Source organism: Lacerta agilis, chromosome 10, assembly GCF_009819535.1.
Source record: "Lacerta agilis isolate rLacAgi1 chromosome 10, rLacAgi1.pri, whole genome shotgun sequence".
Lineage (NCBI taxonomy): Eukaryota > Metazoa > Chordata > Lepidosauria > Squamata > Lacertidae > Lacerta > Lacerta agilis.
Window position 1 is genome coordinate 51,294,078 of NC_046321.1, and position 72,089 is coordinate 51,366,166.

A 72,089-nucleotide genomic window follows, 5' to 3' on the forward strand; every position below is an offset into this window, starting at 1 on the left:
CTCAGGTGTTGATTTCCCATCCCCAAATAATGGGTGGGGAGGTAGCTGAGGTCTAGATAACGGAGGTCATACCTTTGCAATTTTACAACCACCTTACAGGTACCTTACCTGGTGGTCTGGCTACTGAGTCATTCCACCAAATCTTAGGATTTTTAAAAAGTGTGCTGCTATGAATTGCCTTTCCTTTTCGGTGATTCCCCATCTGGTACTGTAGTCTTTTTAGTTTCATTGTTTACAGCATTTGCTATCTTTTTGTGAACCATTTCAGAAACTGTTGTATTAAGCGGTATACTGTATGTAAACATGAAATAAATAATAAAATAAATAGCCTTGCTCTACAAGGTATTTAATCATATTATATCAATAGTATACTCAGGTGCTGAGTTGTGGTAGTTGGCAACCCCTGGCTTAACCCATAGGGTAAGATGCTGCCTTTCACATCAGTTGGTGCATTTGCTGTGAATCCTTTTGTGCACGTCCCTCCAACCCCCCACAATCTGGGGGGGGGGGGAATAGGACCCAAAGCAATAAAGTCGTACCTTGGATCCTGAACACCTTGGTACTCAGATGTTTTGGCTCCTGAACGCTGCAAACCCGGAAGTGAGTGTTCCAGTTTGCGAACGTTCTTTGGAACCCAAACGTTCCACAGCTTCCGACTAGCTGCAGGAGCTACCTGCAGCCAATGAGAAGCCGCACTTTGGTTTCTGAATGTTTTAGAAGTCGAACGGACTTCCGTAACAGATTCCATTCAACTTCCAATGTACGACTGTATTCCAGTAATTCTGGGGTCAACATTGGGCTTCATTTGATTTTACTGCTGAGGTTCAACTCTGGAGGCCTACAAGTTGGTACCAATAGTAGTGAATAAAATACCTTTCCCTCACCTTTGAATTTCTGTGATGTATTCTAGGCTTCTAGGAAAGACAGAGGATACTGTTGGGGTACTTTGCATATGAAGTCTTTTACTACAAGTACAGGCGTCTCCCTAGTTACGCAGGGGTTATGTTGCCAGGTACCGCATGTATACGTGAAATGAACTACAGTGGAGAACACCATCTAAAAAGCCTGTAAACACCCAGTAAACCTCTAGGAACTCTTAATAAAACCCAGCAGCACTTACCACACTGGCAGGAATGGTGGCACTAGTGGCTCTTAGTCTTCCTCATCACTGGAGGATGATGTGGAAACGACAAGGGGGCGGGTAGACTGGTACCCCAAAGTCCTTGGCTGTGGCTCAGATTCACTTGCTGCTGATGGTACTGCTACATGTGTCCTGCAGAGGAACAGGGTAATGGGCAGCTGGCACTATTGTCTTTTCAGCTGATTAGGGTACGCTTGGGAAACCTCCTTGTCCGTGGATGCAGCTTCACCAGTGGTGTGGATGTTCTTCAAACTGAAGTGACCCTTCAAGCGTGCTGGTTTGGAACGCCTTCACAGACTGTTTCCCCTCTCCAGAAGCAGACTTGAAGTGTGCGAACAGCCTGAGAGCCTTCTGGCACAAGGTGTTGCCATCAATGGGGACATGCTTGCGGTTCATGTCTTCCAGCCACAGGTTCAGCACCTTCTCTGTCTTCACCAGAACCTTGTCCCACACATTCCTGGTGACCTTTGCAGTTGTTGGTGCACTCGCTGCCACTGGTGCCCAGATTTCCCTCTCCTGTATCTTGATGGCACATATGCAGGACTCATTCCTGCCTTACTTCCATGCAACAGCACACACGGCCATGCCATCTTGTAAACAGCCCAGCGCTTCCAGTTTCTCCTCCTGCGTGAGCAGCACTTGCTGCTTCTTGGGTTTCTCGGCACCTGAGGAAGATGACAATGCCTTGTGTTTAGGTGCCATCTCCGAAAACTCAACTGAAAACTCTGCCAAAAATCCACCAAATTCCATTACTGTACAATTGCTCCCTCGAAACCTCCTTTCAGACTCATGGGATCAAAGTTGCAAAGGCTGCTGCCTTTTTAGACCATTTTTGCCCCTTTGGAGCCATTTTTGCAGTTTAAATCAAATTATTTATTTCCCTGCACCGCACATTTACGCGGTCGTGTGCAAGTAGAACATCTCACATTGGGTAAAAGATCCTAGCATTGCAGGGCGTTGAACTTGTTGTAAGAATTGTATTATTACAATAATAATTGTTATTAATTTTCCAAGCAAACAGGCCACATGTCTGAGGCAGACAGGTCTCACACCATTTTGACTCTCAAAATGACCAAATGTTTACCAAATGGGTCTCTGCAAGGAAGGAGGGGTGAGGGATTTAATTGTTCCAGGAATTAAAGAACCTGCGGGAGAGAAACGAAAAGGGGGGAAATCTGGGCGGCTCTGCCGCTTTTACCTGGCCCTTGACCCCGCCCCCGGCCTCTGTCCTTTGTCCCATCCTGGCCGGAGGCAGGTCAAGGGCTGACCTGACCCAGGGGGAGTGGAACCTGACCAGGTGATCCCGCCCGGTGCCGCAAACACCGCCCACCTGGGAAGGGAGGGCGGGAATTACCATCTCAAAGGAATGGCCAGGCTACTGAGAAGAGACATCAGATAAGCCTTTTTGTGTGGTGTAGGTGTGATGCATCTGGGTGATGAGCTTGGGTTACACCTCTTCCGTGATTGATGTTTCTGGGGGTGGGCTAGACTCCAGGGGGGATTTTGAAATGTCTTTATAAGAGCATGCTTGCTTTGTTCTGGGTCTTTTCCCTGAAAACACCGTTGTTGCAACAGCTTCAATAAAGATCAAGCTTACTAGCTGCTTTGCTTCTCAGTTTTCTCTGGTTGGCCTCTGTTTGTTACTCCTACCAATGGAGAACCTGCAGAGGACTTTGCAAGGGCTCTTGTGTACCCCATAAGGGAATAAGGGCAGATTTTCTCTTACAACAAACTAGATGACCCTTGTGGCCTCTTCCAACTGTACACTTCTATAATTCTAAATGGGGGGGGGGGAAGGGGTGCCAAAATATTGGGCAGTGGTGCAGGTAAGCCCCACCGCGCCTAATCGACCACATGGCATGGTGTACACACACAATATGAATGGCAATGCCCATCAACTTTTTTGGGGGTGGGGTGGTGGCCCCCTTCGGATTATTTTATTGGGGGAAAGGCAAAGACCCCTCTGCCCCTAGGAGTTCACTCCTATGGGGGGCACACACCTGGACTCCTACATTTACTTGTGCCTCTTTAGAGATGGAACAAATTTAAAGTGTAATCTAGAAAAATGTCAAATCCAATGGCAAAACAAAATCGAAAATTCTTTCTAGTAGCACCTTAGAGACCAACTGAGTTTGTTCCTGGTATGAGCTTTCGTGTGCATGCACACTTCTTCAGATACACTGAAACAGAAGTCACCAGATCCTTAAATATAGTGGGGGAGTGGGGAGGGGTATTACTCAGAAGGGTGGTGGGAATGGGTGATAGGCTGATAAGTGTGGAAAACCTGTTGACGACTCTAAACGGCTGCAGTTAGTCTTGCAGGGAAATGCAAGGGGTGAGATGGCTAAAGATGGCTTTGTTATGTATAATGAGATAAGAATCCAATGTCTTTGTTCAAACCAGGTTTCTCCATGGTTTTAAGTTTGGTGATTAGTATTTTTCTCAGAAAATCTGTGGTGTCACGTACGTAGCTGGGAGCACTGATGGCATATGGTTTCAGAACAGAGTCCATATATATGCTCCCAGCTACGTACGTGACACCACAGATTTTCTGAGAAAAATACAATCTTTGAATAACCTTCCTAACAATACTATTCTAGTCACTATGGATGTGGAATCTCTGTATACCAACATCCCACACAACGATGGTTTACAAGCTATAAGGAACACCATTTCAGATAAAACCACAGCAGACTTTGCTACGAAACTCTGTCATTTTGTCCTTACCCACAACAACTTCAAATTTGGTGAGGACCTGTTCCTTCAGATCAACGGCACAGCAATGGGCACCCGCATGGCCCCACAGTATGCCAACATCTTCATGGCAGATTTAGAACAACGTTTCCTAAACTCCTACCCACTCAAACCTCTCTTGTACCTGCGTTACATTGATGATATTTTTATTATCTGGACACATGGTCAACAGACCCTGGACACCTTCCACAAGACATTCAATGACTTTCACCCCACCATCAACCTAACTATGAACCAATCTATGCAAGAAATACACTTTTTGGACACTACTATAAAAATACAGGATGGACACATAGACACCACCTTATACCGTAAACCAACTGACCGACAAACATATCTACATGCTTCTAGCTACCATCCCAAACATACCAAACAATCCATTGTATATAGCCAGGCCCTACGTTACAGCCGCATCTGTTCCAACTCTACAGACAGAGACTCTCACCTAAGAGATCTACAGCAAACCTTTTTAGAACTAAAATATCCACCTGATGAAGTTAAACAACAGATCGACAGAGCCAGACTGATACCCAGAGAGAACTTGCTGCAAGACAGACCCAAAAAAGAAAATAACAGAACACCACTAGTCATCACATACAGCTCCCAAGTTAAAACAGTACAACGCATCATCAGAGATCTACAACCTCTCCTAGACAATGACAGTTCTCTTTCTCAAGCTCTGGGAGGAAGACCCTTCATCGCATACAAACAGCCACCCAATCTCAAACAGCTCCTCACCCACAATAATACAAAAACAGGACTCAACATGGACACTGGTACCAGAGCCTGCAATAAACCCAGATGCCAACTTTGCTGCCACATAAACCCGGATAACACCATTACTGGTCCCAACAACATCAAACACACCATCTCAGGACTATTTAATTGCTCATCTTCCAACATTGTGTATGCAATCAAATGCCAACAGTGCCCTTCAGCTCTCTATATTGGACAAACAGGCCAAACCCTACGCCAAAGGATAAATGGACATAAATCTGATATCAGGAATCACAAGACAGAGAAACCAGTAGGAGAACACTTCAATCTCCCAGGACATTCTATAAAAGATCTCAAAGTAGCTGTCTTAATACAAAGAAATTTCAGAAATAGACTGGAAAGAGAAGTGGCTGAATTGCAACTAATCACCAAACTTAAAACCATGGAGAAACCTGGTTTGAACAAAGACATTGGATTCTTATCTCATTATACATAACAAAGCCATCTTTAGCCATCTCACCCCTTGCATTTCCCTGCAAGACTAACTGCAGCCGTTTAGAGTCGTCAACAGGTTTTCCACACTTATCAGCCTATCACCCATTCCCACCACCCTTCTGAGTAATACCCCTCCCCACTCCCCCACTATATTTAAGGATCTGGTGACTTCTGTTTCAGTGTATCTGAAGAAGTGTGCATGCACACGAAAGCTCATACCAGGAACAAACTCAGTTGGTCTCTAAGGTGCTACTAGAAAGAATTTTCGATTTTGTTTTGACTATGGCAGACCAACACAGCTACCCACCTGTAACTAAATCCAATGGCATTTAGTGTATTTAGGGCTGCTGGAGCCAGTGTCGGATTTACGTACAGTATAAGCTAAACAAGTTAGAGTTTAGGGCCCCACTCTCTTGCCCCCCCAATATACTTCTTAATTGTATTTCACTATTAATGTACTTCTTCTTAATTGTATTTCAGTTCAACAATTACTTTGATAAAATACATATTTTGTTATGTGCAAATGGCTTTAGATACCGATTAGATCCATAAATTACCACATAGCATATATTCAACACAAAAACAGTGACAATTTATGGTTGACAAAAGACAGCTGGACATATAAAGGTCCCCATTACCTTCAGCAGCTTAGGGCCTCATCAAACCTAAATCTGGCCTTGGCTGGAGCCTTATGACACCATATAAACTTCCCTGGGCCTAGAGGATTCGCGTTGAAGCAGAGCATTTGTAGAGTATATAGAAGAGCATTTGTAGAGTATACAGGTCTTTTGTTTTGCCCTGAAGAAGACCTTTCTCAAAAAAAGTCTGGGCCATATAGGTGAGCTGATATATATGTCAGCGCACCTAAAGGATTGCCCCCCCCCGTGAATTTACTCCGATAATATTGCGTAAGGGAAACGACGACACCACACAGAGGCCCAAAGGCCATCAGGTGCAACAGGTCCCGCCCGAATCCATTCCTCTTGTAAACAAAAAAGTTTACGCCATTCAGGGACAACAGCAACTATAGTCAGGCTAGTTGTTCTTTGGGACCAGGCCAGGCTCCGGTGTTTTTTTGTTTTTGTTTTTAATGTCTTCTTAAGTAAGTACCGCGCTGCCAGTCTGAAAAGAAGAGCCAGGCGGTTTTCGTGAGGAAACGATGACGGCGCGTGGGGAGGGGGAAAGAGAAAGAGAGCGCGAGAGCCCCAGTTTTGGCGGGAGGGGCGCGAGCCGCGCTCGGGCCGAAGCTGACGCCAGTTTCCTCGCTGGGAGGCTCCGTCTGGGGCCAAGCTAAGCCGCAGCCCCGGTGGGTGGGTGGGTGGGCGCGAGCGGGGTGCTAAACAGCCGGAGGAAAGGAAAGGAAAGGAAAGGAAAGGGGGGGGGCGCGGAAGAAAGAGGAGGAACGGGAGGGGAGATGTTGGGGAAGCGGCTGGCCTGGGAGAAGAGATCCTGCTAAAGTTACTTCTCTCTCACCCCCACCCCCTATTTTCCTTCCTTCCTTCCTTCTTTCCCTCCCAACCCCGGGAAGGAAGAGAGCAGGACTTCTGGAGAGGAAATGCCAAGGTAAAGGCGCTGAAGGAGGTTGCTTTTGTTTTGTTTCAGCCCGAAGCTTTTGGCTGGTTCCTCTTCTTCGCGCGCGGTGTTTTGGGTTAAAAAATCAACAACAACGTGTGTGTGTGAGTGAGTGTGTTTTGGTAGAAACCGGCGCGCCCGGCTGCTTTGCAAAAAAAAAAAAGTTCGGGCTTCTCTTTTTTGCGGCGGCGCATCTCCCGTCCTTTGCCTGCAAGCGAGTCAGATAATACGTATATATGTGTGTGTGTTTGTGTGAGAGAAAGAATGCGCGCCTCGAAGCCCATCTGAAAGACTTCTTCATTTGTTTCTTCCTTCAGGGTCTTGTGTTAGCCTTGTCGGGAGGAGGAGGAGAGGGGCGTTTAAGCTCTTTATTACTCGGAGGAAGAGAGCTTGGCAGATGTCCCAAGCGAGAGAACCTCTTCCTTCAGGGCCTGAAGGGCCAGAGCGCGCAGCTCCGGCTGAAAACAGTTTTTTGATCTCGCTCCCTCGAGGTAAGTTGCTCGAAAGTTTTTTGTTTTTTTTTCCTGGGGGAAGAGCCGCGACGGCTGAACAGCTGAAATTAGGCTGTGTGCATTGGGAAGGAGGGGGGTGGGTGTGTTGCCTTTTCCAGGCCGCATACAGCTTGCTTACCTTCCCCACATCCCGTTAGGAAAGCAGGGGGGATTCTTCTGCAGTACAGGCACAAAATGAGAGGTTTTGTGTCCCTGTGTTACTTCCTTCTCCAGTGCCTTCCTCTAGATGCGTTCAAGAAGAGATGGCCGTTCTTCACTTCTGGCATTTTTTGTTTGTTGCCATTTTTGCCACACCTCCCAAATTCCGAAGCAGGCCGAGGAATGCCGGACTAAATATGTACAAAACCCTTATTTTTCGCCTTGTAGAGTATATAGTAGTTTTAAAACTGGAGGGGAGGGGGCAGGTGCTCTCAGGCTAGGCCTTTATCTTCTCCCTACTAAGCTGCCTGAAAGTGTGTGCATGAGCAGCTGTTCCAGAGTAGATAGGCTTTAAAATGCTTTATATGCACAACAACATGTTTGTATAGGAAGGACTGTAGCTCAATGGTAGAACACCTGCTTTGCATGTAGAAGGTCCCAGCATCTCCAGGTAGGACAGGGAGGGACCACTATCTGAAACCCAGGAGAGCGGCTGCCAGTCAGTGTAGGCAATACTTTAGCTTGATGGACTAGGCCTACTGGTTGGTCATTGTAAGGCTGTTCCTATGTGTAGCTGGCTGTTTACTTTCAATTTTGTTTCAAAATTTGCCTTCCAGTTTCACTAGGGGATAAGTTTAAAGTGAGCACATTCAAGTAGGAGGATGGTCATGTGACACTGTTTATGTAAAGGTTTCCGTGTTTTAACAGCATTTAAAGTGTTTTAGATTTTGGAATACCTTTTTCTGTAAATAAAATGAGAGGCATTTAAGTCATTTTTTTTTCTTTTAAAGACAATATGTAGTATTTTAACCACTTCATGGTTTTTATTCTTTTAGAACTGACACTTTGTCTTTAAATGATACTCAACTATGCACAATAATATTTGAAGAAAGACCAAAATAAATACTTACACTAGTCCACAACTGTATAGTGACAGTATTGTTGGAGCAGCAATCTAAACTCAGGGATGAATTTGACACACTAGAAATATGTGTTAATAATATCAAACTTTCCTTCTTGTAGAAGTGCTTAACTATCCTTGCCATGTAACTTTCGTCAGAATTAAACTTCTAAAGAATTCATAGGGAAAATCAATAACAGCCCAATCCAAGGAAGGTTTACTTTAAAGTAAATCCCACTGCGATCAGTGGGATTTTCACCCTCATAAAGCACATTTGATTGCAGCCTTTTAATAAGTTAAATGTAAATTCCATTTAACATGGTGGTACATACTGAATAAAACATGCATAAGATTAAACTGTATGGGACAGAGTTGCTACAGAGGTTACTAAGGTAACTTTTCCACTTACACAATGGCAGTAACTAAGGGTATCTTTTACCAGTGTTGTCCGGTGCACGAATTACACCTCTCCCTGGGCAAAGTTGGGGAAAGTCATGGTCATTCATGCCCTAGTGACCTCCAGGTTGGACTTCTGTAATGCATTCTACATAGGATTATTAGTGTTTTCAGAAACTTCAGCTAGGACAAAATGCTGCTGCCAGTTTATTATCTGGAGTTGGGTGTATGCCTGCAAACAGAGTTGTTTTATGGAACACTTTTTTGAGCTATTAAGGAACAATATATAATGTATGGACATACTGGGGCCACTTCCATGAGCATTTCTCAGATCTGAAGCCTATCTATGGTCTGTTGCAGTGTATGGGTACCTCATTTACCTAACATGCATGGAGATGCAAACAAGAATCAAACTTACTTGCTTTTTGAGATGCCTTAAATGTATCTCAGGACTTAAAAACCCCCACAAGATTCCTTCCCATAGAATCTGTATTAGAACCATTCCTCTTTGTATGGCTGTGTTGTCATCAAAGAAACAGTGATGTGACGCTTCCCATTCATAGTTTGTTTGCGTGAAACAAACCGCAATCCCTGGTTGGATGTAACACTAATCCGGGGTTGTGGTTTGCTGCATGCAAAACAGCAGTTCAGGGCAAACTGTTAACTGTGATTATAGTTGGTGCATGCACATAACATTTTATTTTAGAGTCAATGGAGACTAAGGTATTTGTTTTTTTCCAATAAAGTTCACATGCAGTCTAGATCTAGTGGATCTTTCTGGCCCTCAAAAAACACTCCTTGATAAACTGGTTTCATTCAGAAAACAAAAGTTCACTGCAGATAGACCCTGCATTAGTCTGCAGTGTATCCATTTGCAAACAGATCTAGGTGGCCCCAGCAACACTCCTTCCAATACCTTGCTACTACTAGCCTAGCTGCCAACAAGAACAGACCAATAAGATGTTTGAAATGCAAGTTCATATTATCTCCCAAGCACGTTAAGCTGGATTCAGGGATTTAATGATGATTTGTCCGGTTATGGCACAAATACCCCCAAATATTGATTCCCACAATGTGACCACTTTTCACAGGTCCACTGCATGTGCTGGTGTGACCCTGTTGACATGCACCTCCTCCAGCAAGTTTGGGGTGAGTGAAACTGATATGGGCTGGTCTGGCTGGTGCTGAATTTCTTTAACAGCGGCCGACACCGATATTAAGGAAAATGGATTTGAAGGTGGCATACACCAAGATTGCAATTACCAATTCTTTCTTCATTTGCCGTGGCCATATGCAGGGAGAAAAAGGCATGGATAGCCTAATCACAGGAAGAGTTTTAAAGCTCACATCAGGTGACTTGACGCTGCATACCCCGTTGTGGATGGCTTACTCTAGAATCAATCAAGATTAAAAGCAGGTTGAGGACAAGCATAAATGATTCAACATTGAGAAAAACTACATTTCCAGCTATGTATTGTTATTTGTATCCCATATTTAATGTGTAATCTCAGTGCCATTTTAGATACCAGTACAAAGAGAGATGATCTATTTATGCTGTTTAGTGCTACAGTTGAAAGATCAGCCTCAAAATGTTGCCATTTTCTTAAGCCCAAACTATCCTGTGCAGCAGACCCACATCTTTTAAAAGCAGATGAACACCAGTAATGTATAAAGTGGAAGATGAGGATGTAATTTAAAAGGTCATAAGGGTGTGTGATTGTGGAGAGAGGAGGCTGAAATTTTCCCCTGCCAATGAAATTAGGAGTTGTCTGGATGTCAAGCTGCCACCCTATTTCCCTTATCTTCTGTAATTCCAGATGTATGGGTGGTAGTCAGTGGTGAGAAGTACCGTATTCAGCACATAGTTATAAATCATTACTTAGTTGTGGTGTACCAGTAGTGGAACATTCTTCCTAGAGATTTTTGCCCCACAGGTGCTTTTCTATCCTGTTGCTGCCAGGCATATACATTTTTATGTTCCCAAATGTTTTAGATGCAGTTTTAATTTTGCTAACTATTTTATTATTTTGTGGCTTTTAGTTTGCTGTATTTTTTGTATTTTCATGTTATTTTGTAAACTGCCCTGAGAATATAATTGAAGGGTGGCATAAATATACTTATAACAAAGCAAATTGTGAAGTTTCTGCCTTCCTTGCCATAATTGAGGAACTGCAACCAGACTTGCAACAATTTGTTGGTACCTTCTCCTTCACATTCTACCTTGCATTCATGCTATCATTCTGAATGTTTAATGGACCTCACCATTACAAAAGATAAAACAGTGCAAGCAGATACTTCCTGAAACCCCTGAAACAAAGACTGATTAATTGAAACATTGGTATGTTTATAATTAGGGGGAAGATCTTTTTTCTGGATGAGAGCTGAGTTCTGGCTGCTCTGGTCTAAAGCACAGGACAAGGGAGTGGGTGCAAGATCTGAGCCAAATGGAGCCAAACTCTAATATGGAAATGTGGGGGCCTTGTCTCTCATTGAAATTCAGCCAATGGAATGGACCTCCACTGAGTAGATTATGTACTATTCAGTCAATAGCTGCATTTGCCTTTGTATGATGATGCTAACAGGAGTCAGTAATATCTGCAAAGCTTGAGGGACAGCAGCCCATAATACGCACAGTTGAGTCATCATGTAACTTACTGTAAAAGTTTCTGAGTTCTGATTTGAGTTAGAGCTTTTTGAGTTTGGAGAACTGCAACAAGTAAAGTGATGCAGCTGTCTTTTAATTTTATTTCTCCTGCTCACCCCCATTCCCCTTTGGTTAGAGAGGCTTCCCACCTGTGTTGCAGTTGCCTGAAAGTGCCACTCAAGACTCATAGATCTGTAACCTGTTGTGAACTAAAAGTATTCTAGAACAGTGGTTCCCAATTGGTGGTCCATGGATCCCAGGTGGTCCATGTAACCCACACAAGGTGTCTGTGGCACCGTTCACATAACTACCATAAGGGTATCAAAAAATTCAAAAGCAGGTGATCCATAGCTTGGATTTAAAAAACAACAACCAGGGGGTCCACAGTACTTCGCTAACTGGGGACCACTGTCCTAGAAGATACATTTATAGCACAATCTTATGCAGTAGGAAACCGTGTTGTGTTCAGTGGTGCTTTTTCCCTAATAAGTGTGTTTACGATTTCAAACTTAGTGAGGTTTTTATTTACTGTTTAATAATACAGAAAATGCTAGATAAGTGAACAAAGTGATTTTCTAAAGACGTTTTGCTGCATATCAACTCCAAATTGGGTTGTAACCTGAGGTTGGTAAGTGTGAAATGAATATACTGTAATTCTGGCGTATAAGACTACTTTTTAATCCAGGAAAATCTTCTCAAAAGTTGGGGGTCGTCTTATACGCCGGGTGGAGAATCTGCGGCCGAGTATATCTCAAAAAGTTGGGGGTCGTCTTATACACCCAGTCGTCTTATACGCCGGAAAATACGGTAGCAGTTCACAGTCTCTTAGATGGGTAGATATGCTTTGGAAAGAGGTACTTTTTATGAGAGAAAGCTATGACATTTTTTGCTATTGTGCTCCAATAGAAATAACAGTAAATCAATATTGCTAAAATATCAAGTTTCACAATTACTCTAATTTTTCCAGATTTTGTGCCGCCCTTTACTGGTAACTGGTTTTAATGTTATGAGTAATTGGATTCCCCCTCCTTCGCCTCTTAACGGTTGAAAAAGTTACTAAGATTTTTTCGTATTTATTAAATGCAGTTTTGAGTGATGAGCAATACCCTTTGAGACAATAGTGTCTTGTATTACCGTCTTATGTTACATTGTTCTTCTTGCTTCTAACACAACTATGAATTTATTAGTATCAGCCAAGAAAATGCAAGATTTCTCGACAAGCTTAAGTGTAAATGTCGCAAGGACATACTTCTGCATTCAGTTTCTTGTGCATAATTTCAGTTAAGATGATTAATGCCCATGTGGCAGTGACACATGCAGTCAAAGCCTAAACAACTTTAGTGACATTGGCTTTTACCTCATACCACTTTGGTCTGCTTAGTAAAGCAGTTTCCAATCTCAGATTCTTTTCCAGTCAGAACTTTGAACTGAGTGATGCGGTATGGGCAAATGCAACAGAGCTGGTATTTCCTTTGAAGTTTCTGCTGCAGTCATTGCAATGCTAAAAAGGCAAACAGCTTTTTACTTTGAAATATGACATGGCTCTTTATCATAGAATTGTAGAGTTGGAAGGGACCCCAGGGGTCATCTAGTCCAGCCCCCTGCAAAGCAGGAATCCTGCCCATAGCTGTTCCTAGGTGGGCTCGAACCACTAGCCTTCTAGTTAACAGCCAGGTGCACTGATCCATTGCACCACAGAGACCACCTGCCATGGAACCTTTAAGGAAAGATCTGTCACCAATCACAGCTCTTCATTGCACATGTACATTGTTTAACTGAACTGCAATATACATATCTAAAGGTTGGCCATGAAAATATCTAAAATGCACTTCTTAAATTCAAAATGTTTATGCAAAATTTGCTTTCCCTTTAATTATGTTTGCCAGTTCTAAAATAGTGCAGATTGGGGGTATTTGTAATTGCTAAAGTATGTAGACTGGAAACTACTTCAAAGGTTGGCCACATAAAGATATCTGGAATTGCTTTATTAAATAGGATTTTGGTCATATGACAGTTTTGGGTTTTTTTAAATTTAGATATATAAATGTAACATTTTTCTGTATATCAGAAATCTTCAGCTTCCGTGTGTGTATGTGTATACATACAGGGTGAGTCTTTTAAAAGAGGCCCCGTGGAACATGTGTACTCTGTATCCACGGGGCCTCTTTTGAAGGACTCACCCTGTATATACATACATATATGACACGACTAAACAGCAACATACATGCACACACGTGCGTGCGCGCACACACACACACACACAGTGTATCTATGCAGCATGACTCACCCTTTCTTGTGATTCTGGCCAAAGTACTTTGGAGTTTCAGGTTTTCAAATGGACTGTGAAGAACTTTGGAGGTTCAAAGTTTTTAATAGTACATAACTCCAGTGCTTTCCAATAACACAGAGCGAACATGATTGTTGCTCTCTTGAGGTTTCATCCCATGTGATCAGTGATGTTGGAATGAGGGAGATCATACTAACATGTCATGCCCATGTGACCAACACTTTGTAAGACCAGCAGGGTGGCCTTTTGGTGCTTCTCTCAACTGAGGATGTAAGAAATGAGAGGGCCTCTAATAAGGCCTTCTCGGTATCAGCTTCAACACTTTGGAATGACCTCTTTATGGAGGTGTACCTTGTACCATCATTGCTTTAATTTAGTTCACAGATGTGGAACGATAGGTATTACAGAATTACAGTATAGCTGGAACTTCTGCTGGCCTGCTGATACTATTGCTGATATTTTAAATATTTTATATTACATACTTATGCATTTTTTAAAAATTTGCAGAACTTCCTGTGACCATTTTGTAAATGCTGGTATAGAAATCCTTAATTAAGTATATAAAATAATACTTGAAAATGATATCATTTTTACAGTGGGTGACAAAGGTTTCCAGCTGTTTAACAATAGCAACAACTAAGGACTCAGCTATACAGCTGCAAATAAAACGTTTTAAATGTGTTTTAAGTGCAATACACAATGTGACACTAGATGGCGATGGTGAGCCTTATGGAAAATTCAATGCATTTTTAAAAAGGCTTTTTAAAAAAGTGTTTTCAGAACATTTTTTTAAATGTGTGTAGATTCCACATAAAACTCACCCTCTCAGTTAGACTACAGAAAAAAGAAAAGGAAAGAAAGAAAACCAAGGGGAAAACCTGGAGTGGGTTTTTGTATGAAAAGGTTAAGACTGAGAGTTCGGTTTTGGTTCTCAAAATACATTCCTGTGCTAAGCATATCTTCTAAGATACTATTTACCCTTCATTAACTCTTAACAGTATTTCTGGACCTCTGAGCCACTATGCAAACACTTGGCTCCAGCTTGGAGAACTCTGAGATCAAGTAAAAACCACCACCACCAAAGCAGATCCCACAAGCGTGAAGTCTCTTTACCCCTTAGTATGTTTCAGTGCCTGGCGTGCTCTGGTCCATGGGGTCACGAAGAGTTGGACATGACTAAACGACTAAACAACAACAATGTTTCAGTGTGGGAATGGTTAGGACAGAGGGAAAAGTAGTTTTCTTAACTTGCTGCAACTGAATAATAAATTGGGAGAACAATTATTATATAATTTTAGTTATGCTTAATCTCTTTGCTAATACTTAACTCTTGTATAAGAGAACAGTTTGGTAAATTCTTGTTGATATACCGGTAGCAGCTTGGAAAGGAAGGTGTAAATCTTCTTAAATTGCTTATGGTGTGATCCTTTGCTGTTGTTTAGAAATATGTGATAGAGGAAGAACAGCGCTAGGAGAGAGAGAGATCAGAGAACCTTCAAATAACCCAAATATACAAGTAGATGCAGAAGACCAGCCTGTCTGGGGGAATTGCACTGGTGATGACCTCATCAGAAGTAAGTATTTCTAGAGCTAATTGCTGCTGTTTAGACTTGCCTTTTTAGTGTAATCTTGTACTGACTGTTGATGTAGCTAAATCTGTGTCAAATGCATTTGTGTAGAACTGTAATGTGTGTCAATAGAATTTCTTCTCAGGGATGATTTCTGTCAGTCTTCATCATCAAAGAGTACCTAGAGATAAACAAGCTGTTTTTGTAACTTGAGCTAACATGCATTATACCATGTATGGCAGAGCATCTGTGCAATTATTATTTTAAGATCCCATAATGCTGTTTTCCATTAATTCCAAGGAAGGCAAATGTCCTTTGAACAATCTTGAGATTTGTCAGTCTTGTTGTGTGTTAGGGAAAGAGGAGAGTGCCTTCAGATTCTCTACAGAAGGCAGTGATTCAAGTTTTCAAGTTATAAATTCAAATTTCATCCAGTGAGTAGCTAGTCTTAATGACACTGATTATCTGCTCGTGCCTGTCTCCCCCTCATACAGATGGGATAATATAGGGCTAGTCCTATTGAATCCTGCTTGTGGATTTCCCATGGGCATTTGGTTGGCCACTGTGAGAACAGGGTGCTGGACCTAGAGGGGGTGTTCACCTGACCCAGCAGGTTCTTATGTTCCTAATTTCGAGGTCTGCAGTGAACAGAGATTTTCACAACAATAAATGGGGGTGTGCAGAAAAGTGCAGTGTATGTAGGAAGTTGTCTTATGTGTAAAATCTTCACTTCCTCAGTGGCTTTAGAAGATTGGGGTTGTTATTTGCATGTTTCGTGCAGCACATGTTCTTGATGGGTCTTCCCTAATGGTCTAGTAAAATTGCATTGGAATTATGAAATATGAGCGTTCCATTGTGTAGAAAATGGAATCAGTCAAAAATAAACATTTTGGATTGAAGACATACAAAGCAATTATTTGGAAAAAAAATAAGAATTTAAGTAAGACTGATTTGCCAAGGAGCTTGCTTTTCTGTGTTGCATTGAACATCATATGCATCATAATTTTAACAAGAGCCTTGCTTTCTGTTTACTGCTACTTTAATGACTCAATATTTTTTTCTCCTTCCAAATGGATTGTTTATCCACCTACGCAGTTTCAAATATTGCTCTGTTTGTTATAAGTCTCCTCAGCTTTCCCATTATAAATGTTTCCAGATGTTTCATTTTTCTTATTATTGTAAAAAAGGCAAGATAATAACTTTTGGGCAGTTAAACAGCTTAACACTGTCAGGAAATTCTTCTTAATGTTCAGTCTTAGTCCTTGTTCTTGTCATTTGGACACCTTGCTTCAGCTTCTACCCTGTGGATCAGGCCTGGGGAGTTTTGTTCAGCCTGAGAGCTGCATTCTCTCATAAGCAGCTTTCCAGGGGCTGCATGCCACTGCCAGGCATAGTGAGAAGCAAAAGTGGATATGTCACTTGCCTTCCACAGCAGGATACATTCCAGCCTCACAAAGGTCCATGATTCTATCCCACCTCTCCTTCCAGGTATTAGCAGGAAAAGCATCTCCATCCAGGCAAAAAGCACTTGAGATGGACACAGAGGCCTGGGAAGGGACATGACCTAAGGAGAGCCCTGACTGAGGGCCAAACAGAGGCCTGAAGAGCTGCTTTTCACCTTGTGGCCTGAGATTCCTCACCCTTTCCGTAGAGCAGCAGAAAATAAATAGGGTCCATCATGTATGTGACAGCCCTTCAAATTTTTGAAGATGACTGTTACATCTCCTCTTAGATGTCTCATATCCAGGCTTCATGTGTTTAATTCGTTCAACAATTCCTTCTTTGTGTTTTCTTTAAAATTGAAATTTTCCTAGTAAATTAAGAGAAGTTTAAAATTAAAAAATGAGAAGTAATTGTCACATCATGCCTTGCTATTTTCACCCTTCAAAGTCCAATGTTATGCAGCCGATCATATCAGCGTTTAATTTGAGCCACAGTTACAGGTAGGTAGCCGTGTTGGTCTGCCATATTCAAAACAAAAAATTAAAAAATTCCTTCCAGTAGCACCTTAGAGACCAACTAAGTTTGTTCTTGGTATGAGCTTTCGTGTGTATGCACACAAAAGCTCATACCAAGAACAAACTTAGTTGGTCTCGTAAGGTGCTACTGGAAGGATTTTTTAAATTTTGTTTTAATTTGAGCACCTTTAGGATCTTATGAGACATTTTCCTTGAAAAGAGAAGGTGTCTGATTCCATTGTCACCATTCACATAAGAACATAGCCCATTCTGCCAAATTCCACCAGTATACTTGTTTTTCCATTATTTTTCTTTGTTTGAATGACACATTACTGCAAAATCATCATAGCAGGAGTTAATTCAGCACAATTTGTTCGATATTCTATAGCAATAAGCAATAGAAGTTGGAGGAGCAATAGGCATGGGTCTTGTAGACTTGTTCAGATTTAATCTTCCTGTTGCTCAAACAGGGCTTCAGCTTTGTGATATTTAAGAAAACAAGAAGCATCTCCCATATATTCAAACTGTCATGAATAATTGATTAATAATAATCCAGTTCTCAAGATTAAATAGCCTATTATATGCTGAAGTTTTACAGATAGAAAGGTCACTGCCATCCATCATTTCAGCTTCAAATTTATCCTCTTCTTCACTAAACATCCACCTTGTTCTTTCTGGGAAGGGGTATTTTTATCCATATTGGAGGGAGCAGGGAGGATAAACTTCTGGGATATATTGTGCACTATTCAGTAAGTGGAGAAATTAGGTAAACCCAAGCCATAAAAAATGTAAAGCAAGCAACTTTCAAGGTAATGCACTAATGTACTAAAATAAAAATAAATAAAAATCCCCCTTGGTGCTTGAGAAACTGAAGTGGTAGTTTTTTCAGTGTCCGAATTTGCCCGTATTAGAGAATTGTTCTCTGAGGGGCTAATCATTTAGGACTGATTCACATGATCAGTCTTGTCAAGATAATACCTTGCTTGTGTGAAATCTCTATTGCATTCTCAGCTCTTAGGTGGAGTTTCCTTATTGGGTTAGTTTACACTGAGGCCAAAAAGAAAATATACTGAAAGCTACTTTGTGCCAAAGTTATTTATCCAGTCAGATGATGTGATAGGTTTCAAAGAGTGATTTTAATAATGTACAGGACTTTCACTCATTGCTCAGTTATATGATGTTTTGTATAATGGGGTGTTTCTAGCTACCCCACCCTTGCCCGTAGAAGTCTTATAAGAAGCTGCTGCAACATCATCATGGGAGTGGTCTTTCTAGGACTAAGGTGAAACTGTGAAGCTCCCTTGTTATTTTTGCTATTAGATGCTGCATGTTTTATTAATCTTGTTAAATTTATAGTATTGAAATGTGCTTTTTAGTATGGCTGTTATATTTGCTATTGTTTTGCTATGTTATTTTGAAATTGTTTTTGAAGTGTTTGTTTGAAATGTATTCCTGTTTTCTTTGCTGTAAGCTTCTTTGAGCGTGATTTTGTGTGTGTCAGAAAGCGGCATACAAATTGAATGACTGGCTGAATGAATGTTTTCAGGTGATTGGAACCAGGACTTGAATGAGAAAGAACTGTCAGTGTTATCAAGCTTTGTATTAAGAATTACCCATATATACTGAACTTAAATCTAAGAGAAGGACACGAGGCTACTACTGTATCTTCTAATTGTTCAAAAAGTGTTGGCCATATTAATAGCGATGATTCTAAAGAGGACTAAATCTACAAGCAGTGTGTTATCTGAAGGAATAACTTTGCTTCCCTGCCTAAGATTGATGTTTGCTATTTTTATTATGTATGAACAATCTGGTGCTCATTTGCCTGGGTGCAGGGTCCAGTGAGCAGAGTGGGATTTGCCTGTTAGTAGAAATGCACAGGAGGGACATGGGTGGCGCTGTGGGTTAAACCACAGAGCCAAGGGCTTGCCAATCAGAAGGTCGGCAGATCGAATCCCTGCGACGGGGTGAGCTCCTGTTGTTCGGTCCCTGCTCCTGCCAACATAGCAGTTCGAAAGCTCATCAAAGTGCAAGTAGATAAATAGGTACCGCTCCAGCGGGAAGGTAAACGGCATTTCCATGTGTTGCTCTGGTTCACCAGAAGCGGCTTAGTCATGCTGGCTACATGAACCGGAAGCTGTATGCCAGCTCCCTCGGCCAATAAAGCGAGATTAGCACCGTCCGCAACCCCAGAGTCATCCGCGACTGGACCTAATGGTCAGGGGTCCCTTTACCTTTACCTTTAGACATGCACAAGATTATGCTGCATGTTCAGTCATTAATCCAAAAAGTTTTAAGTAATGTGAACCCCAAGTCAGAAATGATTATCTTAACAGGGGAAAAGTCCTAATGGTTTGTCACTATCCTTTCCTTGTTAATATCTCCATAACTCTGATCAGCAACTAAAGCTTTGATAAATAAAGTACATAAAGCAATATATTGTTTGAAGCAAATATTACTTAAATCACTCTCTGCACCCCCACCCCCGTAGCTGTAATGCATCCTTATGAACCTACCAGAAATAAAGCTGCATTTTATGTTAAGATGTATGTTTCCATTTGGTTCCAGTATATTTCAAAGAAGCTTGCCTGTGTATAGCATACAAAAAATAAGAGCCTGCCCACACCTTTCCTGAAATAATACTGTGGAGTAAGTTAACTGGCATTGTGATAGTCTGCAATTTTCTAGAGTAATGATATATTCAATTAACCATATTTAGCATTTGAAACACAAAATTAGATACTTTGCCAAATTGTAAAGGTGTAAGATGATTTAAAATGTTAGCCATCTCCAAAATAATCAGTCCTTCAGTAGCACAAGATATTTTAAAACAAAAATGGTGTGGTAAATACTCACAGATACACTTTACTACCATCTATATGACAATAGTGCACTCTTCGAGTATATATAAGGTGTATATCTGAATGGAATAGATTTGTATTTGTGTGCTGTGCAGGTTGTCCTTGAACGTAACTATGAACAAAAGCACACTTGCCTACATCTGTCTGTGTACCAAGGGTTAACTAGAGTGGGTAGTGGCTGCATAGCTGATTTAATTCAGTTTTCAGATATAAGTCTACACTTCATAGTGGTATATAGATAGAGACAGACTCTCACATGTATAGGTTTTGCATTTCACTTGCCTCAGAACCACACTGAACCTGGCTGCAGATCTACCAGAATATGGCTGAGTGTTGTTATGCATCTGGAGGTTTGGGAAATGTTGTAGACCTTGCCAAATACTGCACCTGACCATAAGATGCACCTAGTTTTTAGAGGAGGAAAGCAAGAAAAAAAGCTCCCCATCCCAATTTGACAGAGCGTGCGAGGGAGAAAGATTCTCCTCCATGCTGGCTCCTGGCTGCTCTCATGCAAGTCACAGAGCCCCTCGGATGGAGGGAACTCTTAAGTGTGTTCTAAAGCCCTCTTCCCACCCCCTCGTGCGGGCGTCGCGTGGGTGACGTGCCACGCCCCCGCCGCTCCGGGAACCAAAGTCCCCAGCTCCGCCACTGCCAGGGACCACACATTCGCTCCATAAGATGCACAGACATTTCCCCTTACTTTTTAGGAGGGAAAAAGTGTGTCTTATGTAGTGAAAAATACAGTAGATATGGAGGTCTCTTGCATGACAGGACTTGATGTCACTGTGCCAAGTTGGGGCAGGAGGCTCCAGTGCATGAATATATAGCCTGTTATGTGTCTAAAGACTGCAAATTTTCAGTGAGTGGAATTCAGCTATGAGAAAGGTTCCAGAGGTGCATCTCTAGAATTGCCAATGAATTCAGTTATTCAGTACTAATACTATACTGGAGTGGAATCCAGTAATTTTGTCCACTTCTGACTTTAGAAGATGGTATTAGTCCATGAGGCCTTTTCTCTGGCACTTCTTTCAGGGCTGGAGACTGTTTTTAAGAACATTTATAGTTAGTATCAGTCGGAGCTGTGTTATGGTTTAAATTTAAAATGTAGAGATATTGTGGTTAAGAGTTGCCTCTTAAGGATGTAAGGAGGAGGATAGCAGACCTGGTTTCTTTCACTTTTGTGGTGAGCTGAGTAATTATATTTTGCTTAGGGCATGAGAGTTGGAACTGCTGCTACTTATAATTTGTACTTGGAAATGCAGGCATATATTGCATATTATGTGTGGCTTTAAGCCTTTTCCTTTTTGAGCTAGAGGGAGTTCAGTATGTGTGAAGAATACTTCACTTAGAAATATTCACAACTTGAGCTGTGTCCCTGTGCTATAAATATACCACAGTTCACTTATATAGCCCTGAAAACAATGGGACTAATGCTTCTCTGCCGTGGTACACGGAGTGCGGCAGTATCCCATCAAGATTGCTATGGGGAATGGGACCTGTGTAACTCAGTGGAGGGGAGAAGACAAGGCTGGATGTGACTTGTAGAAGACACATAATAGCTTGATATGGAGTGTGCGTGCGTGCACATGTACACATGCACACGTAATGGGACTGGGGTAGAGTTATGTTCTATGTGAAAATACTTGCATACATGGGCACTGCAGATAAGAACACTCCAATTACAGTCGTACCTTTGAAGTTGGACGGAATCCATTCTGGAAGTCCGTTCGACTTCCAAAACATTTGGAAACCAAAGCACAGCCTCTCATTGGGTGCAGGAAGCTCCTGCAGCCCATCAGAAGCCGCAGAAGTCCCATCAGTCGTTCGGTTTCCAAAGAACGTTCGCAAACCTGAACACTCACTTCTGGGTTTGCAGTGTTCGGGAGCTGAAACTTCCAAGGTGTTCCGGATCCAAGGTACAACTGTATTTGATTTTAAAAAATAAAATTACAATTCTTTTAATGGCTTCACCAGTAGATTCTTCTCCATGAAGTTTGGAAGGGGAAAGGAAATGAAAGTTATTGACTAAAAATAGGAAAATATTTACACATGGTTGTAGCAACTGTGTGTGTTAAACATTATTCCATGTACAAAGTATTTTTGAAAAATAACCTAATTTCATACAAAAACATTGGTTATGTTGGAAATATTTGTAAATGTGGTGTGGACTAAATAAGCTCTAACAGGACAATGTTGTTTTGTTCTATACATTTCTGAAAAAGAGAGGAGCATTTTTAATTGAAGTATTCTGTTGTCTTTTGTAAAAATAAAATAAAAAATGCTGCATGTGTTTTATCATGGCATATCTTTACAATGTTCAAAATAAAGCAAAAAGCTCTGCTGATATTTGGTGCCCATTCAGTTAATTCCACAAGATAAGGACTTCTGAGTACCTCTGGCCTCCGCTATATTGAAACTATGGGAGCATAATGATTTCATAGAGATTTATATCTTCTTCTGTGAACTGAGAGGAGGATCAGAATTTTAACTTGCTTGGGGGGGGGGGGAAATAGCATGGATAATTTCATCCCATTATGGCTGTCTTTGCCATCTCCTTCGTGAATGTTCTTTTACAAATTTACAAGAGCAAGATTACTGCTGTTTTTCTTTTCTTTCTCAGTTTTGAAACCTTATGGTCACTGCTTATAAGGGACATGAAACTCTATAGTCTAGTAAGAAAAATGTTTTAACCATTGGGGTGGGGTGTGTGAGAGACTGAAAGAGAGGAGTTGAAAACCAATATTGTACCTAAAGTGTTTGGCACTGATTTCAAATAAGCTACACTTGACTTTCTTTTAGGTAAGAAAGTGTATCAGTTTTTAGAAAGTTTATCTTTGCAATCCATGGTCAATAATTTTTTCTTGCATTACTGTAGCAGAGGAATTACTTTATTAGTATTGTTTGAATATCTTTCATGTTATAAATATAAATATTGTGTTCTAAGTTCTTTGTATTAAATAATACAGTACTAAGTCATAATTTTGCCAGAAATATAGTAGTGCACCCAACATTGCAGTTCCATAGGCACTACAGACTTCCATGCATGCAGTGGAACCCCATTGTCCTCTTCTGTCATCTCCAGCTCCCTTTTGTTGTTGTTCAGTCGTTCAGTCGTGTCCGACTCTTCGTGACCCGACTGAATGACTGAACAACAACAAAAGGGAGCTGGAGATGACAGAAGAGGACAATGGGGTTCCACTGCATGCATGGAAGTCTGTAGTGCCCATGGAACTGCAATGTTGGGTGCTCAAAATCAGCTGTAGAGGATTGAAGGACCATTTGAAGCAGATTTTGGGGGTGCACAGAGAAAACAGAACACTGTTGTGCAAGTGGAACGCAACGGGTTGGATATGACCCTTTACTAAATTTGAAGCATCTGCTTATGGCAAGTAAATATAAAAATATAAATTTCATCCTTCAGCTTGCAGTTCATGGAACAAGCAGGTGTATCATCCTTTGTGGCCAGCACGGGACCCATTTGGTCTGGTGGAAAAGCAATGCCTCCTCTGCTAGCCTGCACACCTAACCATATATAGAAAATTCTACCTGCCTACATGGAATTCCTTATCACCTATGGATAATTAAAGTTTTATAAGACTGATTTATTTAATGTGGTTTGCCAGCAACAATTAAAAGCCTACACCCTCCTCAGACATGTTTGTGAAAGTGATGCCAATTGTGGCCAGTCAAGGCTGCCCCTGCTGCCCCCACATCTGTAAAGGCACCATTTTGGCCATCCATGTGCTAGTCTCCCTTTGTTAGTGTCAGGAGGTGGCAATGCAGACAATATGTGATGTGGCTCCACATCACTATCCTGGTAGCATCACAGCAAAAATGAATGAACGACTTAATAATGCAGTCCTTTCTGAGCAAGCACCAAGCTGCTGGAACCTTTGATAGCATTTCTGGCATGTCCGGTGTTGTTTGCAGTACTTGTGAGTAATGGTCTAGTAGGTATAGTATTTTGGCATTATAAACCTAAAGCACTGTCATAAAACAAATTAACTGAGAAAACAAAAAATAAAGGAACATGTTCTGGTATGTAAAGAGGAAACTGAATGGGAAAAAACCCTTAGAGGAATAACCACCTGCCTTGCCCTGAGACCTCATAAATTTTTATGTGACAGAAAACAAAACACCCTTGATAATGTGATTAATGAAGGTGTAAGATGCTGATCAAGAATACTAATGCATAAAATGTTAGGGAGACTATAAATTAGTGTTATAAAATGTTGATCACTGTTGTAATTGGTCATAAAATTAGTGGTTCCAGTTAAGTGCTATGAAAATGTACAAAACTAGAGGTACAAATACAGTGATTTCTTCCCCATCATGTGGTAACACAACTTTAGTATCCATTACTGGTATTTCATAGCTTGCCATGAAGAGAATGCCGAGCTCCCACACGGGCTTATTGTGGCCACTCTTTCTTGAAGCTAAATGGCTACTAAGATTACATTTCAGATTTTATTTTCCCGTTGGTAATACAAGGGCTGAATCCTAAACTTCCATTCTGTTTTCAGAAAGTTCCAGGCAAAATGGTTGTGTGCTGGTTGAGAATTTCATTTATACTAGATTGGGATAAAATGGCCTGAGGAGACCACCTGGGCCTTATGTCTCTTAGGCCCTTGTGCATCATTCCTGGAACTGTCTAGTAGGTAGAAACCATAGACGGGCCAAGTGTAAGCATATCATAGAGTTGGTGAGCCCTTATATATCACCCAGTCCAACCCATGCTTGAAACAGTAAATTCAAAGCTAGAACAAGGGAGAGGGAAAATGATAATGGTTGTGGGGGAAAGAGGCAGATGGGAAGGAAGGGAGATAAAATAATGAAAAAAGGAAAGAAAAAGACAAGAAAATGAGAGAGAGAAATGCACAGAGTAAGAAAAGGGGGATATACCGGTAAGGTGATCTTATGCTTCAGTGTATTACACAGCACCCATTTGTTCTCAAAACTGATTGCAGATAAGTGATTTATCAAAATGCATGTTTTGGGATGCAGAACCCAGTTTCCTAGACTGCATTTGAGCAGAACCCCAGATAAACTTCTGGGGCACCTGCTTAAGTTATAATGGCTAGTACATATAAAGGGGATATGTAAACACCTGTCTTTTTGCCCTTGGAATATCTGCCTGCTTTTAACAATTTCTCTTTCTATTTGAATTTTTTTAAAAAATTATTATTTATTTCGACTGCGTCAGACCAACACTGCTACCTACCTGAATCTCTATATTTGATTATTTTTGTTAGAAAACCATGTACCAGAATATGCAGAATAATAATAACTAGCTTTACCTATAGCCCCAATGAAACTTTATTTTTACTTGGGTTCCAACTTGTACTATGAAAGCATCAAGTTTGTTTTAATTTCCATCACATTTGATATTTGTTTAGAAGTACAGATAGCTTTTGCAGTGGAGAACTGAAATTCTTCTGGCTTAAGGATCTCAGCACAAAGGGTGTGTTCTTGGGATACCTTGCAAAAATGCTTTAAGCAGAGTGAGAACAATGGTATGAAATAACCTTTTTGCATCCTATAAGTGGAGTTCTGAGCTTTCTCAGCAAGGAATTTTCAGTAAACCTGGGGAAAAAATCTACTTGCAATTTTGCTGGAGTATTTCTTCACAAAGGAAATCCTGTTTCATAATGATTTATTTCTTGTAAAACATGAGGAGGTTCCAAAGAAATAGTTGATGGTTGATAGTTGGTACTTTAGTTTCTTTGTAAAGTCAGCATGGTATTAAAAATTCAGTATGAAAAATTGATTTTAAAAAGATGGATTGTACCTTGATCATTTCTTGTTGTTTAGTTAATGTATGCCTTCTGTGATGTAGAAGGTGCAGTATATGCTACTTATTTCCTAGGAAATATTCAAAAATAATTGCTGACAAAAGCCACTTTACAGGTTGACTCAGAGGTATATCTTGCAACTTGAATGTTAATATTCTAGATGGTTGTGCATAGCTACCCAGTGAAGATTTGAAAGGAGGCTAGTCAGAATTCTTAAAAGTTTGCATTGTTATTGATACTGTATCTTGACCTGTTTCAGAATATATATACAGTCATAGCTCGTCTTGCGAACGCTTCATGTTGCATTTTTTCAGGTTAAGAACGCGGCAAACCCGGAAGTGTTTACTTCTGGGTTTTGCCGTACGTGCAGAAGTGTTCTTTGCGCATGTGCAGAAGCGTTCTTCGCGCATGTGCAAAAGTGCCGCTCTGGTTGCGGACTTTTCGGGGTGCAAACGGCACCCCGGAACAGATCATGTTCGCAACCAGAGGTACCACTGTAATACAAATTTAGGCTAACATACAGAACACTGGAAATATTTGTAAACCTCACAAACTCTCCTCAAGCTAGTGGTTGCATAGATTTGACTGGCAATTCTCCTACAATGAATATATTTGATACTATATGTTCCGTATCGTCTAAGGCATTGATTAATTTTCAGTATGGTACAGGAAATAAAGAGATGACTTCCTGATTCAGACGTAACTTTTATCCTCCATAGTATATTATAAATCCAGTTTGACAAAATATTTCACAGTTCTAAGTACCTCTGGTTACGTACTTAATTCGTTCCGGAGGTCCATTCTTAACCTGAAACTGTTCTTAACCTGAGGTACCACTTTAGCTAATGGGGCCTCCTGCTGCCGCCGGTGCGCAATTTCTGTTCTTATCCTGGGGCAAAGTTCTTAACCTGAGGTACTACTTCCGGGTTAGGGGAGTCTGTAACCTGAAGTGTTTGTAACCTGAGGTGTTTGTAACCCAAGGTACCACTGTATCAAGTCCAATTAATGTTTTAAGGGATAAATAAAAGATTCAGACTAATACTAACCTAATAGATTCCCTCCTTTGCACATTCAAGGGAGCCCTATGTTCTGCTATCAAAAAACAATACATTTTCCAACCCTTGCATGAAACAAAATTGCATGTGAATACTATATTGATTTTGAAAGGAACATGGTAATTTGTATTTCATTTTTAACATTGCATATGGGATGCTGTGTAGAGCAAATCCCAATACAGTTTTTTTTTCATATCAGGTTCCTGTAATAGATGATTGTACCAATAGTCCCCCCTAACATGTTCATGCACACACACATGCACATACACACACACACACACAACATATATTAAGGGCACCGTCTGTCTTGGGAGACAGTGGAGTGTGCCTTTGGGGTTGAAGTCAAACCACTGTGTTAGCAGCACCAAAGTGACATCTCCGGGGCTGGAGATCCTGGGCTGCCCAGACAGCAAGACTCCAAGCCTCTGATATGAGGATAATAGAGGATTATTATAAGGATTGCAGAGATTATATATATATTACTTGGCACACTCAAATTAATAACTGTGTAAATGTTTATTATTATTCTGTTATTATTCTGATGGGTAGAGTGCTTGTTAATTGTTTTTATGTTGTATATCTAGGTATATTAAATTCTTCATGGAGTATTTTAATTTTATTCAATATGTAAAAAACTTAATTTGCATATTAAAATTTAAGTAGCTTTTCTGAAATAAATAACAACACAAACATTGCACACATATTTCCAACTTCACAGATGTAAATTATTTAAATCAAACTCAAAATAACACACATAAATTAAGAATGTCATTGTTTGAACATACTTGTTTGATTTTTGCTTTGCATTGTTGGGTTTTTTTGCACTTGTGCCCTCATATATTGAAAACTGAATTCTGCCCAGGGTGCATTTCACAGTCCTTATAGCTGCTTATTAATTAGTGTTTGAAAATAGTTTTAATTTGTTTGAAAATTGTGTATCTATGTGCAGTGAAAAAAAGTCTGTCTATATAAACACAGTTCACAAAATATATTCAAGTAATACTTTTTTGTCAGCTGGAAATTGCAGCAAGTTTGAAATCAGAATAAGAACGTGTGTAATCACTTCGTTCCAAGTCTCCAAAATTTTAGTAATAAATACATGTTAAATTCCTGGAACTATTTTATGCTATCTACTAACCTTACAATTAAATTACTGTGTAAAGTTGGTTAAGTAACACAAAAGTTATTATATTAAGGTGTGCTTTATGAAGAGGCCAATGACAGTACTGCAGTGAAACATGCTAATAGATTATATGCTGTAGCAATATATTGCCTTTTTATTGCTTTTCCACAGGCAGCAGATTCATGTATAGTTATTACTGGCTACATTATCTGCTAGTTTTCTATCAAAAGTGATTCATTCTATTGAATCATTAATCCAATACTTATCATTCTTGGTGAAAATTTTCTAGTATTAACACTGTATAAAAGATTGACCTAAATCCACTGGTTTTGCTGCACTCTAAGAACATTTTAACCATGGAAGAACAGTATTTCTTAAGACAGTTTAAAACTATTCATTGTGGATATTTAACAAGGTAGCATTCTGTGTTGTGAGATACACACACACACACACACACACACACAAGTTGATGACCAATGCCATCCTGGATTTAAGCTGCTGAATGTTCATAAATCTAGTACTGGAAATATTGATGTGTATTGAATTAGTTACTGAATAACAAGAATAAATTTTTTCTCATACATAGTGCAAAATGGGGGCTTTTGTAGCAGCACATGGTCTGTTTAGAATGATATAACAGACACTGAATGTTCACATATCAAACAAAATGCCATCTTTCTGTAGAAAAGAGGTGTCAAAAAGTTTCTTTGTACCTTTAACGCATGTGATTATGTAGTACAAAATGCAGAGTTTGTAAAATTTCTTGAATATACAGGCAAAAAATGAATAATTCAAAACAACTCATAAGTTCTACATTCTATTGTATCTTTTATAACGCAGGCAGAAGATAGCATTGTGTTCCCAGTAGAGCTGAATTTGCACAAGTTACACCTCTGAAAATGCCAGATGGTCTATGGTCTACTTTTCAGAGCTGTCACATATGTAAAGATTTTTAAAAAAAGAAAAAGAAAGACAGCTGAATGAGAGCAGCGGATCATTAAAGGGAGAGTGAAAGTCCCTGGGTATCACTGTGTTTTAAGAAAGCATTGTGTCGTTTCCCGCATTACGCTTTTCTTTTCTTTAAGATATATACAACCTTTAAAAATAAGGTAAAAACATTGCTGTTTTAAACTGAATGGTTGTGGCTTAATCTTAAAACTGTCAAATGCTTTTTATTCTTTATACTAGAATGCAGTCATATGGTTCCTAATTGGTTTCAAGTGTATTTTAACCATAAGATTCAAGTCTCCCTAGTGAAAAATTATCAATAAAGTTAAAATAAATTTAAATTGGTATAACTAATACATTTGGGGGTTTTATTCACTTTTGATTTGACCTACATATCATATGTGAATACTCTAAAGCCAGTCAGCTAAAAAGTTGTATGTTAATGTTACTGAAATAAGAGTACTTTGGGAGCAGAATTTTATCTCTTGATCCTAGTAAAAATAATAAAATGAAAGTAAAACAAATAACTTTGCATGGCTACACTTCCCCAAGACTTCGCATTTCCCATTAATTGGCAAAATAGGCCTGATGTTTTAAGACAGGGGAGATGATCATGTGTCATGTATTGTAATATGATATTGAAATGTAAACAATTGCAAACAACCATTTCCAATTCTGCTAGATTCTAAAGGTCATAACTGTCAATTCTAATAACTTTGTCATTTAGATTTACAGAATTCTTCCTATGTTCTCTCTTCTTATTTATTGACAAAGGATAACATCTTTTCCAACAGCTGACAATTGGTGAAGCATAACATTTTATATCTAAGAATTCCAAATAATGCATCTACTTGCCAGACTGTTAAGTGGTAAGATACTTCCACATCCCAGAGATGATTACCTCTTTATCAATACCTACATAGGGTGAAAATGAACAAGATCAAATTAGTCTTGCATAGAAATGGGGAATGTTGAGTTTTATGCCAGTGGTTTGGATAAGTTTTCTCTGCCTATGCACTTAAAGGGAGTATTCTACCTATATAAAAGCTATTGCATTTTAAGTTCCTACTACCACCTTTGGGGATTTCCTTTTGTCAGTGAATTGCAAGAGTACTTGTGATCACTGGAGGTACTTGAAATGAATTTATACTTCTATGATTGAGTGGAGCTTTGGTGTTGTGTCTTTAATTCTAAAAGGCTGGGTCGACCCAAAAGGTTTGAATTAAATAATAAGTTATCAGCCTTGCTTATAAGAGCAAGAGAGTGTGTGTTGCTTTTTAAAAAAAGAAAAAAGAAAGAAACATCCTGCCTGACCACACATATCTAGTTAGCAGTGAGGCCTGAGAGAAAGACAGAACTATAGAGCTTCACTGTTTTTTTAGCTTAGAGGCATGTCCTGTTTCCCATAAGCAACTAGGCAAATGTTTATTTGCAGGTCTAGTTATTCTGACAAATATTATTTTTTCCTTTTCCAATGTTTTAACTAAGGTCCTTTGGACATACAGTGGTATAAAGGAGGCTTTTATGTTTTCAGTAATATGTGTGTGCGCTTGTGCTCTAGAAGAAGAGGGTCAGTGTGATCAGCTATTGTTTTTGTCCTTATAGTAGTTGAAAACCCTTCTTCCCTTGAAAAATCAAAGGCTGCTATTACTAGGAGGATGTTGGGCAACACAAAGTTCCTATAATCCCCGTTTCCTGTCAGAAGTACCATTCATTGTTTTTTAATTGATTCCCACCCCTTACAAAATCCCACCATTTGACTCAAGGGTAGGGTCAGCAATGGACAGTGTGGTGTGACTTAAATGACCTTTCTTTTGCCTGAGTAAGGCGCACCAACTCTATGAGGCCGAAGTGTCTTTGCCCCCCTTCATATCTGTTGCAAGGGAGTTGGGAACAGAGGAGGCCAATATGCAAGCGACAGTGCAAGTCTCTTTTCCATATGTCATGAGCCTGTTCCACATAAGTTATTATATACTACTGCTATACAGTGGTACCTTGGTTTAAGTACAGTCCTGTTTACGAACTCCGCAAATCTGGGAGTAGTGTCCCGGTTTGAGAACTTCACCTCAGTCTAAGAACGGAATTGGAACGGTGGAAGGGCACCAGCAGCGGGAGGCCTCATTAGGGAAAGCGCTCCTTGGTTTAACAACGGTTTTGATTTAAGAACGGACTTGCGGAATGGATTAAGTTCGTAGACCAAGGTACCACTGTATATATATTTTCTACTGGTATGTACCGTATTTTTTTGTCTATAAGACACTCCCTATTTTTGGGGACTCCGGTTTAAGAAAATGGGGGGAGATACTATCCGTGTATAAGACGAGCCCAGATTTTGAACATTATTTTAGAGTTTAAAAAAACCATAGTCTTATACACGGAAAAGTACGGTATATATTTTCTTAAAGCGATCAGTTACATTGATTTACCTCTTACACAATTTAGAGTTGCAATGTCATTGTGGTTTATGAAACTTTTAAATTGTTCTAAATCTGGGCTGTAAATTTATGCTGTCTGTGACTTCCCATTCCTTTGTTGTGTCTTTTTGATTTTTTTATTATTGTACATGATAGTTTTAATGTAGTGTTGATGAAAGGCTGCTTAGGGAATATGGGGCTAAGTTTCATTGGCCCAGAAACTTCACCTGACCAAAATATAACTGCCCTTTTATATATGAAAGTACAAACTAACAAGTCATGTAAATATGATGGGGTACATAAAATAATCAAAACATAAAATTAAGTTATCATTATTATTTTGTTATTTATACCCCACTCATCAGTCACTCTGGGCAGCTTTCAGCACATATAAAAACACAAAATACACAACAAATGACCAACACTGAATCAAATTAATTCTCTGGAAAACACTTGGTGAAACAGAAATGTTTTCATCAGGTGACAGAACACCATAGCTGTGGGTGCCTCACTTTAGTTGAACAGGAACAGTGTTCCAGAGTATTGATGCCAGTCTGCTAATAGCTTTAGTTCACATATTGATGAGTATAAGTGGCTATATATTAAACCCATTTTAAAAAAATATTCATTAGTTACCAGTTTGTTTCTGGTCATTTATATATTTTAAACCTCAAAATGATCTAGGGCCTGAATATCTCAAGGAGTCTCTCTCTCTCTCTCTCTCTCTCTCACTCACTCTCTCTCTCTCTCACACACACATACACACCCCAGAGCACCACAAGCGTAAAAAATGATGATGCCCTGATCTAAAAACGCATATTCTGACATTGATTGTATACAAAATAAAGAGCAAGACTTTATATGGTAGCTGCATGCTTCTGTTTAAGGTGGGCTTCTGGAGAATCATCCAGGGTTTGATTTGCTGTTAACAGAAGTTGGTGTTTTTTTTCATCAGGTTCTTTGGTTTTTCTTCGCCTTTGTCGACCAGCTGTTTTACTCATTGTGAGTTTTAGCACCATTGTTTTAATATTCACCAATTGTTCCAATTTTATCTAAACGGCCATGGGAATTTGCTGGCTAAAATGCAACACAGAAATGTAATGAATAATGTGGGTTAATTTTCAGTCCAGTTTAGAGAATCCTGCTTTGACTCAAGATATTACATTTTCTCTGCTTGGCTTCACAGCTCTTAAGATTTATATTGTTTTAATACAGGAATCCTCAAAGTATCTTGTTTTTTAAGATAAATATTACATGTCCTCTATTTTATTATGGCACACGGTACTTAACATTTGTGTACAGCTGTCAAGTGTTCAAAGCACTTCACACACATTATCTAGTTGTAATCCTTATAATAGTCCTGTAAGACAAGACAGTATTGTTATCTTCTATATTGCAGACTTAAGTTTGGGAGAAAGTAGCTTGCCAAAGGCCACGTAGTGAGTTCAGGGCAAGGTTGAGATTCAAATTGGGAGCTTCTTGGCTTGCAGCTCAGTATCTTTAAAACAAACCTTTCATTTTAAGAAAAGAGTTGACGTTCTTATAAATTCACTTATCTTCCAGAAAGCATGGCAATGGTGAATTGAAAATCCTTCCTTAACTTACATACATGTAAACGGTAAAGACATTACTTAATAGTCTTGGATACTGTGCTCACTTACCACTTAAGACCAAACTGGATGGGATGTGGAAATATGTATCTGGATATTCCAGTCTGTTACCTCAAGAAAGGAGTTGGGGAGCAGTAGTGACGGAGAAACTAAATTGGTGCAGTGCTGTGGCATTGGAGGGCATGGGGTTTCAAACCTTTCTGCTGATCTAAATCCCTCCCCTACTCCCCCATGATACTTGTTTCACCAGGGAAAACACACACACACATATATGCAAATGTTAGTTTTGGGTAAACAGTGGTATATTGAGGAAATGTTGTGGGAGAGGGTTAACCTGGTCCATTGCTTACTGCTTTTGTGGTGGGTTTTTTCCCCTCAGGGATGTCCTTTTCACACGTCTCCAAGTTCCTCTGGCTTGGTCCTTGAGTCCATACATCTTCCATTTGCCCTTGACTTTCGAGCCCAATCCTCTTCCTTTTCAGGTTGGAAATGGCACTGAAGATTAGGACAACATAAAAATAATGTCCTAAGGCTTCCTAGGCCTTCAGTGTGTTTTTGTGTGGATCTCAAAAAGGAAAGAAAAAAGTTTCTTCTCCATAGATACGTGTTAAACCACTGTCTCTTTTTCTTGTTCTTTTTAAAGCACAACCTCAGCGTTTGCCACAACCAAATGCTTCACCGCTGGAAAAGTGTAAGGAAGAAACAGGCAAAATACAAAATGGCCATACTGGGCTGAGTAACACAAGTGGGATGCACAATGGAGTCAAGTGTGGGGCACCAGATAACAGAAAGTTCTCGGCACCTGTTTCCCAAAAAATGCACAGAAAAATTCAGTCCAGCTTGTCTGTCAACAGTGGAAGCAGCAAGAAGAGCTCTGTGTACTCTCACAAGCCAGGCTCTTCACCTGAAGGTAAGCTGAAACCTTATAAGTAAACTGAACACAGAATAACCAAAAGCCAATCCCGCTAATAATTACACAATCAGCTAAAAATAATTGAAGAGCACGAGTCGTGCTCCAGAAGCAAATAGAAATCATTACAACAAAATACAAGTTACTTCCCCAAAGGAAATATTAAGTATTTGTAGGAAATTGAAATGAGAGATTTCCTGCTTTCAAAACATTTGTGCACCTCACTGTTGATCATATCTGTAAATTGGAGTAGCTCTGAATTGCTTTTTGGCAATGCCATCACATATGCAACATGGAGGGGAAATGATTTGACTTGGGACAAGGAAGGGGAACCTGATGAGCTCCAGATATTATAGACTCCAGTTGTCCCTGACCATTTACTATGCTGGTTGAGGCTCGTGGACGTAGAGACCCAACAACCAGTACTTTTTTCAACTGGAACTCACTGGAACTCAGTTCCGGCGCCTCTCAGGTGAGTGCCATTGCCATTATAAGAGAACAAGGGAGGCGTCCATGGTGAGTTCCAGCACCTCTTTTTATAAAAATAGCACTACCAACAACATATGGCAGCTCACAGAAGCTGCATTCACAATGCAGTTTATTCTGTTTTTTTCTGACATTTCCCTAACTATTTATTTATGTAGCACATTATGTTCAAACTTTCACATGACAAAACCAAACCAAGATACAGTGGAACCCCTGGTTGCGGACGTTCAAGTTGCGAACGCCCGCAACCTGGAAGTGTTTCCAGAGCATGCATGACCCCCAGATGCACAGAAGCATTCTGCGCACTTCGCGCATGCGCAGAAGCGCTCAAATCGCGCTTCTTCCAGGGTTTTTGTTTGTTTGTTTCTTCCATGCGTTCGTGATACGCACAGCCGCATTACGTACCGCGACCTGGAACAGATTGCATTCGTAACCCGGGGTACCACTGTACCTCTAGAAACCAAGTTCATTGTTCATTTTCTTGTTACTTACTTATAGGAGAAAACAAAACCATTTGCGAGCCTGGAATCTGCTTGCAGCTCCGGAAGTTTCTATAGATCTGTGTACAAGCTGAGGCTTTGCAGGGTGCACCACAAGTGACTTTAGTCACCTGTTGCAGAGCCTCACACCCCACGCCATTGGCCTTACCCCTCAGCAAGCGATCTTGCAGGGTCCAGTAGAGGCTCATACTGCGGAATCCCCCCTCTGCTCAAGAGCTGATGAGCAGATGGGTGGATCCTGGTGTGTGTGATGCAAGCAGTTGCTTTCATTTAAAAAAAGTCACTGTGGAGCCTCAGCACCACCCCCACCCCCGATTGCCTACTCCCCATAACAACCGTGATCCTGCAGGGTCCAGGTAATTCCCCCCTGCTGCTGCCTTCAACAAGTGATCCTGCGAGGTCCAGGAGAGGCTCCACAACTGGATTTCCTTAAGGAAAGCTAGTTGCGGAACCTCACACCCCCAGGATCACCCACTCCCCATAACAGCTGTGATCCTGCAGGTCCTAGGTGAGGCTCTGCAAAAGACTTTCTTAAAAGAAAGCTGTTTATGGAGCATCATCCCCACCCCTGGACTGTTCAACTGTTGGGTCAATCCTGGGCTGGAAGCAGGGCCATCTTGCCCATAGGCACTAGGGGTGTGGGGTGCCGGGCTCTGAGGGGCTCCAGGTCATAGCTTTCAACTTTTCCCCTTTTTTAAGGGAAATTCCCTTGTTCCCAATAGGATTCCCCCAATAGGGAAAAGTTGACAGCTATGCTCCAGGTCAAGAGTCCGGGGCCCGAGAGTTGAGTCTGGGGAAGAGCCTGCCCGTCGGTTGGAGCACTGCGGCGGGCTCTTCTGCTGTTGACAGCTCTGTGCCGTGAGTTCGAGGGCGACCAAGCCAGTGAAACGCTGAGGCGGCCCGCCAGCTCCGCCCTCCTGGGACTGGGCAACCAGGGGGGCCGCCGGGTGGATCTTTGCACCCTGACGCCGCATATGCTTAAGACAGCCCTAGCTGTAAGTTGGGTAGGTGATGTTCCACAAGTAGCTTTCCATTAGGAAAGCTGCTTATGGAACATTACACACACACCAGGATAAATTATTCTGCTTATCAGTTCAGAGGTGGGATCCCGGTTTTTAACTTAACTTTCATTTCAGACTGCAGTTCCCACTGGTGTGAATGAAATTTAGAACGCCATGACCAAAGGCACACAATAAAACAAAACAAAACACAAATTAACCCCATGGGTAAATGCATCCAGGTTCCTCATCCCTCTCTTAAAAGATTAGCAAATACTTCAGTATGTGTATTGGCAAGCTTTTTGTCAATGAAATTTTGTCATTGAAAATTGTATAATACATTTCTGAGCAGCCTGTATATGCTGTCCAAAAGGTATTCAAAACCTAGGCCAGTGCTTACATTACCACCATACTGCTATAAAGCCAATACATAATTCGCACATACGAATGGTTTTCACTTATTTCTTCTCACTGTACAGCGCATGTCCGTTAAGTAAACATATTTCATTTCTGTGTGTGTTGCTGACCACAATTACTCTAATGGCCCCATGGTTCCTGAGCCTATTTTAAATCTGCTGCTCTCCTATTCATGACACTGCGATCAGCAGACTTTGCTTTATCTGTTAAAACAGAAACTGGTAGATTCTCTTATTTTTTTTGTTGGTAGTCAGACACCAATTCACGTCAGGTATCTGTCTCACTGTGCTTTAGGGAGTCAGTTAAGAGAGGTTTAAAGGCCCAAACGCACATGTTTAGAGATACAGAATATGAAGTGTTTGCATTGTTACAGACTAATTCCTGGGAAGTAGGATAAGAGGCTGAAATACAAGGGTAGAGCAAAGCAGGAAATACATTTTGGACCCAATCAGCAACTGCTCTCTGTTAGAAAGTGTCCAGGTGAATTTTAACAAGCTTAAATGAGGACTTTGTAGACTTTTCTCCCCAATTTCTTTTGCATATCAGTTTATAATTTTACATAGTCTGATTATGGTCCAAGCTGGTGCTTTGTCTTTTACCAGTCATTCCTGACTTAGCCAGCCATGGCTAACGTGCTTTGGGCTTGTAATCCATGCAGTCCTGAGCTGTGTTTAGTTTTAGGAAGTATCCCCTGGCCGTATTAGCACACTGTTTGGTGGAATGAAAAATCAGGAACAGAGGCCAAATAGAGTCTCTCATACAGACATGAAAATGTATTTTAAGAAGTAATTCCTGGCAGTTTCTTGGAACCTAGATTTCCAAAGATGAATAACTGTTTATGTCTAATACATACAGATGTTTTTACACTGCTGTTACACGTCTTCTAAATTTTACCAGTTTGTAGGGGCTTACTTTGTCAAAGCCATGATTTCACTTAGCACTGCTAGTCTTCATAAATCAATTCTTTCGTCTCTATACATTCAGAAATTCTGAATGGTGCAGTACATCATAAACAGCACCATTTTGTTTTTGTAGATTGGAGACCACATTATTTTATGTTCCCTTATAGCATATTCCCTTTTCCCAAGTGTAGAAAGCTTGCCAGGGAGAATGCTCTAGCCTTACATTCGTCATGCTTGGAAATTCTACTCATAGGACAGCTTTTATGCATTGGAGCCCCTAACTTGCAGCCTGAGATGTTGTAACTTAGGAAGCGCTGTGCCATAGAATATTTCTGAATATGTAGATTGGTTCTAATTCCTGTACGTTAAGTGGAATATAATGTAGGGCTATATAGCCAGTGATCAAAATCGGTTTAAATTTGGTGTTCTATTAATGTAGGCTTTTGAAGGGGGAAGGAACACCACTTGTCTCTGAAAAGGTGTTAAATCTTACCATTGGAGGGTAAAGCTAATACTGCAAAGCAGGATGTTAAGTGTGACCCTGAAGGGGCATGAAGTGGCAGCCTGCTCTGGTTTGAGACCGCGAGTGTCCTACACACAAGTAATGCATGACTAGGACTCTCTTTTTTTTTTTAGAAACACCCGGTTTCAGCTCCTGACGTTTACTCTCAGCTTCTGAAACCTGTGCCATCTTATTTCCTGTACCTATCGCCTCTGAATTCTTCCGCTTCTGTGCCTAACTTCCTGCACCATGCCAGTCTGACCTTCTTGAATCCTTGCTTACAGGGTTTGCTGCTTCCCCAGCACTCAACTGAACCATTTTAAGTTCCTCTTCCTTGCTTCTCTGGCAATATCCCCACAGTGTCATCTAGCACACTTGTTGGAGGATTGTGCCCCTGGATGCCAGACCACCACATCTACTTCAGTTATTTTGTTTAGAAAACATCATTTTAGGTTGTACAGTGCATTTTTTTAAAAATACAGACTGCTGAGTTCCCCTTCTTTTTAACAGATGTTAGGATCCCTGTCAACATTGTTTCTGTTGGGGCATATTTTTAATGTATATTTGGTTTTGGCTACTACCGTTACTTCCTGGCTTGAGCATTAATCTATTAACCCTTGCCACACTAGCTGTAGTTATTTCAAGCAAAGTGTTTAAAATTACCTTAATTTTTGTGGCCAAGCTGTACAGTGGCACAGGGGGCCGCTTTGCCGGCCGGAGCGGCAAACACGGGGGCACCCCTCCAGGGGGGCGGGGTGCTGCTCCCTAGCGCACGTGCACCCTGATGTCACAACGCATGCGTCATGACGTCACAACGCATGCGCAGCATCCAGGGTGGAGTGTGCATGTGCGGACATGCGCTGTCCAGCCAAGATGCCAGGCGCAAGTGGCCGGCAACCCTTCCGCACGGACGCAGCAGCGGCAACTTTTAAGGCTGCAGTGCGCGAGTAGCAGCACAGGCACCTGTCGGTGCTGCTGCTTGCGCGCTGCAGCCTTGAAAGTTGCTGCCGCGCCCGCATGGAAGGGGTGCTGGGCGGCAGCTGTGGGGGTGGCGCCGAGTGTCATCCCCCCCCAGGCCGGCACCTGGGGTGCCCCGCCCTCATTGCCCCCCCTCGGTACGCCACTGAAGCTGTATTGTCATCTTGTGTATAGGTGGGTGATGCAGTGGCTTAATTCAGCAGATTAAAACTGACACGGCTAGCATTTTTCTTTTTAAAACTGCAACTCTGTTTGAACTACAAGAAAAAAAACAAGTTACAAAGTACACCAGCGTGTGTTTAAACCCGTATCTACCCCAATCACTCATAAAACAGGAGATCCAAATTAAAGGGTGAATAGGCTGCACAGGTAGAGAATGTGGGGGTCAGCCTGCAAGTTGTCCCCCCAAACCCCCACTTTTTCCTATATGGCTCACTTTGGTATGATAGCTTTGCTGAAGAAAAATAAGAGTCTGCGGTAGAGATAAGCCATGAACATAGTAAGGCCTGATAATTATTATTGTTATTGTTGTTGTTATTATTTATTTATTTATACCCCGCCCATCGGGCAGCTTTCAACCGAATATTAAAAACAATTTAGCCTGATCCTAATTCCCAATCCTGATGTGATGTATACAGATCTGGATTTAAATAATTAGATTTGCCTTTTTTGTATCATTTGAGCTTCGGTTTTCTTTGGGTCCTGCTACAGTTGCATCCCAATTCTGAAAAATGTAGTTTTATTTAAAAGGTCACATTTTAAGATTACTGAATCTTGTGACCTACCTGCTATTGATCAGTTTCTGAACTGGTGCTGGTGGTTTTTAATGGTGTCAGCTTATGGACTAGTACATTGTCACTTGAGCATGTAGTTGTTTTTAATCAGGGTTAACTGTGCATAACAGAATGTTTGAGTTCTTAAATATGTTTGTAAAGGGAATTAGAAAAACATATATTTGAGTCTTTTTTTAAAAAATTAATATTTAATCAGCTTATATAACATCCTAAGATGTTCTTGTGGCTGTTTTGGCTGTGGCTTGACTTTCAGAGTTTGCCCTTGGCCTTCACCATGCCTATGTCTGGTGTCTATATAAGTCTTGTATGTCCTGCTGGGACTTCTGTTCCACTCTCTGCGGGGCCTTGAGTAAAGCCTTGTTGAGGACCTCAGCTGCCACTTTGATAGTGGTTTTACCCGTTTGATTCTTGCTGTGAGAGAACAGAGTGCTTACAGGTTTTCTTTGAATTTCCTGATCTCTCTGTGAATATAGCTGGAAAAAAAATCTGACCCAGGTCAGCATTTTGTAATTGAACATATTTGTCATAAAAGACTTTTGTAAAGGTTTAGAAACTGGCCTGTCAGTTCCAAACAAGGAATTGTTTATTGTTTAACAAAATTATGCAGTTTGTTGTTAAGTCCTCTTTCCTAAAGAATAGGAAGGTTGCCAGTGTCACACCTACGAGGAAGCAAAAAAATTAAAGGCCCATGATTGGGCTAATGTCTGTTCCAGATAAACTGGTGGGAAGTAATATTGAAAGTAGAATTTATAGTAAACATATAGAAGAACAAGCTCTTGCTGAGGAAGAATTAGTATGGCTTCTGATGAAGAGAAGTTCTTCCTTACAAATAATCTTTTAGAATTCTTTGAGGGTCTCAACAAATATCCAGTATGAAATATTATATATATGTGTGTGTGTGAACTTCCCAAAAGCTTTTTACAAAGTTTCTCACCAAAGACGCTTAAGTAAACCTTGCAGCAATGGAATTGGAGTTGTTGTTTTATGGATTGGTATCTGGTTAAAGAACAAGAAACAGAGGGTACAGATAAACTTTGTATTTCTTCACAGCACAGTGTAGTGAGAAGTGGGGTTCCCTCAAGGATTGTATCAGGATCAGCACTTCCTATTAATAAAGATCAGGTGTTGGGTATAAGAAGTAAAATAGCAAGTTGGTGGAATGGCACCAGATGGTTCAGGATGGTTGAAACACTAGTTTTCTATGAAGAGCTTCAGAACGATCTCTCCAAACTGAGCAACCAAAAAAAGAAATGATATTCACAAAATGTAGAGATGCACATCAGTGCAACCTTTCCCCCTCAACTTCATGAATACTGCTGATAATATATACACTCGTTGTTTAACTGCTGTATATACTTAGTTTTTAAAGCTGGGGATTGTTCATCTTTGGTCAACTTGGCATTTTGAATTTTTTATTGTTCTTCTCCTCCCTACCCATATCTCCCACAATAAAATGAAACATTATGCCTTGGATGGATGGATTGCATTTATAGCTTACCTTCTTTCTCCAATGAGCTCAAACATTGTTCTCTCCCCCTCCATTTTATCCTTACAACAACTTGTGAGGTGTAGATTAGGCTGAGAGAAGTAGTGACTTACTCAAAGTTGCCCAGTGAACTTTATGGCCAGGTGGGGATTTGAACTCTGGTCTCCCAGGCCCTAGTTTGACACTCTAGCCACTATACCACCACTAGTTCGGTGATGTAGTTAAAATATGTAAAGGTCAATGTATGGATTTGCAACAACAGGTGCCTTTTTCAGGATGACTAACTTGTGACCTTCCAGATGTTTGGATCTCTTAACTCCCATCAGCCAGCCATTGGACATCTTTGGTGATCACAGTTTTATTCTATCAGCATCTGGAGACCCACAGGTTAGCCACATCTGGCCTATAAATAAAGGAAATCTGCATAGTCTATATAGCATAGAATGGTTGTACCCAGTTATTATAAATGTGTGGTTCTTACTACTTTTTAAAAATCCAAAATATAATATATTTCCAGATGTTTACATAGAATTGGACCATTTTAGGGAACTACAGGATGCTATTTGTTTCATTGTGTGCATGTGGTTCCTGCCTTTATATTCTTGCTAAAAAGACTCCCTACATACTGCTGTTAACAGTAGCAGTGACAGCATTTGCATTGTTGGGAAAATAGAGGCAGTAGATCATAAAATCAAATTAGTTGTGTGATTTTTTAGGCAGCTGATAAGTAAGCTAGGACTAGAGCAGACTATGTACTGAATTGAAACTTCTTTAGGATAAAGGTTCTGAAGTATATTAGCTTTTTGCGTAAAATTGACCATAAGTCTAAATGAGCCATCACTATGCTGGTCCTATGTATGTATGTATGTATGTATGTATGTATGTATAACTCACATTAGTCCCAGCTAGTATGTCTGTGTTGTTGCAGATTGTAGATCAAAACAACTGGAGGGCACCAAGTTGGGGAAGGCTAGCTGACAAGAAGGCTATTTTGGATATGTAATCTTAAAATGGAGTAGCAAAATATAGCCGCCTAACCCATGTTAACAGAATGTGCATAAAAGAAAACTTTTAAAAACAATTCACATTAATACCCAGTCTTAATCATTATATTTTCACATTTTTTTCTGTGTAAGTGAGCATACATAGACCACTTTAAAGGTAAAGGGACCCCTGACCATTAGGTCCAGTCGTGTCCGACTCTGGGGTTGCGGTGCTCATCTCGCGTTACTGGCCGAGAGAGCCGGCGTACAGCTTCCGGGTCATGTGGCCAGCATGATAAAGCCACTTCTGGCGAACCAGAGCAGCACATGGAAACGCCGTTTACCTTCCTGCCAGAGCGTTACCTATTTATCTACTTGCACTTGACGTGCTTTCGAACTCCTAGGTGGGCAGGAGCTGGGACCGAGCAACGGGAGCTCACCCCGTTGCAGGGATTTGAACCGCCCACCTTCTGATCAGCAAGCCCTAGGCTCTGTGGTTTAACCCACAGCGCCACCTGCGTCCCTATAGACCACTTTAGCCATTGCTAATTATCTAAGAATGAAGTGTCTTTATTTAGACCACTGTCTTGTATCTGTTTATGTAAATAGAATGCAGTGCAGTGGCTCTTTTCAGAGCTGAAATGCAGCCTTAAGAAATCAACTAGGTTTTTAAGTAGTTGTTCTGGATAGCCCCACAAACAGAATGATGTTCATTGTGGGTAGGTATATGCAAGGTTCTTTGCCTTTTTAAAGTTAGATTTCATTTTGAAAGCCTGAAAACTGAGCCAACATTTTTTTAAAAAAAAAATTGCATTACAGTAGCTATTTCTCTGCATTCTTCTACAGTCATTATCTTCATGTCATTGACATTTTCTTTCTCTGTTTGAAAATATTTATTGCCCTTTAAATAGATGGAGATTTTCCTTAATCTATTTACAGACTAAAATGATGATATACAATAACACAATAAGAGTGCTTCATAATAATAAATCACATCTGTGGCTGGAGTCTTCCTTAAGGGAAGGCTTGTATGAAACAGAAGGGTGTCAGCTATATGACAAAACTTGATTTTAAAGAATCTAGAAAGAATTTGTTGTGCTGTTTTTCTTTTTTTTCTTTTTTGCTCTCTAAGCCTCAGTGACAACCTGTTGAATGGAATAAATAAATACCCCCTTTTTGATTTGCATCAAACTGCCTGGATGGAGGGAAAAAATAAGATACACTTATTTTTAAATTACAGGTAGGTAGCCGTATTGGTCTGCCATAGTCAAAACAAAATAAAAAATAAAACAAAAATTCCTTACAGTAGCACCTTAGAGACCAACTACGTTTATGATACCAAGAACAAACTTAGTTGGTCTCTAAGGTGCTACTGGAAGGGGAAAAAAAGTTTTTTATTTTGTTTTATTTTTAAGTGTTGGAGTCAATGTAGCTGTTTGTTCCTCTCTGCTCATCCTTTACATTTAAAAAAAAACAGGGAGGAAATTGTATTAGATTTATTCAAGTACAATCTCCATGACAACAAGCTAATTAATCCCCATCAATCTGGCTTTGGTCCTCTTCACTGAACTTGTACTCCCCAGCTTCACTTCACATGTCATATCTGCTGAGCTTTGGATGAAGGTCATTTACAGGTGCATTTATTCATCATATAAAGAATCCCATTTAATGCACACAACCACTCTTCTTATTTTACCATCTAGCTTATTTAGTATAGCTCTTCCCCTTTTTTTGTTTCTCATAACCCTCTTTTCATGCTACATTCAATCTATTTGCATATTTCTGACCATTGTGTGTAGGAATGAGCTAACAAATGCAAGTAATGCTACTTAAGCCAAGATGTTTATGTATTTAGAAGGCAAGCATTTTAGCGGTTGTCTGTTCTTCCCAATAACCCTATTGTCACAATTCCTACATCAGTTTCTTCAATTAAAAAACACATTTTTGTCATGGGGGGGGGTCACTGAATACACAATTCTTCCCAGTCATTTATCAGATCTCCTTCCCCACTTCTCAAAAACAGCAAAAGGGGCTTAAATTAATGTGAAATACTAAAACAATTAAAATGAAACACACAGCATGTAACTCTCGATACACTAATAAACAGAATCCACACGAAAAGTGCCACATTTAAAAGGCAACCAAAACATAGCAGGATGGGGAGCATCTAGCTCTCTAGATGTTGTTGACTTCCATCTCCCATCAGCCCTGTCCATTTTGGTTAAGGCTGATGGAAGATGAAGGCCAATGACATCTGAAAGGCCACAGGTTCTCTATAACATGTTTAAAGTCTGCTTTCCGGGGGGGGGGGGGGTTGCATTGTTTTCTTTAAGAAGAAGGGGAAAATGAGAAATCCCATATACCATACCACATCTGAAGTGAAGGAACCAATAGAAAAAGGTGGGAACCAATAGAAAAGTCAATAAGGGTTTCACAGAGATCTTCAGTGGCTCATATTAAGAGATATTCCCTGAAGGCCATCTTCGGATGCTTTAAAGAAGCTGCAACAAGACGTTTCTGGTGTATTTTTATTTTTTTATGTATTTTCTTATTTCCCCCTTTTTAAGCCAAGTGTTTGTTTGTTTGCTTGCTTGCTTGCTTGCTTGCTTGCTTCTTTTAAGTGGCAATAGAGGAAGTATGAGTGGCTCATGCTTACTTTCTGTGAGGAGGGGAGAGTTGAGAATATCCTTGTAGGAGGGGGTGGGGATATGTGTACATTTTCTTCCTCCTATACTTGACCTGAAAGTGGTAGAAGAACATCTGTAGTGGATCAATTTCTGGGTTCTACTTTCTGAAATGTTTGACCAAACAAGCACCTGCTCATAGCTGACGTTGTAAATTCTGTAGGATGACTAGTAGAATTAGGATTACACTCCTATATACACTCATGGGATTCTGTCCCATTGAACTCAGTGGGGATTACTTTTGAGTAGACAAGTACAGGATAGCAGTGTTAATGAATCAAAATGTAAACCTTATTTCCCCCCATTTTTGTTCAGTTGTCTGAACTGTTCACTACAAGACTGTAAGTTTAACTTGACACTGTTTTATCTTAGTACAGTCTGGCTACCCCAAATCAAAAAGATCTGTTCACTTTATATAGTTTAGAGGCTTGACTGCTGTCTTACCTGTGTCAAATTTTATTTTTCAAGTACAGCAATGCCTGGATTGCTGGTCTCTCCCTCTCATGCATGCACACATGTTTCAAAGAACTGTGAACCTGATTCCATGAGCCCAAGAAGCTTTAGATTTACTTTTCTCAAATATCAGCCCCAACCCATTCAATATCACATAAAAAAACACTTTTTGAACGGTGGGAGTTTCAAAAACAGTTTGTGGTACAGCTGAGGGCTCAACAGTTCAAAAGAAAAAACCCTCAAAGTGTTCAATAGACTAGTGTTATGACCCTTTTATAAGCCCAAGCATCTTTGGGGAGTGTCTCAGATTACTCAACCTCGATTTTTTTTAAGATTGTGTAATAAACTAAATAACTTAATTCCTGAAATTCTGAATTTTCTATATAGTTTGATTTTGAAAGTGAATGAAATTCCCATTGCCTTTCTCCACCTATGCGCTAGCTTCCTATACTGTCCACAGGATATCCTGTGGCTAAAAGGCAGGATGGAATTCAGTGCAAAACAAGAAATTTAGAAGCTGCATTTCCCCCACTGACTTTAAATTCAAAAATTTCTATGCTCTATATCTTGTTGGCTGTCTTGTCGGTGAGTCTGATATCAGCTATAAAACTTGTAGAATGTCTTGACAAAGAAAGTGTTTGATGCAGAGAAGACATAAACGTGATGTCGTGACCTACAAAACCCTTTCTGTGGGCACTGCCCATCTAACTGCAGAGTGGAGAAATTGGGCAGCCTTTGATAGAAGACAGTCCTTCCGATATCCAGGATGGTTGTCTGCTGCTACTTTAATTACTAGATTAAACCCAAGATGAATCTCCGGATGGCTAAGACAGTAAAATGCGCATAGCTGGGTCTTAGAGCATTGCATTAAGTGCAATTAAAAAATGCATAGAACAGACTTGGGAACCGGTGTGAAAAATTATTAGAAATATATATGTAAAAAAATCATTTGTGGGATAGTAGTATCTCTTTTAAAATAGTGAAAGGCATGGATTGTATGCTGAGTGTGTAAATGCCACGTCCAGAAGAATACCGGGTCTGGAATAACGACCCTAGCTCTCATTTTTCTCTGTTTGCTAGATAAAATTCACTTAGGAGTTGTATTTTGTAGCTTACTGGCTGAATAAGTCTCATCAAATGGAAGAACAATGTCAACACCTTGTTGACATGTTAGTCTATGCTAAAATTAAAACAAAATAAAAAATTCTTTCCAGTAGCACCTTAGAGACCAACTAAGTTTGTTCTTGGTATGAGCTTTCGTGTGCATGCACACTTCTTCAGATACACACGAAAGCTCATACCAAGAACAAACTTAGTTGGTCTCTAAGGTGCTACTGGAAAGAATTTTTTATTTTGTTTTGACTATAGCAGACCAACACGGCTACCCACCTGTAACTATGCTAAAGTTAGTTATAGACTGTGAATATATTGTTCTTCTCAGTGCTGAGCTTCTGAAACTTTTGTGCAGCACAGAAGCAGAAATCAAGGAATGTGAGCTATGTATTGTGGGAAGAAAAAAAAAGTAGCTTCAATTTGTATTGCTCTTTCTTTAACAGTTTTTTTTTTTCCAAAGGGGGCATTTAGAATGCAATTTTAACTTTTTTATTTCCTTTTATCTTTCCTCTCTCCCTCAACATGCTGTGCCACATTTCCAAAGATTGCTGTGTGCACTGTATCTTGTCCTGCTTGTTCTGCGAATTCGTCACCCTCTGTAGCCTTGTTCTGGGACAAGCGTCATGTGGGGTCTGCCCAGTAGAAGCCTGCTGTTGCTGCTGTGGAGAGGAAATGGGAGATGACTGCAACTGCCCATGTGATATGGACTGTGGCATAATGGATGCCTGTTGTGAATCATCAGACTGTTTGGAAATTTGTATGGAATGCTGTGGGATTTGTTTCCCATCATGATAACTTTTTATCACTTTTTTCTACTTTCTTTTAAAAAAATGCAACTGGAGAGGGTTCTTGTTTTTGTGTGTTTCTCTGAAATAAAACAACAACCCCTTTCGAAGGTCAAATTTAGACCCTCTTGCAGCAACCTGGTTTTCTGCGCTGTTAACTTGATTTTATAAACAATTGTTGAAGAAAAGCAAACTCATAAGAACAAATGCTTGATGGTCTAATTTTCTCTAGTGGGTGGTTGGCTGCAAAGACGTGCACACACAGGTGAAACAACCATTGGTGGTTGTTCCTGGATAAAGACAAAAGGATTTCAGCCCTTTGTAGTTTCCTGTTGTGTGCAGGCAGGGGGTTGACAGAGTTTACCACCCCTTCACTAACAAACAAGTTACTAGAAGAGATAGAAAACAGCAGAGTTGGAAAAAGTAACAATTTCATGAGGGCTTTCCACTTAAGTGAATCTCTTGGTGGCAAATATTTGTAATAGGTTTTTTTTTAAAAAACAAAAACAGAAAAGAAATACTTTTTACTGTTTTTTATGTTTTAACAGCAATGTGAATAAATATTTTATTTTCTCATCTGTAGATTTATATAATTTAAGTTTTATCCAAAGTGCATCATGAACAAACTGATTCATATTTTACAATACATTTCTACTAAAAAACAACTCCAGTTGAGATCAGTGGCGCTTAATTTGGAGTAAGTACAATTGCAACTTTAAAGCGCTGTTCGCCCCATCAAATTATGTTTATACTATACGGTTGACTCACAACTTGCATGGAGGTTACATTCCAGAAAAGGGGCATAAAGTTGAAATCAGGTGTATAGTCGAAACAACCCCTGAACCACACTTGTGTGCATCCCTACATTTCCGAAGCTGGTACACTGAGTTTGTTTTGCCTCCCATGCAAGGAGGAGAGCTTTTAAGCTCTCAAATTTGGTTGGACTGGATGGCCCTTGTGGTCTCTTCCAATTCTATGATTCTATGAAATTTGCTTACAAAACTTTGGGAAGCTCTCACGGGGTCATCCAAGATCTCATAAGTGCTTCTCAGAGTCCAGTAAGCAAGTCTGAGAGCTTAAATGTTCTTTTCACGCCATGCTTTCCTGGCACAAGTTAAATGCGTGCAAATTTCCTGGCACAAGTTAGATGTGCAAGGTGTGACTTCTCTGTATTTAAGAAAAACTAATTGGAAGTGTGATGACAATTCAAGGAAGCGCTGTGTGTTTCCTTTTGCCCCCATCCTCCAAGTCTTGCACAGAAATAATTTTTGGTATTTTTATTTAAGATGGCAAATGCAGAAATGTTGATGCTTCACACAGCAGTCATGTTAAGAGTAAAGGGGAACTGGGTAAGATTTGCTGCACAGGAAGTGATTCCCAATGAAATGAATAAATAAATAAAGCTGATCTTTTTAATTTTTTTAATGTTTTGTGATTGTTTGATAAAGTATTTGAAGTTATTTAAAGAAGGAATATCATACTATTGTATCTTAAAAGCAGCTTTGTAGTAAACATTTAGGAGTGAGCAGCACACTTTGGAAATTAAATTTGCCCAAAATAATTTTTCATTGTGTAATTGAAATCTAACCCAATGCATTGACTGACTTCCAGATTTCCATACACTGGTGCTAATTTACTGTGACTTCCAAGAGTTTTTATGTGACTCGTTAATTCAGTTTAATTCAACTACCTGCTTAACCTGATTTTTCTTCATAAGTCCAAATTTCCCAATGGCCTGTTGGTTTGGTAATGTTTGACCTTTGTCTGTAGGTTATGCTATCTTGATCCAAATACAGTGGCAACCATTCCTTTTATTGTAACAAATGACCCATATGTGTGGCAAATAAAAATTCCAGGAAAATGAAAAGTTAAGCCTGAACCTTCAAACACTGATTTACCAATGCTTACTACTGAGTTGTTACTGAAAAAGAAAATGTTAAGAATATACTTAGGTATTCTATGGAGCTACCTGCTTGCTTCTCAATACATTCGACATGATAATACAGAGGGAGTGCCTTTCTCTCCTCCTCTGGTAGCTTTCCCATTTTCTCTTTTGTTGCTGCTGCAACTGTAGGATTGGATTCTGATCTTTCCTCCATTGTACTTCAGAGAGGGAGAAAATGTCAGTAAAATGTTATTTTTATAGCGGCATGATTTCATGGATGTTTTAGCAACGGGAATTTTTAGAACAAACAAATTGAGTAGACCAGTAAGCTCAGGGTCAAGGCAGAGGGGGATTCAGTTATGCCTCCTAAAAGTAAGGAGCATACCTAAAGACAGAAGTAGCACATAGGTTGAATGGTGGTTCCTGGAGGGCAACTGGGAAAGGAGGATACCATGGGGAACAAGATGGACTTGTGGTACATTGGCCAGCTTTTGCTGCTGCAGAATTGGCAAATAGAAAGTGATATACACTGCCCTGATCAAGGTTACCCCATTCTTTGACGTAGGTGTTCAGCATTGCCAGACAAACCAACAAACAAAAACACTATTAGAGCACATTTAGTGAAACGAGCATTTCTGTTTTGGAACTTTTGTTTTTTGTATGCTGCAACCATTATTATATGGCTTTGACTCCCCCCCCCCCAATTTATTATGTATCAAGCTTTAATTAATCCAATAATATTTAAGGAGAATTCAGTATCGCTCTTCAGAAATGAATTACTGTACATATCTGTTCGTACTGTGTTTTCATCACCTTTGATAGTCTTATTTGTAATTCTTTTTACCTTATAGAACACTTCATGAGCAGAACTAGTGTCACACTGTTAGTTCAAATACGAAAATTATGGAAACTGTACTGAACGCCTCCTCCTAGAATGTGATTTCAGTATTAAAGAAAATGCAATGGTTGCATCTATTTTGTTGTTAGAATTTCTAACGACTCCACTATAGCACTTATGCAGTCTTCAAGTGCAAAATACTCAATAGTGGAAGTTTTCTAGCTTGGGACATATAAAGCCTTCAAATGATTGGGAGTTATCATATGATTATTAACACTTTTTTTTATTCCAAAAATAAAAAATTGTGTGAATTGTTTGACATGCTAAATATATCCTGCTACTATGTGTCATAGAAATATTAATGGTGTGTAATATTTATCTCCACAGGAGAGCACATTAGTGAATAGTTTTAAGAAACTTTTTGCTATGTTTAGTTTCTTAAAATTCTTCCATCACTTAGCCTTTCTGGAGCCAACCTTTTGGGAGCCATCTATGATTAAAAGTTAAGCAGTGCAAAAGTGCAGTTAAAGTAACAATTTTCTTGTCATCTAATCTGTCCATTTAACGAAGACAGAGGTCCTCAGTTAATACGGAATTGTGAACTCTTCCATATACCGGTATATATATATATTTTTATAAAAAAAGCTTGTTACTTGCTCTATGACCTTTCTGTTAACTAGATCATTTGATATTAAACACTATTTTGAAATAAAGAAATTTATTTTGAATCCTTGCCTAGTACTTTTATTACGGTTTGTGTTTTACTGCCATAAGTGTGCTGATGGTTGTAGAAAGAAACAGACAGTGCTTTCAGTGTGGCTTCCTGTTACACCCGTTACTGACTATCCTGTTTGCTCACTTTGGAAGTCTTGGATGTTATGAGTGGAATAATTTACCCCTGCATAACATGCTGAACTTTGAGTTCCTGAAGAAATAATTTTGGTCACAGTAATTTCATTCTAATTATCTGTAATACGAGCACTAAATGACCAATTTAATCCCCTTTGTAATTCTTTTTACGTGGAATAGTACCTAAAATTGCATGATTGCATTTGAAACATTTACTAAAGTGTTCCTTTTCAGGTTACTGAAACTTTTTATGTCAGTTTAAAAATCCTGTGTATATCCGAAGGAATGCCCTTGAAGGAAGATAGATGAACACATGTTTATTGTGCATGAAGTGCCAGCTAGAATAAGGAAGGTGTGAATAGCCCTAATTTCCTTAATCTCTGTTGGTGATCCCTACCCTGATTTTCCATCTAGGAACAGAATTAGTTTGCTTCAATTTACTTGTGACCACAGTTGAAGGTTTATATGCACCTGAAGATTTTGAGTCCTTTCGATGCAAGCACTTGAGTTTTTGTACTGACATTCTGTGGTTGCCAATAGCTGTACTCCACATATTTTCTCCCTCTGTTGCAGTCTTCTCTGTTGCAGTCTTCTGCAGCCATGTACCTTCAAGACATTTTGAACTGCACAATACCCTTCAGCCAGCACAGCTGTGATGGTTGGGGCTGAGAAGTTGCAGTCCCAAAAAATCTGGAGGAACCCAAATACCATTGACTATTTTCAAACTGTATGGTACATGCTTATTCAGTACAATAAAGGGCGTTGTTGTCCATCCCCACCCCCCACCAGTAGCTATTCATGGCTCACTCTGGGGCAATCTGTTTAAGACATAGAATAGAAGACACCTAACCATTGTATCCAAGAGCTTTGATTGCACTTAATAATGATCTCAGGGTAAGCAGTGAGTAGTAAGGAATGAGACAGGCTCTTAGGTTATGCTATGCTTTTAATAGGTTATGTTATACTCTGGATTATGTTATGTTTTAATAGATTATGTTTTAATAAGGATGAGAGTGTTGGAGATATGTGCAAATGTGTATGGTAAATCCGGTCTTTGGGTGTTTGATTTTCGTTGTTGTGTATACTGTGTATATACGGACAATGACAATAAATAAATCTTATCTTAATCTTATCTCTTAATCATCTCTAAACTATTTATGAATTTGCTTAATGTTTGACTGTGTTGTTTACATTGTATATGCATGGAATGTTTGTTGCACATAGATTGTGTACTAAGATAAAAAGCTTTCAATGAAGTAGCTCACCAAACACTCCTGAGTAAGTTTAGCAGTTGTGAAATAAGGGGGATATTTTAAAAAATGGTTCCCCCAAGAGATAGTATTGGGACCAGTGCTTTTTAATACATGGCCTGGGGTTGGGGTGAGGAGTGATGAAAAATTGTTCAGAGAGGTTAAAAGAAAAAGAAAAAAGGATTGCAAAGATCTTCAAAGGTAACTCCCAAAAGTGGGTGAATGGGCATTAAAAACTACACATGTACATCTATGGGGTGTGTGCAGTAAGTGACTGACCAGAAAAAAGATGTTGGGATTGAAAATAAAACTGCCCATACAATGTAATACAAATCTATCGTGCAACTGCACTTCGAATTCTGCACTTGTATAGTTCTGGTTGCCTCACCTAAAAAAAAGATAATGTAGCGCTAGAAAAGTTTCAATCAACAAGATCATCTTTCTTCTTTGGCGATCACTCGTAGCCGAGTAAGATTGTCTTCCATGAATACGGTCTCAACAGTGTGTCCGTAAGTGACTGTGGAGGCCACTTCTGGATCTGCACAGCCTTCCACGGTGGAGACATAGGTTTCCGGATGTTTGTTGATCACGGTGAGGATTTGCCAAACGTGCCTTCCTCTTAGCTCATTTCTCCCTTTCATTCTGAGTTTGTGCTTCTTCAAAGTCCATGATGCCTTTGGTAAAGGCTGTTTCCCAGCTGGAGCACTCGGAGGCCAGTGATTCCCATTTGTTGGTGTTTACACTATTTTATTTTTTTATTTGCCTTGAGAGCTTCCTTAAACCTTTTGTTGTCCAGGGCTAGAACAACTGCATCAGGAGGGGTTTCAACATATGGGGCTTTGTAGTTTAGGAAAAAAGGCAACTAAGGCATGCTTGATAGAGGTGTATACTATTATCCATGGTGTGGAGAAGGTGGATAGAGAAAGGTTTTTCTCTACTTTGTGTGGCTAGAACACAGAGTCACCAAATGAAGCTGACAAAACAAAGCACTTTATCGTGTGTTACATAGTTCAACTATGAGATTTGCTACCCAAAAGTGCAGTGGTGTTCAGTAGATGGCTTGAAAGGAGTTTAGGCAAATCCATGAGGGATAAGGCTATCACAGCCATGACGGCTGTGCATTATAACCAGTGTTGGGGGCAAAATACCATTTGTTGGGGAGCACTAATGGGGAGAGTACTGTTGCACCCATGGCTTGCTTGTAGGCTTCCCATAGATATCACTGTCTAAACAGAATGTTGGACTAGATGGGCCTTTGGTCTCTGGGATCTTTAATGTGCTTGTGGATTTTGATATTCAAGCTGTCCAGAAGATGATGCTGTATATCCACAGATAGTATTTGATGGAGATGTTGCTGAATCCACATCTGCAATGAAAGTGCAACCTGCGCAATCTTTAACCAAGATAGATTATTTTGTCTCTTATGTCAAACAACAAACCCTAACATAGGGCTTACAATACACTTGTACAATAAATTTTATTGTATTGTTTCACTTTCAACACCCGTCATTCTGCTCAGCAGCCAAGATGGATTGCAGTTGGCGGTGTGCTTGAGCCGCTTATCTTCGTTGCTCATTTGCATGCTTAGACCAACAGCGATAGTCTCTTTTCCCTGTATCCCAGCAATACAAAATACTGAAGAAAGGTGCATAACCTCTTATCCATCAAACACTCAAGGATCCGGTCTTCTGTGTTGTGGACTATAATGTGTTATGTTGCCTCTACCTTTTATGTATCCTTGGCTACACAAAGTAACTGCATTCTGCTTTGCAGTCAATGAGTTTAATTAGGAAACATTCACTTATATATATAGAAATTCCTATCCACCACTCTATGGGTGACTTAAACTTTAGAACATAATCATTCTATTCTAAGTTTGGATGCTCTAAAAGAGAGACTAGTCTAGCAATGTTGTGCAAGAGTAACCAGTGCTCCAAACCAGGAAAGGAGCTATTTCTTCCTGGCACTTCTAGTGTGACTCTTTAAGAAAGGGGTATGTGCTTTCTGTTATGAATTGCTAAAGTTTACATGTATTGGCAGGGACGCAGGTGGTGCTGTGGTCTAAACCACAGAGCCTAGGGCTTGCCAATCGGAAGGTCGGCGGTTCAAATCCCTGCAACGGGGTGAGCTCCCGTTGCTCGGTCCCAGCTCCTGACCACCTAGCCGTTTCGAAAGCACATCAAGTGCAAGTAGATAAATAGGTACCGCTCTGGCGGGAAGGTAAATGGCATTTCCATGTGCTGCTCTGGTTTGCCAGAAGCGGATTAGTCATGCTGGCCACATGACCCGGAAGCTGTCTGCGGACAAACGCCAGCTCCCTTGCCCTATAGAGCGAGATGAGCGCCGCAATCCCAGAGTCGTCCGTGACTGGACCTAACAGTCAGGGGTACCTTTACCTTTACCTTTACATGTATTGGCACATGTATTCCCCCACCCCAAACCCCATGGCTATTTCTCTCCCTAAGGGGAGGGGTGAGGCAACCTTCCATTTCCATGTTTTTTTAAAGAATCCAAAGGTGGTATCTCCTGATTCCTGGTTTGGTGGTTTAACAATAAAGGTGGGCTCTAGCTGTGTATTGATTGTGTGAAGGTAGGTTTCATTTACACAGCAGTAAAGCAGTCCCGATTTGTGCAGCATCCCATGTATATTCAAAGCCCTCAAGGTTATTGCAAAATCAGTTTAAAATAATGGTTTATGAGGTCACACAGTGCTTTGTGCTGTATACTCCTGGCTTTCAAATCTCTGCCAACCTTGTCATGGTTGCTCTGCTTAGAACAAAGTCCTTGATTTAGTGTTTGAAAGTGCATAACATAGGCTTCATGCTATATTTACTAGGAAATCATTCATTACTTATTAAAACTATATTTAAAAATAATTCTGAGGTCAACCGTGCACATTCCATTTGCTGTCCAAAGCTGCATACATTTACATTATAAACACCCTCAATCGCTTCCCTTTGCTTAGGTATTTTCTTACTGTCGTACCATTATTTACTGGCTCATCTTTTGGAGTTGAATGTGGCTTGTAAACAACTGTTGTAAGGGCTTTGGAAGCCTAGCAGCAATCTCTCTCTTTCTCTCTCTCTCTCAAAAAAGTGTCCAAAAGCCCTTAATCTTTTCCTGAAGTCATGGTACCTACCCTCTCCCAAAATGGCCTTAAAATCAATTAACAATCTTCCCACTTTTGCTAGATAACCACAGTGGCTTTTAAAATGTACATTTATAATGTGGTGTTTTAGATTTGAGTCTGTGTTTTAATATTAAACTGTTGCATTTATACAGGAAAAAACTGCCATGTTAGAAGTAGTCAAGAAGAAGTTTGGGGATCCATTAATGTCTCATTAGTTTGCCATAAGTAAAGCACTGGTAAACATGAGAAGATTCCACAGATTATATCTCAGGGGACACATAGGATAGCAGGACACTCACAAAGCTGGGTATTTTGCAGTAGTTTAAGTTGTCAGTTGTTGCTTCAGTTTTTTTGTATGCCGCTTAGAGATATGTTTAATGTATTAAGTGGTATACAAATTAAATAATCAAATCAAATATTGGAATGGGAAGCCTGGTTAGGGCTGCTTTAGGTGGCTAATACAAATGATCACTCCTCAAGTTACCACCCAGAAGGTATATCTGAAGTTTGACCATAGGAGTGCCAGGTAAACATTGTGGCTGGATATCCATTCTGGTCTTCCGGAGCATTTCATAAAGAGAACTATGCCCTTTATACTGGTCTTAGCTGATCATGTATATACCATGTTTCTTCAATATTTATCAGTGTAGCCCTGGTGAAGCCACTGAATTGCAACCCCAGTTTATCATCTGGTGCAACCCCAGTTTATCTTCTGGTTGTCAGAATGCATGAAATGAAACCCTTTGAAAGTGATCTAGGCTACAACAATTCGTGAGTGAATTCTCATCTTTCAGTTATCTTGGCTGAAGTCAGCTGGAGTAAATGGCCCACATTAAAGACCCATCTTCTAAAGAGGCGACATTTAGGAATGTTAGCAATGCAATGCTATACATGTCTACTCTGAACTAAGTCCCATTGAGTTCAGTGGGGCTTGTTCCCAAGTAAGTGAAGATAGACTTGCAGCATAAAACATGTGATTATATTCACAATATGTAACTATACTGCTTAACTTTGGCACAAAATGACTGATATATGAACATATAATTTGTGTGTCCTTTCCAGACATAAACTTTCACTAATCTACAATCGATGGGAGCTAGAAAATTTCAGTTTGAGCCAAGCCATATACAACCTCGTAAGTTGACAATCTTGTTCCTAGAGGAAGATCAGTACATTTTTCTTAATGTTGGGAAATCATGTAGTCTGTTACATCCATCGAAGTGTATTAGGAAGAAACTGGCAAAATGAAGCTCCAATCCTTAAACTGATCCACTAGCACACAGCCCATTAATTTTCTTCAGGATTATATTGGCGCTGCATTTTGAGGATTGCTCTTTTTAATGTAAAGTGAATTATGATTAAACAATATGGTTTTGCCAGTGTACCTATAAAATATAACTCTCAATATGTCTGTTCTGTGATGTGAAAGCAAGACTCCTTGATTACATAATAGGTTTCAAGTGATGGCTCATAATCTACAATAACCTTCAAGGTCATGAGCGCTGTCTGTAGCAGAAGAAATCAAATAGTTGGTAAGTGAGATCTCTGGTTTGGTTGAGGGCGACTGTCTTCACTGGGCTTGAGTATAAGTGAAAGGAGGCACACCTATGGTTGAATATTTATATTCGGTTTTCTTACAAAAGAAATATTAATTAACTATATTTACACAATTACATTTTGGTAAACTATTATGCCAGTTTAACTGTAACGCACATTCTTGCTAAAAATATATTAAGGAGCAATCCAAAAGCAATTTAGCTGCTGAAAGGCATTATTTTGTATGTAATTATTCACAAATTAATGAAGAAAATTAAATTCCAATCACTAGCAAAAGAATGAAGCAGTGGTGAGAATCAGAAGTACCGATTACTTAAAGCAAGGCTGTGAAATGCATAATAGAATTAAAACATTCTTTTATTCAAATTCAATGCTTAAAAAAGAACAAGTCCATCATCTTGAAATTTGACTTGTAGCTTGACATTAAAAATAATATGAGTAGAATTTTCAGTGGGGTAAGCACAAAACTAGTTCAAGTAGTGTCACTCTCAATTAATGTACTCAGGTGGTGTGCCCATTAAAATTCCCACTTGTGGGTTCTGTTCTCTATGCAAATGGGGTCATTACCCGGAGAATTTAATTGGGTGTGACACTGGGAGTAGAAATTTTCCTTTTAAAATAAACCTACTTGCACACATTTTCACCAGGAATTTGATTGTTACACATCCTTCTATTGTTTGGCTCTATAAATATTTACCAAAAAGCCGGATTTGTCTTCACTTATTTATTTATTTTTAACAGGTGATTCATAATGCATCAAAATGACTTTGTGTCTTGCATATGCAAGACTTGGTGGAGGTCTTTGATTTTGTGTGGGTGGGTGCTTTGTTTAACATCGCATTGTCATTTCTTTAGTCTCCTTTCAGGCCATCCTACAGTGTTTGACTATGAAAAATGCCGTAACAACACTGTTTTGAAGCCTATGGAACTGAAGGCAAATACAAAACGACTGTTTAATTTATGAGAAGCTGGTGACATCCCCCGACAACTAAGAATTATTAGTTTTGTAAGTATAGGACCTACTAAATACAAAATTCCCAATTCTACAAATTCAGAATGTCTACACAGACACGCCTTATACATATCAAGCAAATAGCCTGATAGTTAAGGTATTTTGGGTGACACGTTCCTTTGGCCACCCACAAAAGGGGAATACACTATGAGACTGAATAATTGTACTTCTAAAAAAAACCAGTTTTTGCAAAGTATGCCCAGAATAACTCTAAAGAAAATTAGGCATATACAGAAGTGCTGCATGTATCTGTTGTAAAATTTGTTTCCGGGCATCCCTCCCAGTAGCATCCCTTAGAGCAGTGGTTCCCAATTGGTGGTCCACGTAACCCACCCAGGGAGTTTGTGGCACCATTCACATAACAAAAACTACCACTGAGTTATGAAAATTTTCAAAAGTAGGGGGTCCATAGCTTGGCTTTTGAAAAACGGGGGGGGGGGGGTCCGCCAACCTTGAAAATTCCACCAAACTTGATGATCTAATTATTTACTTGCAGATTTGTTTTAAAAATGTAGGGGGATGTTGAAAAACAGTGGTGGGTACACCAACTATCTTAGAATTCTACCCCCTCATTCCTCTGCTTGTATAGGCCAGGTCCTGATCACAAACTAATTCCTCAATGAGGTTTAAAATCCTCCTTGGCACAACCAAACATATTTTCGTGTGTCTCCCCATTCAACAGACTTTTCAGCCCACCCATTCCTAATTAGCCAGACAATATCTGGTGGGCACCCACCTATTTATTGTTGCAGGTAACACCACATTTCTAAGGTTCATGGGAGTTGTTTTGGTCACACTTGACTGCTATCTTACCTTCAGCAGGCCTGCTGCGATTAATGGGACTGTTCTAGACTACTTTAAAATTATATATGAAAGAATGAAGTTATGCAGTTAGATGCCTGGGAGCGGAGGAGATGAGAATATTGTGTAAAGTAGTGGTCTAGGATAACAAGTAAAAAGGGGGAATGTCTTCAAAGTGATGGGGTGAAGAATCTGCTCGGGCCTAATTGTTTGAATAATAGTTAATTTCTCCTGCAAAAGGTAAAATACGTTCAGTGTTAATTCGAAAGGCAAAGCTAAATTGAACTCCCTGAGAAAATACTTTTAAATAGATGAACTTCCTAGAAAAATAAACATCATAGATAAAAAGTGAATTTGCTTAATATGAGAAGTTATTAAAAAGTGGGGAGGGGGTTAAACAGCAATGTACTGCTTGTTAAGATAAATAGTCCACTCGTATAGCAATAAAACATTAAAGTTCAAATATCCCACAGGGGCTTATTGAAAGTTTACAAGACAAGCTCCGGTTTGACATAATAAAGGAACTTTGGGATTTCAGCCTCTGGAACTATTGTGGCTTTGTTCACGCAACTTGAAAAGAAATTAGCATCTTGGAAGCTCTTGGCACAACGTTCCACTTTCCTATCTCCTAGTTTCATGTTTTGGCTTTGCCACACGTACAATAGCTCGAAGTGGGGCAAGGTGGCAATGTCCTGAATTAGGACTATACCATTTCAGATCACAGGTAAGGAGATAACAGTGTATAATGTTTCTCCCTTCAAAATTGCCTCCTGAGGTAAACACACCCTGCCTAGTGGTAGCGCCATCCATGAATCTTAACACATGCTTGGCAACCCTTTTAGTGCATTTGTGTTGTTTTTATGGATATATAAAAGTGGGTCTAAACATAATATAATTCTTTTTTTACTCCATTTATATGAAACGTAAATCATATGTCTGTGCTTTTGAATTTCCACCAGAAGTACATAATGACCTTCTGAGCTATCGCTAATGGTGTTATAATTTCTACAACTTGAAAATAACATTATCACGGGCACAATTTGATCACAGTTTGCCTTTTTCTGCCATTTCCTTCATCCTTCTCTTATAAATGGCACAGATAAAAGAAAAGAAGAATGTAAATAGTGTCATGGAACTTATCCAGGCTCTTGTAAAAGGGCTTTCTCATTGACTGCTACTCAACTCGAACTCGCTTCCAAGGGAGGCCCATATACTTCTCTCTCCAATGACGTTTTTTACCAACAGATAAATACCTTTTTATTTAAACTAGGCATAGACAAATCTCTCCATTTTGGTTTCTCTCAGATTCTCATTCTTCCATTCACCAATTCACCCCATTCCTGCAACAGTTTGTGAATTTTAAATAATGAGTCCTCGTGAAAATTCATTAGCATTTTAGTACCCTTTTCTTCCAATATACACATTTTTGCATGTGACTTTTGCAAGCAGTTTCCTCCAACTGCGTACATTTATTTTAAAAATACTTTCACTAATATATGGATTTTATCCCAATATGTACATTTTTCAGTTGGAGAAAAATTCAGAAAATGTGGATTTCAAAGGATTGCTGCATTTTGATGTATTGTTTCAGGAAGTGTGAATTATGTAGTTTGTATTCAAAATGCGAACCAAAGCAAATTTGTCCCCTTTCCTAATTTAAACTAGGTGCTTGGCGTGTCCACTCCAGCTTGATCTGTATTGTTATTATGATTATTTGTAGTAGTTGCCATTCTCACTCCATAACATAGGCGACATACAGAAAGTACAATATTTGCTGCTGCACCTGCCTATTTTGTTTTGGTTTTAATGGGATGCTGTTTTATTGACAGTTTTTTTATCAGCTTCACTTTTATATTTAGATATACCATTGTATCTCTGTATTTTTTTATTTTTTTGAAGTTAGCTGCTTTGGGCATATTCCCATAGAAAGGCAGGGTATAAATTTAATAAATAAGCAAAAAAAGCAAACTCTGTGTGTGTGTGTGTGTGTGTGTGTGTGTGTGTGTGTGTCTCACATACATTATACCCCTTGTAGAGTATTCCTTTACAGGTAGGACATAGGAATCCTTTGTAGAGGGAAGTGCTGTGTTGTTTAGAGGGTTTGGAATTGAAATATTGTTGTTGACTGCAAAGCCTCTTACTGGTACAAGCATCAAAAACTCAGAAACACTTAAAATAAATACCTAGGGTACTCTGCAAGTTCACATTCATGTTTCATTCAGCAATGCTTAGTTGAATAGCCTTATAGACAAAGTCACAATAAGTCACCCTACTTTGCAACAACTGAATTAGAACTGATACACATGTTACATACCATTCAACCTGACAAGTTAAATCAGCTACTCCAAATGCATTCTACCCTGTTCAAGAGCATTGCAAAACTAGGGCATCAAGTTGAATTAACACATAAATAACAGAGTTGGCCCTGTAGGTTTCCAACACATTCCCATTCCACATTAAGAAGTTGGAAGGTGGAAGAAGAGCTGATGCATCCAGAGGTGCTCAGAGTGAGCATGCAGACAGTCTCAAAGCTTGCATTATCTTCTCCTTGAGAAACCTTTGAAAATGCTGGATAGGGGCCAGCAGGCAAATTGCAAAGGAAACAATACAGCGTGAACCATATGCACTTCTCAGCCAAAAGTAACTCATCTGGGCTATTGTCTGTACACAGCTTGATATGGAGGGAATGACTATAATCTCCTCTGGATGTTTATGTGCACACTGTGATCCTCAAAGAGCAGTCTCGATTGTGTCTGAATTTTAGTGTGTTGATATTGTTTTAAAATTACGTATTTGTGGCGAGTTGTAAGTCGCTTTGTGACTTTCCTTTGTAGGAAGCGATGAACTAACTAGATTAATTAATTGATGTGGCTGTTGTGGCCATGCTCAACCCTGGAGAATATAACACGAAGAGAACTTGGCACTGCTATATCTGTGAACTGCCTCTAATTGAGCCTCAGCCTGAAGGTATCCTCTTTGGGTACAGCAGTTGTATGGAGGCAGCCTTGCATTTGGCATTAGTGGGAAGGGGGCCTAAACACATGGGACATCTCTTCCTGAGCAAGAACTCATGCATCCGTCTGCAGGCACATAGGACTCCTGCGCACTAATGCAGAATGGGTAGCTCCCAGAGGGCGTGGCCAGTTGACACAATGATGTCGAGTGCAGGGTGAATGATGTGAATTCTGCTCCATCCTCCACAGGGGTGTCAACTTGAATAAAATTTGGGGGGCAAGTAAGCTCCGCCCCACATAACCACATGACAGTGCACGCACACCATTTGAATGGCAATGCCCATCAACGGGGGGGGGGGGGCTCAAATATTTTATTGGGAAGGCGAAGCCCCCTCAGCCCCCTAGGAGTTGGCTCCATGTGTTTGCTGCAGATGTGGAGGAAAAGGTCCGGATCCTGCCAATTTCCAGGTGTATTCTGCTAGGTTCATTTTGTGTGTTTGTATATATTATACACACAACACCTGTATAAAATAAGAAGTATGTTATCTACCTGAAGGTCTGATCAATTTCCCTAAGACAATGAAGATACTGAAAATAAAATGGATAGTATGTGTATACTGTATATGTATATATAAAAGATATAAACACACATACACATATATTTTATTTTCAGTATCCTTACCTTGCTGTCTTGGAAAACTAGATCTGACCTTCAGATAGATATGGTGTTTCTTATTTTACTTTGAAATGTGTTAAATTAAGGAATACATGTGTGCGCACAGACACACACACTTACTTAGCCTCTTGTATTTTGCATCCTAGTAATTTTTCCCTTTGCTTGTAATGCATGGAATAGCCTCATTTCGTGTTTATTTTAGGGGCTGTTCGGTGACATACACTTTGAGTCATTGGAATAATTCTCTGTATTTAAATCAAATGCTTTCTTATAATCAATGACCTCCTTATACTGTGGCAGATTGCTTCTGCATATTTAGCAGCTTGGTTCATCATATATGGAGATGGTGTATTATACAAAATCATGATTCAAGGACAGAATTATTCCCTTGATTGGACTTGAAATCTATTATTTTTTGTTTTCTGGTGTCAAAACATCTTCATAAATATTTCTACAATTTTATACCAGTGGTTCACAGGTCCACATGATCTTGGGTTCCCTTTGTCACTGTTTTTAGGCTTCTTGTTTTGAAAATGACAATAGGGGTTTGCTGTTTAAGTTTTCAGGGAATTTCTGGCACGGTAGTTCATGCTGTGAACAGGTTTTTCTAGTTCTGCTGCTGGGCCTGCCTCTGATCTTTCTAATGTTCAGAGCCATGCAGTCTTCCCTAGGCTCTCATGTTTTCTTACCCCTGCTCTAAAAATAGAAGAAAAAGTTATCCTGCCTAGCTGTGCAGAAAGAAGCCCCACCAGCAGCAAAATGGACAAAACCCTCCAGTTATAATGAAGATATCTTCTTTGATCCCCTCGTACCCCTCTCCAAACCAAACCACTTCTAAACAAAATAAAGTCTATTAGTTATAGCTCAAAGAGAAAAAGACTTATGAGAGTGACTGGTTTTTTGTTTTGTTTTTTAATTGAACATGCATGAGTTAGTTGAAGGTATGGCGGAACTTCACCTTTCCATCAAAGTAAGAAAGAAGAAATATACTATTTGTCCAGATTTTACTGAATGCATGAGGTTTCTCAATAGCCCATCAATGAGCCATTCATTATTTCCATCTACCTTCCATCTATCTTCCAAATCCAGACATTTACTGCTTAGGTCATCATTGAAGGCAGGAATCAGGACTGAAGAGCAAACAGCAGCTGTTTAAGAGGAGCCAATGGACAGCCTAGGTAGGTGGAGCTTGGCCATATCCAGAAGGTTCTTTCTTGAGAGGTTACAGTTAAGTGGCTCACCACATGGGGCAGTGGCTAGCAACTACTGGCAGCCTGACATCAGAACAGCAGGCACCAGGTGAGCTTTTTAGGCAGTGTTTCATAAACTGGGTGCCACACCTGAAAATACCCTCTCCCTGGTCGCAGCTGTCCAGTTTCAGATGCTCAGTGGAGGGCATCAGATGGCTGTGATGCTCAGGGTGGGCTGGTGGTGTCATTTAGTCATTTGGTACTTGGACCTGGAAATGAGCTGGTAGCCATTGTAATTTTAAGAATTGGCAAGATATATTTTGGTATAACTGGCCCCAATTAGTAACCCAAGCTCTATGTTTTATCGCTAATTACAGTGTGCAAAGTTTGTACTCATTGAAGTGGCTATGAAGAATTATGGAACTTATTGACAAGGGGAAATGAAAATAAATATGTAACCCGATCAGGTCAACATCCTTGGGCCATGCACTGTGGGCAGTTGAATAGCCATAAAATTGAAAAGCTGCTTTAGAAAACATAAACTATGCATTAAAACGCAATTGAAAGCACCCTGCTTACTCAGAAACTAAGTCCCACTGAGTTCAATGGGATTTACTCCATAGTAAGTATGCATAGGATTACAGCCTTCATTAGATTTAAGTACTCTTGCAAATGATTTTCTCAGGAACTGAACATGCCTCAAACACCAGGCTTAATTTACTTGCAGATTTGAAAAAGAACCTTCCCCAAGGTGCTTATCCCAGTCTTCCCCAACTTGATGCCCTCCAGAAGTTTGGAACTTGGGTCCCATCCTAAGTTCTAGGCAGTGTGGCCAATCCAAGGATGTTGAGAATTGTAGGCTAACAAGCACCAAGTTAAGGAAGACTCGCTTTTCCTGTTGCCGTCACCATACTATCAATAGTATTTACTTCAGGAGTGAGGAAGTTGTTGTCCTCCAGATGTTGGACTGCAACTCCCCACAACCCCAAGCAGGCATGCCCACTGGTTAGGGATAATAGGAGTTGTATTCCAGACACATCTGGAGGTGCTCTATATTTTGCTTTCTGAGTAAGCCTCAGAATTTAGTACAGCATTGGCTGTCCCACAGCTCAAATCAACATCACCTACCGGTATCTTTTCTCCCTCGTTTCTAGAAAAAGCTGTCTTACCCCAGTTCCTTTAACAGCCCAACTTCCTCTTGCACTCCATTTAATGCTAACCTGTCTCTGTTCTACTGTACCTTTCTTCACAAAACATTCTGGGTTTTCTGTAAAGTCTCCTAGTAGCTTGGTTTCTGAAAAAGCAAAAAAAAAAAAAAAAAAAAAAAGCAATATAGCCCCTCACAATTTCATGTTTGCTTTCTAAGTTGCTCTTGTGAAAAGAAGCACTATTATCTCAAGTCCTTATTTGAAAATTCGACGAGCCTGTCATTTCCCCCTTCCCTGACTTGCATTTCAAAGCCATCTGCTTCTTTTTATCATCTTGTCTACTTCCCCATTATAGTTATACATTATGATATTGAAGCAGCCTTTGATCGTTTTGTAGTTTGCTTAGGTCCTTGTGTAATACGCTCACTTGCTTGTCTAGGAACATGTTCACTTGCTTTGCTAGAAGACTGTGTGTCAGTGAAAAAGACTGTACCAGCCTAATCTAATCTGTCTATTTTTTTTTTAATCATTTGACATGTTTTGTCTGCTGTTACCCTATCAGCTTTGTCTTTTGCGTTTTAGCTGAGTCTTTCTTGATAATTAATATATCTACTCTGGGGACAATAATTAATGCACTTCCTCCACTCTTTTATATCTTCTTTTCTTTGATACTGCAAAATAAAACCCATTATTATTTTTGAAGTTCTTTTATCTCTTTTTTCCCCTCCCCCATCTGTTCCTGAAGTGACCCTAAAACATCAGCAGTTCGTTTTGTTCTGATACAGCTGTGGCAAAGCAGAGATATCGGTGGTGGTGGGATCTCTCTTATTCTTATTGGTGTTTATCTCACATTTTGGCAGCAAAGTATAAAAATATTTTTATGCCAGTTTCTGAACAGAGTAATCCGATGCACAAGTCCGGTAGAGTTCAGTGGGGCTGTTCTTGGGTAAGTTTTGATAGGGTTGCAGCCATAATGTCCCTACCTTTTTATGATTGCAAGTGTAATGCTAAGGATTCTTGCATTGCACAGGATTGGACTAGATGACCCTAAGAGTCCCTACTAACCAGCATTTGAAATTCGCCAGGTGCATTCTGTACCTGGCTATCAGCCACTTGCAACCAAGTGAAGATGCCCAGGCACCAGGATGGCGCTTGACGTCTCCACCACCTGGAGGTGCATGCCTGGGGATCCTTGGATCTTGACTGTTTTCACATACTAGCAACACATCCTGTAGAATTATATCCATTATATTTTATCTGCACAATAAAAATGAATTGCAGGAACCAAAAAGTCATATTGGGAAAAATATGACTTTTGAGCTGTCTGGCCCCAAAATGGCAACTAGGCGTTCTGTTTGGCGACTGCAACCCTAGCTTAAGGGGCCATCTGGCACCTTGCCTATATATCTGAGCTTCTAACACACCTTTAACTCTATAATTCTATGGTTATATGATTTCAGTAAGAGCAGTCTGTGCAAGCTCAGAGCTTGTTCTACCACTCTGACCCACTGGACGTTTTTGTGTTACGAGGATGAGTTGTGGTTTGCCTTGAGCTCCTGCTCTCACCCCTCTGCTCTCTTCTTCCAGTGTATCAGGGCACCTTTTCCTTTTAGATTTAACTGTCCACTTCTTGCACATAACAATAATAATAATATGACTTTACTATTTAATAAAAACATTTATTCTGTGCCACTGATGCGCAATTTCTGTAGGCTACTGTGGCTAAATTTTTCTCTGCTCTTTTAAGTTCCAGTAACAATGTGGTGTAATTGTTAAACAATACAAAGATTAACAATATGTTGAGATGCATGTTCTCGAGTGGCATTCATAATTTCAGCTGATGTTTCTGTGATGGCTAACAGCACACCTGCTGGGAGTTCTTTATTAGCTGCTGTTTTCTGTTGGTGTATTTACAACAACAAACATAGCAGGACTTTTTCTACTTAGTTTAGTATTTTTAAAAAATCTAGTAAAAAATTATGAATCATGCCCTGCTGCTGCATCTTTTAAATTATCTTAACCAGACAGGTCCCTCTTAAAATTAAGCACTGCATTATTTCCTAGAGAGCAACTATAGGAACCATTTAATGCACATAAGCAACAAAAGAGTGGCGAAAGCTGTACTGGGATGCAATTTCAAAAATGATAGATTGATCTCAATACGAATCCAAGGCAGTCCTTTTAACATCACAGTAATCCAAGTTTATGCACCAACTTCCAGTGCTGAAGAAACTGAAATTGACCAATTCTATGAAGACTTACAACACCTTATAGAAATGACACCAAAGAAGGATGTTCTTCTCATTATAGGGGATTGGAATGCTAAAGTAGGGAGTCAAGAGATAAAAGGAACAACTGGCAAGTTTGGCCTTGGAGTTCAAAATGAAGCAGGGCAAAGGCTAATAGAGTTCTGTCAGGAGAACAAGCTGGTCATCACAAACACTCTTTTCCAACAACACAAGAGACGACTCTACACATGGACATCACCAGATGGGCGACATCGAAATCAGATTGATTATATTCTCTGCAGCCAAAGATGGAGAAGCTCTATACACTCAGCAAAAACAAGACCTGGAGCTGACTGTGGCTCTGATCATCAGCTTCTTATAGCAAAATTCCAGCTTAAACTTAAGAAAGTAGGAAAAACCACTGGGCCAGTAAGATACAATCTAAATCAAATTCCTTATGAATACACAGTTGAAGTGAAAAACAGGTTTAAGGACTTAGATTTGGTGGATAGAGTGCCTGAAGAACTGTGGATGGAGGCTCGTAACATTATACAGGAGGCAGCAACGAAAACCATCCCAATGAAAAAGAAATGCAAGAAAGCAAAGTGGCTGTCCAATGAGGCCTTAAAAATAGCGGGGGAGAGAAGGCAAGCAAAATGTGAGGGAGATAGTGAAAGATACAGGAAATTGAATGCAGATTTCCAAAGAATAGCAAGGAGAGACAAGAGGGCCTTTCTAAACGAGCAATGCAAAGAAATAGAGGAAAATAACAGAATGGGAAAAACCAGAGATCTGTTCAAGAAAATTGGAGATATGAAAGGAACATTTCGTACAAAGATTACCACAATTAAGGACAAAAGTGGAAAGGACCTAACAGAAGCAGAAGACATCAAGAAGAGGTGGCAAGAATACACAGAGGAACTATACCAGAAAGATATAGAGGTCTCATACACCCCAGGTAGTGTGGTTGCTGACCTTGAGCCAGACATCCTGGAGAGTGAAGTCAAATGGGCCTTAGAAAGCCTTGCTAACAACAAGGCCAGTGGAAGTGATGATATTCCAGCTGAACTATTTAAAATCCTAAAAGATGATGCTGTTAAGGTGCTACACTCAATATGCCAACAAGTTTGGAAAACTCAGCAGTGGCCAGAGGATTGGAGAAGATCAGTTTACATCCCAATCCCAAAGAAGGGCAGTGCCAAAGAATGCTCTAACTACCGCACAATTGCACTCATTTCACACGCTAGCAAGGTTATGCTTAAAATTCTACAAGGCAGGCTTAAGCAGTACGTGGACCGAGAACTCCCAGAAGTGCAAGCTGGATTTCGAAGGGGCAGAGGAACCAGAGACCAAATTGCAAACATGCGCTGGATTATGGAGAAAGCTAGAGAGTTCCAGAAAAACATCTACTTCTGCTTCATTGACTACGCAAAAGCATTTGACTGTGTCGACCACAGCAAACTATGGAAAGTTCTTAAAGAAATGGGAGTGCCGGATCACCTCATCTGTCTACTGAGAAATCTCTATTTGGGACAAGAAGCTACAGTTAGAACTGGATATGGAATAACTGATTGGTTCAAAATTGGGAAAGGAGTACGACAAGGCTGTATATTGTCTCCCTGCTTATTTAACTTATATGCAGAATTCATCATGCGAAAGGCTGGGCTGGATGAATCCCAAACCGGAATTAAGATTGCCGGAAAAAATATCAACAACCTCAGATATGCTGATGATACAACCTTGATGGCAGAAAGTGAGGAGGAATTGAAGAACCTTTTAATGAGGGTGAAAGAGGAAAGCGCAAAATATGGTCTGAAGCTCAACATCAAAAAAACTAAGATCATGGCCACTGGTCCCATCACCTCCTGGCAAATAGAAGGGGAAGAAATGGAGGCAGTGAGAGATTTCACTTTCTTGGGTTCCATGATCACTGCAGATGGTGACAGCAGTCACGAAATTAGAAGACGCCTGCTTCTTGGGAGAAAAGCAATGACAAACCTAGACAGCATCTTAAAAAGCAAAGACATCACCTTGCCAACAAAGGTCCGTATAGTTAAAGCTATGGTTTTCCCAGTAGTAATGTACGGAAGTGAGAGCTGGACCATCAAGAAGGCTGATCGCCGAAGAATTGATGCTTTTGAATTACGGTGCTGGAGGAGACTCTTGAGAGTCCCATGGACTGCAAGAAGATCAAACCTATCCATTCTCAAGGAAATCGGCCCTGAGTGCTCACTAGAAGGACAGATCCTGAAGTTGAGGCTCCAGTACTTTGGCCACCTCATGAGAAGAGAAGACTCCCTGGAAAAGACCCTGATGTTGGGAAAGATGGAGGGCACAAGGAGAAGGGGACGACAAAGGATGAGATGGTTGGACAGTATTCTCGAAGCTACTAACATGAGTTTGGCCAAACTGCGGGAGGCAGTGAATGATAGGCGTGCCTGGCGTGCTCTGGTCCATGGGGTCACGAAGAGTCGGACACGACTGAACGACTGAACAACAACAATGTAGTTACAAACACAAGGGAGGAATAATAGAGTGCAAGTGTGCTTTGTAAATTAGAGCCGGCGTATCTCCTACTGTTATGGACTGTTTGGACACAGAGGAATGGTGGAAGGAATCAGCTGGAGAACCACCAAGGGAAGAAGGCGCAGAGCCTGGGGATTGGTGGTGGGATGACAATGAGTGGTCAGAGGGAGAAGACTGTTGAAGGTAAGCTGAGGAGGTAATTGTGCTTAGTGAGCAGGGAGACTCTGTGGCAGAGAGGTCAAGAATCGGACTCAGAGGCTGAAGGAGAAGGGTGGGAGAAGAGAGGCCAAGAGGCAGAGGTGAGTCAGGCTGGTGAAGAGTCATGGGCTTCTCCCCCTCCTGTGTCAGGAGCAGGTCAGCAATAAAACACTCAGTGTCAGTGAAGTTGACTCCCAAGACAGCTCAGGCCTAGTAATCACAGAAACTTGCCCCAATGAGATGGTTGAGAGGACTGAAGCTCCCCACTTTCCCACTGCTCTAAGACTCCTCCCCCAGGTCCTTCCCCAGCAATCTGAGGCTCCTTCATCTTGTCTCTTTGCTCCACTCCTTTCATTCCTCTTTGTGTCCTGGGTGACCTGGGAGAGGAGAGCTGGTCACAGTAGGAGGGGGAAACTCTGGCTTCTTCAGTCCCACTTCTCTCCAGCATTTGAGTCTAGACTGCCCTCTTCCACAGCCACTTTCTGCTCACTCAACCCTGGTACCTTTTTAGCTTCCAGCACCACCACCTCCCAGTCTGCTTCCTCTTCTCTCTCTCTGACCTTTCATTGCCGTCCCATCAGGGGGCTCTGAGCCTTCTTCCTCTGGCTGGTGCCTCCCACCACTCCCTGGCATCCAGCCAATCCGTGACATCCTGCTGCGACAAGCTCCCCACCCCCTGTCTCCCAGAAGCATGAGAGGCATGAAAAGGGTGGAGGAGATATTGGCTGCATGCAGGCACAGTATCCGATTGCTTGGGAAAATCCCCGGAGATGAGGAGGTATAGACAGCTGTGGGTAAGCAGGGACCTTTAATCTCAGCAACTGATTCCATAGAGAAAGACCTACTGGGAATGAGCTGCTGTGCTCATTAGGCGTGACACTCCGCTAAATATGTGGAGATCATGATTTTACTACTAAAGATGTGTTTTTGCTTCAGCTTTCGACTGTGTGATTACTGACCTGCACACTCTGTGACATGTACTTTGATCAATGATTATTATTGGTTTTAGTCTGTTGCTTTCTTATCATGCTAACATTGCTAATTTTAACAGTAAATAAGCTGATGAGTAGTCTAGGTGTTCCTGCAACCCCTTTGGTGCCATGTTCTGCATATTACAGCTTTATTTACCTGCTTTATTGTCATAGACAACATTGAAAATGATAAAAAAATCCACTTTGCATTATTCTGGGGAGTCTGCTACAATTATAATGTGATTTCTTTATCCCCCCCCTCCCCAGGTGCAGGTACCAACTTTCTAAGTTGTAAAAATACATTGACTATCCCATGCATATAAAAGCACTTCTTGTATAACATTCTGGCCAAATGCCAATGTACTATCTATTTCTATTTCCTCACTCTTTCCTCTGTATCTCCTATCTGCTTTGTATTTTGGAGTGTGGTTTGCTGGTCTGTCTATTCTCAATGCATTCAGACATCTCTTCAGATATCATCATCCAATTTGTTGTGATGGTTCCTGAGATGGAGAAACCATTTTTTGTCTATGTTTGGATGTCATTTCAAATCAAGTTGACAGACCAAAACGTTCCAAACTGCGCCACCACTGAAGATAATGACACCTAGTGGCATAATAGTTCCTGAGATTGAGAATCAGGTTTGGATCTATGTTTGGATATCATCAGATGCCATTTTGAATCAAGAAAGAGACCGAACTGTTGCAAACCACATGCATATGGACAACTCTTAAGATTCTGAATCAATATGCTAGACCGGTTATTTCAAAACGGCACTGATTTTAACCAAATTTGTCAGGAAAACAATAGGGCCATGCACCAGATTGGGACAAAGCCCCAACCCCAAACCAAATCAGGACAATTCTGGAGGATATGGGCTTCGATTGAATCGAATTAAGACAGAATTGGCCTGGCTTGGGCTGCCAGGAGTGATCTGTTAGTGGGGCAGAAAAGAGGAAAGGTGGGCAAGAAAGACACAGCTGGACAGCTGCATTGCTAACATTGGGGAAACGTGAATTTCAAGTGTGTTTCAGTCCATGTATTATTTTGAAACATGCAAATTAAGTACAGTATTTACTCAAATGTAATGTGCACCTTTTTGAGCCGAATTACATTGCGAAAATTAGGGTGCTCATTAGATTTGACGGAGTATTAGATTTGATTGCAAGCTTGAAAAACACCACTGAGACAGCAAATACTTTTTTGGTTTCAATTTTTTGAAAATTGAGGTCCGTATTAGATTCAGTGGCACATTAGATTCGCGTAAATACAGTAAGTGAATTGAATTTCTTGATCATCACAAACTACAGCACATTTATATAAATTGTGGCTTGTGCTGTTGTGCACCTGCAATACACAATACACTTGAAACAGTGATCTGCTGTCATGGTGATGATTTTGTCACTCCAGAATTCATGTCCATGTTACTGTGAAGAAGTTTTCATTAGGATGAATGAATGCTTCCCACCAGAGCCCAAACAGCATCTGGGGGGTGGGGTGGAGGTTTCAATCAAGTCTATGGTGTGAGAGAAATAGGTTAACCCTCATCCTGTGCACCACTCTCTTAGTCCTGACACACACACACGCAATCAGACTGATTTAGATTTTTTGTTTGTTTTAATGGGTACACGAACTCCATTCACACATATAGGATTGCACATTGTTTGGCCCTAATGCGAGCATTTTGAAGGCAATGCAATGTAGTGTCGACAACTGGGGCTGACAGTCTCTCATCCAGGCACACCAGCTTGTCCCTGCGACTGAGGGGGCCACATCGCACAGCATGCTGGCGTCACACATGCCGTGCTGATGTGCCATGCGCAATGCCGCATGGCTTCCACGAGTGACGTCAGTGCATAATGCAGCGTGTGCACATGGTGTGCTCACATCACTGCGGAATATTGAGGGGCCCTGGCTCCCTCCTTGAAAATTTGGGGAGTGGTCCTCACTCCTCCCCACCCCCCATGGTGCCCCTGCTCCCCTCCTTTCATGTCCTAAA

General features: G+C 40.3%; 1 protein-coding gene across 3 annotated transcripts; it reads left to right on the forward strand.

Annotated features, from left to right (window-relative positions):
- Positions 1–6,592: 6,592 nt before the first annotated feature.
- Positions 6,593–46,914, forward strand: MDFIC (MyoD family inhibitor domain containing). 3 transcript variants are annotated; one of them, XM_033161782.1, is made up of 5 exons: positions 6,593–6,670; positions 6,997–7,170; positions 15,000–15,131; positions 33,530–33,796; positions 46,637–46,914. In XM_033161782.1, the coding sequence occupies exons 2-5, from the start codon at positions 7,077–7,079 to the stop codon at positions 46,882–46,884; spliced, it is 741 nt and encodes a 246-aa protein (XP_033017673.1). In that variant the 5' UTR covers positions 6,593–6,670; positions 6,997–7,076; the 3' UTR covers positions 46,885–46,914. The 3 variants fall into 3 exon arrangements, with proteins under 3 accessions (XP_033017673.1, XP_033017675.1, XP_033017674.1); XM_033161783.1 differs by lacking the exon at positions 6,593–6,670 and adding an exon at positions 9,924–9,978 and having other exon boundaries at positions 7,085–7,170; XM_033161784.1 differs by lacking the exon at positions 15,000–15,131.
- The last annotated feature ends 25,175 nt before the right edge of the window (positions 46,915–72,089 follow it).

Coding starts and splice junctions, on each gene's coding strand:
- MDFIC (XM_033161782.1), top strand. CDS start 7,077: ATGTCCCAAGCGAGAGAACCTCTTCCTTCAGGGCCTGAAGGGCCAGAG. Junction 15,132..33,529: donor TGGTGATGACCTCATCAGAA/GTAAGTATTTCT, acceptor TTCTTTTTAAAG/CACAACCTCAGCGTTTGCCA. Junction 33,797..46,636: donor GCCAGGCTCTTCACCTGAAG/GTAAGCTGAAAC, acceptor ACATTTCCAAAG/ATTGCTGTGTGCACTGTATC.